General features: G+C 53.5%; 3 protein-coding genes across 10 annotated transcripts; all 3 read left to right on the top strand.

Moving 5' to 3' along the window:
* The first annotated feature begins 16,966 nt into the window (after positions 1-16,966).
* ITGA5 (integrin subunit alpha 5) lies at positions 16,967-37,987 on the top strand. Of its 2 annotated transcripts, XM_036124235.2 has the most exons (30): positions 16,971-17,270; positions 23,403-23,533; positions 24,924-25,036; positions 25,182-25,302; positions 25,507-25,568; positions 25,658-25,703; positions 25,966-26,091; positions 26,314-26,358; positions 26,502-26,545; positions 28,214-28,270; positions 28,460-28,512; positions 28,818-29,026; positions 29,310-29,501; positions 29,729-29,774; positions 29,956-30,057; positions 30,251-30,306; positions 30,441-30,595; positions 30,875-31,012; positions 31,145-31,212; positions 32,224-32,374; positions 32,460-32,552; positions 32,699-32,778; positions 32,888-32,968; positions 33,074-33,179; positions 33,386-33,538; positions 34,527-34,613; positions 34,693-34,806; positions 35,409-35,510; positions 36,101-36,223; positions 36,887-37,987. In XM_036124235.2, the coding sequence occupies exons 1-30, from the start codon at positions 17,044-17,046 to the stop codon at positions 36,968-36,970; spliced, it is 3,165 nt and encodes a 1,054-aa protein (XP_035980128.1). In that variant the 5' UTR covers positions 16,971-17,043; the 3' UTR covers positions 36,971-37,987. The 2 variants fall into 2 exon arrangements, with proteins under 2 accessions (XP_077932221.1, XP_035980128.1); XM_078076095.1 differs by lacking the exons at positions 35,409-35,510; positions 36,101-36,223; positions 36,887-37,987 and adding an exon at positions 35,280-35,408 and having other exon boundaries at positions 16,967-17,270.
* Positions 37,988-41,630: 3,643 nt separating this feature from the next.
* Positions 41,631-61,225, top strand: ZNF385A (zinc finger protein 385A). Of its 6 annotated transcripts, none has more exons than XM_036124241.2 (8): positions 41,632-41,725; positions 48,134-48,270; positions 54,934-55,044; positions 56,651-56,813; positions 58,668-58,910; positions 59,262-59,431; positions 59,639-59,734; positions 59,876-61,225. In XM_036124241.2, the coding sequence occupies exons 1-8, from the start codon at positions 41,716-41,718 to the stop codon at positions 60,104-60,106; spliced, it is 1,161 nt and encodes a 386-aa protein (XP_035980134.1). In that variant the 5' UTR covers positions 41,632-41,715; the 3' UTR covers positions 60,107-61,225. The 6 variants fall into 6 exon arrangements, with proteins under 6 accessions (XP_035980136.1, XP_035980134.1, XP_035980141.1 ...); XM_036124248.2 differs by lacking the exon at positions 41,632-41,725 and adding an exon at positions 46,905-47,032; XM_036124242.2 differs by lacking the exon at positions 41,632-41,725 and adding an exon at positions 47,454-47,840.
* Positions 61,226-61,294: 69 nt separating this feature from the next.
* Positions 61,295-67,155, top strand: GPR84 (G protein-coupled receptor 84). 2 transcript variants are annotated; one of them, XM_036124238.2, is made up of 4 exons: positions 61,295-62,647; positions 63,866-63,979; positions 65,163-65,235; positions 65,758-67,155. In XM_036124238.2, exon 4 carries the CDS (start codon positions 65,763-65,765, stop codon positions 66,945-66,947), a length of 1,185 nt encoding a protein of 394 aa, XP_035980131.1. In that variant the 5' UTR covers positions 61,295-62,647; positions 63,866-63,979; positions 65,163-65,235; positions 65,758-65,762; the 3' UTR covers positions 66,948-67,155. The 2 variants fall into 2 exon arrangements, with proteins under 2 accessions (XP_035980131.1, XP_035980129.1); XM_036124236.2 differs by having other exon boundaries at positions 65,122-65,235.
* Positions 67,156-68,695: the final 1,540 nt, after the last annotated feature.

Below are 68,695 nucleotides of genomic sequence, written 5' to 3'. Positions count from 1 at the left end.
TTATAACAAATTATATCTAACAAATTATATCTATTATAACAAATTGTCCCCAAAATGTAGTGACTTAAATAAACGTTTATTGTCTCACACAGTTTCTGTAGGTCAGGAACTCAAGAGCAGCTCAGCTAGATGGCTCTGGCTTGATGTCTCTCTTGAAGTTGCAGTCAAGATGTCAACTGGGACTGCAGTTTTCTAAAAGCTTGGCTCGGGTTGGCCACCTTGTACTGGAGGTGACTTACGTGAATGAACTCAAAGTCTGGCAAGTCAATGCTGGCTTTTGGGGAGGGCCCAAGTTCCTCTCCACAGAGCTGCTTGGAGTATCCCCATGACCTGCAATTGGCTTCCCTCGGAGCAAGTGATCCAAGAGATAGACCAAGTTGGAAACTGCAACGTCTTTTTATGACTTAGCCTCGGAGGTTACACACATCACTTCTACAGTACTGTGTTGCTTACACAGGCCAGCCATGATTCATGTAGGAAGGAGACACAGCAAGGGCCTGAACACCGTGAGATGAAGATCACTACACCATCTCGGAGACTGACTACCCCATAATCCGTCTAGGACTTCAAAGTTATCATAAATAATATATTATGCTAAATAGAAGAGGTAGGATGTTTATACACCTGCAAGAAATTTGAATATGCTCATGATAGAGCAAATTCCATAGTTTTTCACAAAATGCCATTAAATAAACGACGTCAGCAGATTCTATTTTCTTTGAAATTGGTTCAATTTTATTTTGGAACTTCTTGAAAACATTCTTCAAAGTAGGCTGAGATTTCATGATTTCATGGTGATCTTAATCTTTTTTCTTTAAAGATTTAATTCATTTATTTGAGAGACAATGTACGAGCAGGGGTGGGGGCAGAAGGAGAGGGAAAAGCAGACTCCCCACTGAGCAGGGAGCCCAACGTGGGGCTTGATCCCAGGACCCTGAGATCATGACCTGAGCTGAAGGCAACCCCTTAACCGACTGAGCCACCCAGACACCCTTAATCTTTTTTCAAAGAATGTAGGCCATGCTGCTATAACAAAGAGACCCACAAACAGAATAGTTCAAATAAAGGAACAGACCAGAAGGACATGTATAGACAGTCCTTGACTGGTGGAGAAGGCTTGTATGGCTTGGTCAAAGGTAGCTGCTTAGTTTGTCACCATGTCTCAGCAAGCAAAAGGAAGAAGGAGGAGGTAGAGGGCAATCAGCCTTCCTTTTTAAGAACATGACCCAGAAGTTACACACATTGCTTCATTCACATTCCATTAACCAGAACTCAGTTATGTGGCCACCCCTACTATAAGAGAGGCTGGTCAGAGTAGTATCTAGCTGGCAGCACGTACTGTGCTAAAATTCAGTGTGTGTGTGGCAGGGGGGAGAGGTCAATTACTAAAAGAAAGAAGAGGAAAGTGGATGCTGAGCAACAGTGGTCTCTGCCACACCTACAAAATATGGTTCTGTCAGGTGAACAAAGTTAACCAGCAGTAGGACCATGTCTTCAGATACATTTCAAGATTTACATGTACATCCGGGCACCTGGGTGGCTCAGTCGTTAAGCGTCAGCCTTCGGCTCCAGTCATGATCCCAGGGTCCTGGGATCGAGCCCCACATCGGGCTCCCTGCTCAGCGGGAAGCCTGCTTCTCCCTCTCCCACTCCCCCTGCTTGTGTTCCCTCTCTAGCTGTGTTTCTCTCTGTCAAATAAATAAATAAAACCTTTAAAAAAAAAAAAAGAATTGCATGTACATCAAAAGCACGATAGCAAGAAGTGTTATCTTGCTATAAGATTATCTTATTTAAAAAATTGTCAGAGTTCAGAAATTAATTTTGTAATATCACTGTTATGTTTACTATTGCTTTTTTTTTTTTTAAGTAAATTCTACCCCCAATGTGGGGCTCAAACTCACACCACTGAGCTCAAGAGTCATATGCTCTATCTACTGAGCCAGCCAGGTGCCCCTACCATTGATTTTTTTAAAAGGCTTAATTTATTCAAATAATACTTACTGATCTGAGCAATGTGCTAGGCGATGGAAAAACTGACATTAACGAGACCTTATCTCACAGAGCTGTGCCTAGTGGGGGAGACAATTAAACAAGAAGATATAGTGCAGTGACTAGACCTGAGAAACTGGGTGGGGGATTAAGAAAAGCTTCTTGGAAATAGAGCTACCGTACGACCCAGCAATTGCACTACTGGGTATTTACCCCAAAGATAGAAATGTAGTGATCCGAAGGGGCACATGCACCCCAATATTTATAACAGCAATGTCCACAATAGCCAAACTATGGAAAGAGCCTGGATGTCCATCAACAGATGAATGGAGAAAGAAGATGTGGTATATATTTATACACACACACACACACACACACACACACACACACACACAATGGAATATTATGCAGCCATCAAAAAATGAAATCTTGCCATTTGCAACGACGTGGATGGAACTAGAGGGTATTATGCTGAGCGAAATAAGTCAATCAGAGAAAGACAAGTATCATATGATCTCACTGATCTGAGGAATTTGAGGAAAAAGACAGAGGATCATAGGGGAAGAGAGGGAAAAATGAAACAAGATGAAACCAAAGGGAGACGAACCATAAGAGACTCTTTTTTTTTTTTTTTTTAGATTTTATTTATTTGACAGAGAGAGACACAGCGAGAGAGGGAACACAAGCAAGGGGAGTGGGTGGGAGAGGGAGAAGCAGGCTTCCCGCTGAGCAGGCAGCCTGACGCGGGGCTCATCTCATCTCAGACGCTCAACGACTGAGCCACCCAGGCACCCCACCATAAGAGACTCTTAATCTCAGGAAACAAATTGAGGGTTGCTGGAGGGGAGGGGAGTGGGGGGGATGGGGCGGCTGGGTGATGACATTGGGGAGGGTATGTGCTATGGTGAGCACTGTGAATTGTGTAAGACTGATGAATCACAGACCTGTACCCCTGAAATAAAAAATACATTATATCTGGAGGGGCGCCTGGGTGGCTCAGTCGTTAAAAAATACATTATATGTGAATAAAAAATAAATAAATACAATTACAAAAAAAAGGAAAGTTCCTTGGAGGAAGTAACGTCTGTGCTGAGAACTGACCAATAAAATACATTCTATTTCATTCAAAGAGCTTATCAGACTTTGAATAGATTTCAGATTCATCAGCTGGACTGAATGAGCACTGTGGCAGGTAATTGTACAAACACTGTATTCATTTCATTCTCCCAACAAATCAAGGAAGGTATGAGCTCTGCTTAACGGATGAAGGTACTAGCACTCAGGGATGTTAAGGAACTTGCCAAGGTCACATAACTGTTAAGTGAGAGAGGCAGCATTCAAACCCAGGTCATCTTTCCAGTATAACATATACCTTTCCTGTGCAGATTACAAGCACATTAACAAAAAGCAAACATTAGCATTAAAAATTCTATGGAATATGCTTTTGTAAGATATTTACAATTGCTTCTATCATATATACATCCAAATGTATTCACTTTCTAAACTGCACAAGGGCTTTATAAATACTCTGCATAATTAAGTGCTAGACTGTGTAAGTTCATACTGTGAGTGCAAGAATTCAGAAGAGTGGGGCATTACTGAGAGTTAGAATAGCTGGGGAAGTGTATGCAGGCCTTGATGAATGATACAGAGGACAGTGCATCCCAAACCCTAAAATCACAGGAGAAAACTAAAGATAAATTGGGCACATAGTGAAACAACACTGAATCATTGAGCCTCAAGTGACTGACAGAGGTTGTATTGGGAAGAGGCTTTTTCTGCTCCTGACAGGTAACGGAGGAAGGAAGCTTCAATGTCAATTTATCCCTCATTTAAGTGGCCCTGGTAGCTGTGGCCTCACCCCCTCCCCTTTTCTAGGAAAAAATATATTCCAGGGGCACCTGGGTGGCTCAGTCTGTTGAGCGTCTGCAGTTGGCTCAGGTCATGATCCCAGGGTCCTGGGATCAAGCCCCATGTCTGCTCTCTGCTCAGCAGGGAATCTGCTTCTCCCTCTCCCTCTGCCTGCCGCTCCCCCTGCTTGTGCTCTCTCTCTCTCTCTGACAAATAAATAAATAAATAAATAAATAAATAATCTTTAAAAAGAAAGAAAAAGTTGCATGGTCTACTGACTGAGCCAGCTAGGCACCTCATAATAGTTTCCCTTAGATGTATGCTATACCATAGAAGGGTCATGGCAAACTCCTTTACACGGAAGAGAACACCAGGCATGGATGGGACGGTCCCAGGCTGGACAAGGTTACTTATACCCCCAAATCCCTCATCAATCCAGTACAGTCACCTGGAAAAGGGCTGACAGAAGGGAAAAGGCCCTTCCTCCCATGGAACTCTGCCTCTCCTATCTCCCCCCACAAATGAGCACTGTGTGGAAAGCTGACCAAAGGAAGAGGTAGGAGGTGCTCTTAGGGTCAGACAGAACCCAGCAACCTGGCCCCCATCCAGTGGAAAACACCATTGTCTCAGTTGCTTTCTCAACTTCCTGCCCTCAAACATCTACCTCACCCAAGAGGCCTACTCAGGGTCAGGCCTCGTGCTCTACCTCCTGGTTTGGAGGCACTGCGCCCCAAGAGGACAGGGGACCCGAAGGTTCTCCTAAAGTGAGAGGGAAGATCAGCCAGACCTGTCCCCTGTGGGGAAGGGCCAAAGAGATGAGAAACGCAGGCCTTTGAATCACTAGAGGAGGATGCTTCCAGATCTTAATGAAGATCCAGGATACTCTTCTCTCTCTCACCCCCTACTTCTTTCTCCTAGTGCAGTTCACCGGAAGATCTGGGGTTTTCTGACAAAAGTGAGAAACAGCTGGATGGGAAAAGAGTGGGGGTGGGTCTACGTAGGTGTCTGGGCCTTGAGGCCCGTCACAATTGTTTGGTTTGTGGGAGAGGAGAATTCGGAAGACTGGGTGTGGCTGTGGGTGTGTCCGAAGTAGAATGAGGGATCTACAACCCAGCTCTGTTAAAGTCTCCAGGCTCCCTGCCCTACCAGCCCTCACGATGAGACCAGATGCTCATTCCCAGCTGATTCCCATTCCCAGCCACTGACTCCCAGCTCCTTGGTCCCTCCCCCATCCCCACACTCCGTCTCCTCTGGCAGGATAGCTGGGCTTTTGGCTGGGAACCGAGCTCAAAGCGGAAATGGGCAGTTGGGAGGTGTGATTTATGTCTCTGAGTTCACCCCAGGCTGGAGCCCAACACATGGACCCTCCCCTCAAAGTGCCCTTTTGGCAAATTTCCTCCTCTTCCTCAGAAATCTCAGGCTCTTCTAACTGGTCAGGGGTCATCTAGGGGAACCACTCCATCTCCACTACCATCCCCCCTCTCCACCACCACTACCACTCATACCCCCACCTCCTGCTGACTGGTGATGGAAGAATCTATTAACTTTACAATCACCCACAGGAGGCAAGATTCCCCTATCAACCCAAACAATAGGGAAGTCCCTCTGGATATCTAATTTCCTTCTATCCTGCTGTTGAGCCAGTAGCTGGTGAAACAAAGGGCAGCTACTTCACTCAGAATTCAGCCTCTGGCCTCTCGAGCTCCTTTGGCAGATTTAAAGTAATTCCCCAACCCTGTGATTGTTTCTATCTCTAAAGACTTCTTAGGAACAAATCTAAGGTATCAGGGTGCAATTTTCTCATTCCTAACCAGTAACATATCAGGTGACATTGGTGCATAACCCCATCTCCTGCCTGTCAAGGACTGGAAAGTGCACCCCGCCTTCCTTCAGCTAAGCCAATCCTGAAACCCAGAGTAGAAAAGATCTTCACAGGAAGTGAGAATCCCCATAACTCCTTCCAGGGTGTCCCACCTTTACCAGTTAGAAAAGTCCTATTAGAAATCTCATTTCGCCTTTTCCTGCTTTTTCAGATTCCTCATCAGTCAAATGGCTTTGTAAACTTTAGAGGGTTATTAGGAAGATGAAATAGGGAAAGGGATTTGAAAGATATAAAGTGCTGCCTCTTCAGATTATTTTGAGGTTAAATGAGGTAATATATACATAATGCTTAGATCTGTACCTGGTACTTGGTAACTTAGCTAATTTTTCCCACAATACCTCAAAAATTGGGGAGGGACCTGAAAGTTTGCCCTTCCTAGACATTTAGAGCTCCTAGTCTCATTATAGCCTCCTTGGATGGGAAGCTCAGATTCCTAGCTTTTAATTTCTGAAGGTACACGGTTGAATGAATGAGTGAGTCCATTTTCCATTCACTTTTCTGGGGTCTGGCCTCGCCTGGCCTGGCTTTCTTCCCATCACCCCCTGCAGAGCCTTTCCCTGAGAGCCCTGAGCTCATCCTAGTTACCAAGTGTTTGTTTAGTCCTGCCCACCCCCCCACCCACCCACACACACAGAAGGACTCCAGCCCCCACGCTGGTTTTCCCCAGTGAGTTCTTTTTTTTCCCCCCCGCACTGAGTTCTTACATAGGAATCTGAATGTGTTGGAGATGGAAACTCAGGGACCATCTCATTCAATTCCTTTGGTTTGGGAAAGAAAAAACTGAGAGCCAGAGAAGGGCAGAGTCGGACTCAAGCTGGAACTTACAAGTCAAATACCTGGATCCATCCCAGGGTGTCCCCTGTCTGCTGTCAGGGCTAGAAGAATTCTCAGCCTCCTCTTCTTTTCTCCACCTCAGTAGGTAGAATAAATCACTATTTTTAAATGCCTGGAATATAAACAAGGGCTGGAAAAGGGCTCAAGAAGGTCCCTCCACACACACCCTGTGGTTTCTTCTTCATTACTCCATCTTATCCCTAGCTCTTATTTCCGGCCCCTTTTTGCATCCCCACCACCACCACCCCCCAACCCTTCAGTCACACTTATTTGGCTTCTGTGCTAACCCGCATATCATTTGTGTGTCACTCAACAAATATATTTTTTGCTTTTTGCTTTTTGGTTTTTTTAAATGGACCAGTGGCTCTCTGGGAGTGTTTAGTCTGAATCCATGCAAATACCCAAGGGTCCATAACGGGTCACATTTGACTGGCAGCTTCTGTGAGCATCACCACCCAAAGCCACTTGGGCATTCCTTATGCCCCTGCCAGTGAGGCTCAAGTATTCCACGGACAAAGCCAGTGGATTGGTTTCTCCTAAAGTGAAGCCAGATTGCTTGGGTTTGAATCCCAGCTCTTCCAGGGACACTGGAACTAGTGACTTAAACTCTCTGTGCCTCAGTTCCCTCACCTTAACAGATAGATCTACAGCAGCTCCCTCACATGGCGCAGTACCAAGTAAATGAGTTCATACATGTAAAGCTCTCAGAATACATAATGTGTATTATGATATGTATAATCGTATATACTATATAGTATATATAATAATACCATAGGCTGTTATTATAGGAAAAGACAACTCCAGGAAGCTGTGTGTCTACCCCCACCCTCTGTATCTACCTGGGTCATGTGGCCTGATTCCCCTCTTTTCCTGCAATCCCATCACCCTTCTCCAAACCTGTTCGCCTGGCCCCTAGGCAGTCCTTACCCTTCCCTAGCCCCCTCCTCTCCCCTGGGGCCCAAACCTGGATACGGGGGAGGGAAGGAGGAAAGGAGGGAAAAACGTGGCCATTTTAGGGCAGAGGAGCTGTTAGAGGGGAGAGGGAGTGGGGGCAGCAAGGGAGTAGACCCAGAGTTGGGAGGCTCCTTATTGGGAAAGGCCCCTGTCTGATTCTGGGTGACAGAGGCCAGGCCTGGGCACTCGGCCAAGTCCAAAGAGTGGGCCCCAGGCCCTGTCCTGGCCCGGAAGCCAGCACCGGTGAAGAGACTAGATGCTCAGTTGCTTTGGGCCCTTCTCCACAGAGTCACAGCACACAGGCCCCTACCCCCGTCCTACCCCTTCTGCCTAAACCCCTGTGGCCATTAAAGTGACCAGAGCCAGGAGGATGACCTCCCTGCACGCGTGTGTTGGGAAGAGGGAGGGGCTCCTGCTTTGGCCGTCTCTAGGACACTGCACTGCCCACCACCCACCACCCCCACCACCTCCGTTCCATGTCCAACACTGTGAGCTCCTCCTACAGGAACTCAGCCAGTTCTGGGGAGACCACTGCCAGTGAGGGGGGGCCCAAGGGTGAGTAACGGTTCCCGCGGGGATCGGGGTGCCCATGACTAATCAATGAGAGAGTGAGAGAGGAAACTTACATTCCTTGACTTGTAGGGCAGTGGATGGAGGTGGGAGGTGGGGCAGGGCAGACTGAGGCAAGGACAGCCAAGTAGGGACACAGAGAAGGAAGCTAGGCTGCAGTGGGGGTGGGGTGTCTCTTCATCCCTGCTCTCTCCACATCCCAGGTTACAGGAGGGGCAGGCCCCAGGTAATCAAATACCTGCGTCCCTGCTCTGTTCAGAGGCTCCCCATCTTCTGGCCAATGAGCCCCTCCCACCGTTCATTCACGTGGGGCTACTGACCTTGAACGTGTTGAGAGAGGGACAGACTGGCATCCCATTTGCATTCCTTAGCCTCTATTCCACTTATCTAGGGGTCCCCATTCCCAGAAGGCTCCGCTTGGAAAAACTCCACTGGGCCAGGGTGAGAGCTAAGGCATAAGAGAGGAAATGAGCTGGGAGCCAAGGTGCCCCGGTGAGGAAGGAAGCCAGTCTGCCGCCACAAAGGAGTCCGGAAAGAGAGGGAACAAACAGCCAAGTGCTTCCTGCCCACTCTCTTTCCCACCTCCCCACCAGCCTCCTCCAGACGGTCCCAACATCCCAGGGCCTGGGGGAGAGGGAAGAAAGGGGTCCGGAGACCCACGCTGGATGCCACCTACTGCTTCCAGCTCAGCAGCCTTCATGGCAGGGGCGCCAGGGGCTACTCTCACGGCAACCCCCGCATCCGCTGCTGAGCGATCACCCCCACCTCAGCCAGTCCCTGAAGCTCCTCGCCCCAATTTCTTCCACTGGGGAAGAAAGTGACCCGTTCCTCTTTCTGTTTTATGGCTTGCTTTCTCTGGCCCTCCAGTTATCTGTGATTGAAAGAGAAGGCCGTTGGCTAGAGAAGGGATGGGATGGTGGGGAAAGCAGGCAGCCCTCATTCCTCAGGCCCCTGGCTCACCCCCTCAACCCCGCACTGGCAAGAGATCATGCCCCAACTGCCTGTTGACCACTCAGGACCCAGATGCGCACCCGCCCCTTGCATCTGTGCACACCGACACAAGCACGTTCAGGTGCTCAGACCACACACACACACACACATACACACACACAGAGGTTTTCACCTCCCATAAACATTCACAGCACACAGGACCTTTTCCCAGCCCAACCAGCACAAATGGTGAACATTCATGCAGGGATACAAAAACCTGGGCCAACTTGGGCCCAAAATCTATCCCAGCTTTGACTCTTCTCCAGGCCTATTTCTCCTCTGGTCTTGGTTCTCCCCCAGGCTTTCCCTACAGAGCACAGCAGAAGTGGGGTGGAGGCACCTGAGGGTGCTCCATCCCCAAGCCTGCCGGTTATGAAACTCAGTCAGCTCTGTCTGGGTTTCTGGAACCCAGCCCCCATCCCTGAGGTGATCGCATGGAAAATGTCCAGCTGTGGTTGCTTGGAGAGATGAGCTCAGCCCGTCTGAGTGGGGCTGGGGGCCTGGACTCAGCGTCAGACTTTCCATCTAGGACCTTACGCCTCCTCCTACCCCCAAATACCACTCCAGGGATTCAGGAGCAGGAAAGGGGCCAAAGGGACTTCTGACACAAATGTCTCAGGCCAGAACGGGTTTGGCAGAGGAGGCGAGACACTGAGTGGAGAGCAGACCAGAGCTGGAAGCACCTCTGGGTCTGCTTCACCCCTGCCCACCCACCTCAGGGAAAGAAACGCAGAGAAGAGGGACACAGGAGACTGGCCTGCAGTGTGATGAGTGCAGAGGAAGTTGACTTCAGAAATCGGTACCCAAGAGGTGGGGGTGAGGAGGACAGGGAGCCAGTGAAAGAATAGTCAATTCAAGGACCCCAAAATGGCGAGGGACAGAGAAAGCTCGGTCCTAAATGGGAAGCAGGTGAGGAGCAGACCAGGCAGCCTGCAGGCTTCCTGCCCACTCCAAAGTGCCTCTTGGGGGCCAGCAGAGTTCCCGACTCAGCAGGAGGAAAGGATGGCCCCCCAGTTCTATCATCTCCTACTTAACCATGCCTCCATATGCCTCCCTCCGCATCCTCCCTCTTCCCCCTACTTCTTTCCTTCCTGGTCCTTTCCCCTTCCCTCCTCTCACCCATCTTTCCAGGACCCTCCCTCCTGCTGCCTCCACCCCTTCCCTTTCATCCTCCTGGCTCTGCCTCCTGAATCACTCTGCCTTTTCTGTCTTTATGTGGCCTCTCTGTCCACCCCTTTGCTCCTTTCTATCCCAATCATAGCCCGATGCCCCCTCCTCCTTCTTCTCCCTTCTTATTCCCCCCAGCATGGCCCACTGAACTTTGTACATAGTTAGCACTCAAAATGTACACTGATGTGGGTCAACCATACTTCTATGTGTCTTGCATGGTTCTCAGCACTTTTCGAGTAGATAGATCTCTACTGGTTAAAAGGCTGGAGCCATGGAAGGTTTTGAGGGAGGGGCAAAGTAGCATCATCAGAGCTTTGGTTTAAGATTAATTTGCCTGCAGTGAGTAGGGCAAATTGCAGGGGGAATGAGACCCGCTTTTCTCCTTTCCCCTCTCCCTCTCCAACTGTTTCCTTCTGACTCTTCCTCATCTTCACAGGCTTCCTCATGTGTCCACAATGTCTCCCTCTCTCGCTTCCATGAATCTCCCCTCCTTTCTTCAGTTTTCCTTCCCTGCACCCCCATCCACCCAAGCTCCTTCCAACCCCCCCCCCCTTTCGTGGCACATCTGTAAGCAATCGGCTTGTGGAGGGGGGGTAGGGTTGTGATCTCTTCCCCACCAGCTGTGGGGGTGTGGCCAGCTGTGCCCTGGCAGGCTGGCTGTGAGGGTGTGGTCTGAAGAAAGGGTTGATCTCCCTGAGGTGAAAGCTTAGAGCTCCGTCCCACCTTTCCCTCCCCCAGCCACTCAGCCACCTACCAAACCCCATTTCCCTTCTTCCCAGGTCAATCTCCATCACATATCCCTCTATCTTAGAGACCTGAGGGCCTTAGCCCTACCCCCCACCCCACAGTTCTGTCTGCTGGGACCCCCTAGCCAAGCCTAGATCAGAGATGGGGACAGGGAGGTCTCTGGTGCCCAGGCTCTGAGCTGCTGGATAGCTATTGAAAGGGATCTGAGCCAATAGGTCGGGGAACTCCTCCTCTTGGCTTCTCCCCTGGGGCTTTGAAGTCCAGTCAAGGGTTGAGGCCAGAGGTGAGAAGGGATGGAGGCTCAAAGGGCAAAGCCCATTCAGTCTTTGCTGCAGGTAAGGCAGGAAGACCCCCATATATTTTTGCACTCATAAATTGTATACAACACTACCTTCTATTATATTATTATCTCAACTCAGTAAGCCACAACCTTAGAGTCCACAGGCTGTTTAAGAATCTTTCCAGGTTTGGTTCCCCATCAAGCTGTAGGAGAAAGGGAGAGGGCTCTACTCCCCAGGAGTGCTCCGTATCACTGAACTCCTGAGTCTTGGCCCCAGAGACTTTCCATTTGACCCTGAGGGGCTGGCTGCTGGCAACACCGGGACCCCTTGCAGAGGTCACTGTACACCCCTTTTACCCCCAAATTCAACCCCAACAGGTTAGCTCTCCCCGAGGGGAAGGGCAAGGGGATAGACCTATTCTTAGCCCTGTACGTGATCCCTGGAAAACAAATGTGCTCATTACAAGGTGACGATGGACAGGGAGGAATTTGCAGCCAAGGAAGGAGTGTGTGTGTTTGTTTGAGGGTGGAGAGGTGAGGAGTGCAAAAGGTCCAGAGACTCATGGGCAGGACTTCTGTCCTTTCATGAAAAGCAAGCAGGGGGGACATGCTGGCCCCCATCCCCAACCTCATGCCAGGGCAAATTTATTCTTTTGTTAAGAACAAATGGCATACCTATGCTATACACACAGACACACACACAAACCCTGATTCCTTCCTGATCAGAGATGTCATTTCTATACAGCCAGAAGGAGCTGAAGCTAATGAAACAGTCTGTCTGGCTTTGGGTGCAATCCCTGCGATCTCTTGCCCTGCTCCCAGCCCCTTCCAATGCCCTAACTTCCTGTCTGGGATTGGTAATCCTTCCCAGGAGAGGGCTAGAAATGGCAGGCAAACTTATGGGGGTGGGAGGGAATGCCTGGCTCATCTTCAGCCCCTCACAGCCCCAGTCGGATGTGTATTGGGAATCCTGGTGTTCCAGGTCCCTCCCTGATGGGCTCCAGATGTGCTTACATCTGGGAAGGCCATCCCAGGAAACCGATGCTCCCGCCCACAGCTCCCACCCCGGATGGATCTCTCCTCCAGCCCCCAGGTTTTTGAGCACAGAAGCTTCAGGCACTCCTTTGCTCTCCAGAGGTAGTTCCAAGGCAGCAAGGGGGAGAAAAAGGATGGAAAGTAATGGGGGTGGGGTGGGTGAGCAAATAAAATGAGGTCAACGTTTAGAACACCCCAGAGAATCATATTTCCCTTTTAACTTCCTATCTGGGGTTGTTACATTTTGCTGTAGAATTCTGTTCCAGAAAAAAAGAACAGAAAAACTGAAGAGGTTTTGGAAGCAAAGACTCTAGCTGGGATGGAGGAAATTCCTTCCCATTGATCTGCTTGTTTTGCACCCCTGGGTCTTATATTTTTTTCACCCCAGTGTCTCCTTAGCCCTGCCCCTCTCCCATCAGTGTCCTTCCCCTAATTCTTGTCCCAGCTTGGGAAATCTCCCAGTTTGGTTCCTTCCAGAGCTATCTGGTCACAGTCTCAACCCCTAGGTTCAGAGCCCTGGAGCACCAAGAGAACTCAAGCATCCTATCCCCCAGGACTGGTCTTGTCACCCTAGCAAACATCATCCACCCCTTCGGTGCTCTGAGCAAAGTGGGTGTGGAAAGGGGAGGGTAGTCTGGATTTACTTTAGGTCTAGGGCATGGGGGAGGGGGTTCTTCCCACCAGACAGGGAGTGGGGGTGGTGGGTGGTGACTCACAGATGATGGAGCCATCAGTTCCTCTAGGCTGAGACCTGAGTCAGGGCAGTGACAGAGCCCAAGGGTTCAGATGGCTTGCTCCTGTACTTTCCAATTCCTCTCTCTTAGATACACACACTCAGAGCAATGTCTCAGTGTTAGCAGACTCTGGACCCAGACTCCTGGGATAACTGGGCTCCTACTCTATTTCCAGAGATCCGCCCCCCACCCCGCCGCAGCTCCCCTTCTTTCCCTCTCTGAGAAGGACTCCCACTCATCACCCCACCACAGGGCAGAGGGATTGGGACCCCCAGGCCAAAGCCAGGAGCCACAGACCACCTAACCCCTCTGGCCCCTTTGTCCAGCAAGCTCTTCCCAGTCTTGTTTGTATCAAGTGACATTAAGAACATGGTATTTGCACAGTCCCCCACAGTAAGCGAGAGCCACCAGCCTGGGGTTTCTGGCAGTTCCAGGTCTCTCTAGACTACAAGGGTTGAGGGGATCGGTATCTGTCTCAGCACACCTACAACCACCAGTGAGGAAGTTTTATTTCATGAAGACCTCACTCAGCCCAAACCACCCAACCAGGCTTCCTACAGACCTGACAAGGCTTGAGTCTATTCCTTGAAATCAGGACATCCAGCCTCAGTGTTCGTAGAATTTCCAGGCATTTGAGACTCTAAGAGAAACAACCGGGTCTCACCCCAGAGAAATCACATGCATACACACAAGAACTTCCATCCAGTTTCAGAGGACTAATGGATTGTGCACCCAGTGTTCCCACCACCCCACCCTGCGGACAGTGGACCTAGGTTAAGGATCCCTGCTCCAGAATCTTCCCCCTATAGAAACCCAGCCCAGTTTAGAGGGCCAAACTGACAGTACGGTGGGAAAAGCAATGACTTTGTTATCAGCTGGGATTGAATTTGGATTCTACCTTGGCCCCTTTCTTTCTTTCTTTTTTTTTTTTTTTTTAAGATTTTACTTATTTATTTGAAAGAGACACAGCGAGAGAGGGAACACAGGCAGGGAGAGTGGGGGAGGGAGAAGCAGTCTTCCCGCTGAGCAGGGAGCCCCACGCGGGGCTCGATCCTGAAATCATGACCTGAGCCGAAGGCAGATGCTTACCGGCTGAGCCACCCAGGCGCCCCTCAGCCCCTTTCTTTCTGTTGATCTTGGCTCAGTCGCTTCACTCGTTGGGCCTCAGTTTCTTCACAGTAAAATGAGGAATATGGTACATTCAAATGCTGGATAGTTGGGAAGATTAAATGGGATAAAGGCAGGTTAAAGGTCAAGTGCAGGACCAGACACATAGCACATGGGAAATAAACCAGTAATACTCCTCATCCCTCTCCCACCCTATTGAAACTGAGCATGGTCCCTGGCTTTAGAACTTGCACCTCTACCCTGACCAGCTCTGAGAATTTCCTCCTCTTGTTTTAAGGCTTCAGCCTTCAGGGCGGGCAGGCTGGTGACAGCAGGAGCCTGGTGAGTGTCCTGCCCTTGCCCTTCACTCCTTCTGCCCCACCGTCAAGCAGACTGTGATTAATAATAGTCAGTCATCACAGCAAATCATTCCTACTGAGCGTTGAAGGGACAGAGGGTACCAGAGAGGTCAGATCTGAGAGACAAAACAGAGACACTTGGAGACATACAGGCTGGGCCAGAGACAAGCTGAGAGATACACAGAAGAGAGAAAGCTGAGAGGAGACAGAGCATTTAGAGGTCAGCTGGCTGAGAAGAAAGGGCATTGGGTTTAGAGTCAAAACACTTAAGTTCTAGACTCACCACTGACTGCCTAGCCCTGTGACCTTGGATAAGTCACTTCATCTGTCTACACCCATTTCCTCTTCTGAAAGAGAGGGTTGGGCTGATAACCTCTAGATTAACCCCCTCCTGGCTGACCTTCCAGACCTGGAGGGTTACACAGAAGCAGCTCCAACTAGGAGGGAACCCTAAGCCAGGCCTGACCCGGAAGCAGAGGAAAGCAGAGCCAGGCAAAGGCAGACATGGTGAGAGGAAAGGCAGGAGGTGTTGGGGCCACTGGGAGAGGACTTATAAGGGCAGAGAGAGCCAAGAGAGGAGGGATATTGGGGAGAGTAGAAAAGCCAGCCAGAGAATGACTAAGGGGCTCCCGGTATAAACAGGAGCGGGGAATGGACAGGGAGGGGGCCTGTTTGAGTTGGCCAAGGCTGGGGGTGTGGAGTGAGGAGGAGGACTGGGGCAGGACACTCTGTCCCCTGTCCCCCACCAAGGCTCCTGGGAGGAGCTGAGTCACACACCCCTATGCCCCTCCCCACCCCCCACCCCAAGCTCCCAAATCCTGGGAAAATCTGAGTTTATGCCTGGGCTGAAAAAAAACGAGAGAGCTGGGTCCATACACTTGTGCTTTGCTGGGCTTACAGCAGTCAGGCCACAGCCCCTCTCCTGCCAAAAGGGGTTCTCAGCCCTTGGCTCGAGCAGCTTTCACCTAGAGGTTCCCTTGGAGGCGGTGGCATGCTTAGATTCTGACCCAGAGGTGCCTTGGGTTCCTCGCCTAAGAAAGGCTCAGGACCTACGGATGTGAGAGTGGGATGGGGGCCAGCATCACCCCACAGTCTGACCAGCTGGCCTCTCCCCTGGGCTGCAGCTGGCTCTGGAGAGGGGCTTTTAAAAAAAAAACAGCTGGGTGATCTGGGACAGGAAGGAGAGTAGCAGAATGAGGAGGAAGACTCCGTGTGGAAGGAAAAAGCATTGATTCTGGGCACTTCCATTCTGAGTCCCCCAGGCCAGAGTGGGGCAGGGGCCTGGGGAAGAGAGGGGGCAGGGTTTGATTTGGGGGATTATTATTTTGGAAGGGGAGAAGTCCTGGGGGAAAAAAGGCAGGAAGGGGGCTGGGAAGGAAAGGTTAGGAGAGAATCTAGGCCCCTTGGTCCCCCTCCCCCAGACTAAGATAAAGACTAGAATCCTGAAAGGTGATCTCATCACACAGAGCCAGGGCTGGGGGAAGGGGTGGGCAGGGGGTCACTGCCTTCCCTTGCTAAAGAGTCCTTTCCTCTACATCCACAGGAGATCAGGGGATAACGGGGTCCTGGGTTCCAGCTCCCAGAACTTAAAGGTTGGGTCCCTTTGCAAGACACCACCACCACCCTACCCCACTCTACAAATCTTCAGGTTTGTAGGAATCTGGCCAGTTTGATCAAGAAGACACTGAGGGGCCAAAGCACCCCCCTCCCAACCACTCCCAGGCTCTTGGTCAAATGCCAGATTCTAGGGAGGGTCTCAACAGAGGTTTCCATACCCTACAACCAAGAAGGGGGTGACCTGGAGCAGAATCACCTGGTGAGTGATCCCAAACTCCTGGGTTTTCAATTCCAGCAGCTTGGAGGGAGGGGGTGAGGGGGCAGGAGAACTCGAGGAGCCCCAGGCAGGTCCTCCATCAGATCAGGCTGCCTGGGAGCGCTCTGTACCTCAACTCCTGAATCCCAAATCCAGCTGGCCGGAACCCAGGCACCCAGTGGCCCCGGAAGGCAAGGGGGAATCCCAGTTGGCTAGATGCCAGAGGTGTCTCCTATCTCTTTAGAGCCCAAAATCTCCTTCCCGAAGGAATGAGGGAGACCCCCACACACATATACAGGCTCCCTTCTCCCTCCAGAGGTGATTCCTTTCCTCATTAGGAAATTCTCCGCTCCCTTTTTCCGACTCCTTTTCCGAGCGTTTACGTTGTACATCTGGAAAGGAGGGGGAGGAAGGAGGGGAAAGCAGAGAGGAGGGGGAAGAGCCCAAACCCGCTCCGTCTGACCCAGTCCAGACAACCGGCCTCCAGCTGGGGCTAGGGAGAAGGGAGTGGAGAGGTGCCGGGGCCCCCCCACGCCCCTTCGGGGTGGGGGGCGCGGGCTCAGCGTTCCAAGGACCCAGGAATGCCCCCCCGCCCGCCCCCCCGGCAGGCGGGGCGAGGGCTCAGCCGGGAGTTTGGCAAACTCCTCCCCGCGTTGAGTCATTCGCCTCTGGGAGGTTTAGGAAGCGGCTCCGGGTCGGTGGCCCCAGGACAGGGAAGAGCGGGCGCTATGGGGAGCCGGGCACCAGGGTTCCCTCTCCACGCCGTGCAGCTGCGCTGGGGCCCCCGGCGCCGACCCCCGCTGCTGCTGCTGCTGCTGCCGCCGCTGCTGCTGCTGCCGCCGCCACCCAGGGTCGGGGGCTTCAACTTAGACGCCGAGGCCCCAGCTGTGCTCTCTGGGCCCCCGGGCTCCTTCTTCGGCTTCTCGGTGGAGTTTTACCGGCCGGGATCGGACGGGTGAGTGAGGAGAGTTGGCGGCGGGATGGGGGGTGGGGGGCTGGAGACTGGGGGCGCGGCTGGAGTATGGAGGGGACCAAGGCTTGAGTTTGGGAGGCGGAGTTTGGAAGGACTAGGGCTGGAGTTGGGGGCCCACGCTAGAGTTGGGGGCCCGCGCGGGAGTAGGGAGGGGACAGTGGCCGGCGCGGAGTGGGCGCCTGGAGTTTGAGATCAGTGGGGAGACATGTGTGGGGTGGGGAGAGGACACGAAGCTGGAAGCTGCAGAGGTCTGGGCAAGGGTCTCGGGGCCAAGGGAAAGGAGGACGCGCGAACCGAGAGCAGCGGGTCTCTGGCTGAGATCTGTGAGCTGCGGGGACCCGAGGCGGATGCTGGCGAGAGGGGGCGCGGAGGCCGGGAAGGGCTTTTTGGAGCCCTGGGGGACCTCGGGACCCCGGAGGGCCATTGTGCGGAGGGAAGACGGGTCGAAGCAGAATGAGCTGTGTGTAGCAAGAGGGAAGTCGGACTCTGAGGGGGTCCGGAGGTTAAATGGGGACCAGCTTCATCCTCCCCTCCCCCGCCTCCGCTCAGACTGGGAAAGACCCGGGAGGGGGATGGCGGCTCCCTCCCCTTTCTCCTCCGGCTCCTACTCCGCCCTCCACCCCCAATCTCCGTTCGGACGAGGGGACCCGAGAAGTTGGGGAGAGCCCCGGGACACGGGCCCTGGGGGCGCCGGCGCTGGGGCGGGCTTGGCCAAGGGCGGGTGCTCGGATGTGTCGGGAGGGGTGTGTGTGTGCGCGCGTGAAGGGGGGTGGGCGGTTTCCCTCTTCCTCTAGCTCTTGGGAGGAAGAGAAATGCCGATTTCCTGTAGCTTGTAGGCTGGAGCTGAACTGAGACCGGACTCCAGGGCTGGGGTCGGAAGCTGGGGAGACGCGGGCTCGCTGGGCCCAAGAGCGTCATAACATAGGACATCAAGGACTGGGGAAGTCTCAAAGGAGGGTCCTTATTCCCAGCTCAGCAGGGTGACAAGCAGACCAGACCCTGAGTGCCTGGATAGGGGGGGAGCCCACAGACTTGGGGAAACCGGAGTTAGAGCTGAGGCAACATTGGAACAAGGGTATTTGTTTAAATGTGGGGGGTTGGGAAGCAAGAGAAGAAGGTAGCTGCTCCTGGGCCAAGCCAGGGACTCCCAGCTGCCAGATTCCTGATCCTCCACAATAACTGGGAAATCCTCCTTCTCCTTGTCTCTGGGCTCTGAGCTTCCCACTGGTGCCGACCACCACCACCCCAACCCCTAGTGTCTCGGGGTTTGATGGGACCTCTGTCAGAGGTGAGCTGTTTTTATACATGATACAGTTAACTTAGCTCTACTCATTTTCTTTAGTTTTTGGAGAAAAGGGGTTAATCTAGCTAATTCAATGGGGGGGGGCAGCAAATTTCTCCTTTGTCTGAAATGGGAAAAAAGAACGATGGTTAGGCCCCAGCTGTTGGTTCTGCGCTATTCAAGGTCCCCACCCAACCCCCACCCCACCCCCCTGGCCTCCTGCCCAAACCCCATTGCATCACCCTGGCCTGGAGCCTCTGCCAGGCCTGGCCTCCCCCAGGCCCCCTCAAACTGCTTACCACAACCCTAATGGAGTAGAGAAGAGGGAGGCAGGGAGGGGATGGGATCTTGCCCCATATCAGGGTAAATCCAGTGGTCTGGCTCTTAACCTTCCTCACAGCCCACCCCCACCCCCACCTAGCCAAAGTGTCATCTCCCTTTTAAAAGACTCCTTTAAAACATCTGGATTTTCACACACTCCCATTCCCTAGGTGTCTGGCCCCTGGGCTGATCCTATAGTCCCTAAAGCAGTCTTCTCAACCAGGACCCAGCCTTCTCATCCCTCCTCCTCCCCCTCTGCTCATCTCTCCTCCCAAGAGAACCCAGGTGTCCAGCTTGCACTCCTCCCCTCTCATTTTCTCTTACAATACACCCTTAGAGTAGGACTCTGAACAATCCACCTCCCCAGTGACCTCCCTCCCACCACAGCTGGGCCTTCAACCCCCTCCTGCCCACAGGGGACAAAAGTAGCTCCCAACCTGGGGCCATCTCTGGAGAGGGCAGGCCTCAGTGTTCTTGTTGTCCCCGAAACATCTCTCACAGGGGCACTGAGACAGCATCAAAGGGCAGGGTGAGGCCGAGAGGGGTTACGTGGTAAGAAAGGCCGCGCTTTGAGTCAGACAGCGCTGGGGGTGCATCCTGGCCCCACCACTTTGTTCTTTGTGTGACCTGGGGCGAGTTACTTTTGCTCCGTGTTTCATGGTGTTTCATGAAAATCAGACACCTAATGGATGAGGCTGTTCTGAGGACTGAGTGAGACAACAGATACAAAAAGCACCTGGTCCATAGAGGGTGATCAGTACATGGGAGGCATGATTTTTCCAGGGTAGCTGTTTTCTATTTCTGGTTTTCTCCTCCCTGGATATCACCTGGTTCTTTGTCTAACTTATTCCCCATTTCTTACTTGCTTTTAGGATTTGTTTAGAGTAGTGATAGTAATAATGGTCCTTCACATTCCTTAGCACTGTCCTATCAATTTTTCCATTGGATTGTTAACAAAAACCCTTGCATTGAGTATATAGGAAACACTATCGTGTCGTTTTATATATACATATAAACGGAAACTTCAGGAATCATAGAAATTGGCTTAGGGACCATTCAAGGGCAACCCGTCATTTTATGGGGAGAGAATCCAGAGCTTGGAGAGAAGTGACTTGGCCCAGGTCACAAGCTGGAAAGGCATCCAGACTTAGCCCGGCTCCTCCTTCCCTTCTGGTACCGGCGCTGCCACAAGTGGAGCCCACTCTTCCCCACCAGCCAGCCGGGCATTTCTCTTGGGAATACACTGGGGGATCTAGAATGTCCTCTTCTGACCTGGCCAGGGCAGCTGTAGGACCTGCAGGAGGTGGGCCCTGGTCCACTTGCTACTCCCCACCCCCGACCTTGCCAGGCCAACAGAGTCAAACAGTAACCATGTATTGAACAGGAACTTGGTTAATCAGAAGCCTGGCTGGGGAGATAGTAGAGGGGAGAGAAGGGGATATGTTGGCAGCAGGGTAGACCAGAACGCTGGCCTAGGAAAGAGGGTTCTTAGCTTCTGGTCCTTATGTCGGGAAGGATTCTGAGTGACCTTGGACATGTTACTTAACCTCTCTGGGACTTAGTTTTCCCATCTGTGAAATGAGAACATGGAACTAGGTCAGCAATTTTTTAAGTAAAGCTTTTTCTTTATTTCCTTTATTTTTGTTTAAATTCAAACGATGGCTTACCAGGGCATTCTATATAAAACCGGGAAAAGAAGTTGCTCTAAAAGAAGATGGGGAGGACTGTCAGGACCAAACGGGCCTCCCCAAACGTCCATGTGGCTGGCCTGAGGCATCTACGGGACAGTCGTCCTCGAAGCTGTGGTAGCCTGTGTCTCCACGAGCCAACTCTAGAATTTCGGGGAGCTGAGGCTTCAAAAGTAATTATGGCAATTATTTCTTCCCGTGAACTCCACATTTTAGAAGAGTTTATCTGCCAAACTGCATTTAGTAAGGCATAATTAATTCCTTTTTCCTGTTTTTTATCAACTAGAAGTTAGAACAAGAAGACAGCTAGAGCTGCCAATCAGAGCTTCTGACCAATACGTGATAACCAGCTTCCCCAAATGTTGATATCATTTTAGCCAAAAGCAAATACACTTGAGGTTTTAATTAGCCCAGCCACCTTATCAGGTGAAGGCATGATTCCCATTAGGCTTTCTGAAATACTGAAAATAGCCCAAGGTCCCTCCATTGTTACCTTCGTGGACCCCTAAGAGGGCCCAACTGCTGCAGGATTTAGGAAGCAAGAACTAGGAGTGGGGGAACAAGGATAAACTATGTGATGGGGCTACCCTGACACCAGGCACTTTGCTTGGCACATGGGGGAGGGCGCTATTTATTGGGATGCAAGGGCCACTGCAACCGCACGTATCAGTCACGGGGTGGGGGTCTGGGTCTGGGTTCCTTGCCTGCTTGCCAGATCTCCTGATCTCTCGCACAGCCACAACGTATATGCCCCCCAGGCCATGAGCCTGTGCGCTTCACAGGCTTTGTAAGGCCTCACTCACCTTCCAACCCTGCCAAACTCCAAGCTTCTTCTCCAAGCCATCCTAAGAGCCCTCGGGCTCAGTTCGTCATCAAGAGCAGGGGGTGTTGGAAAACTGGGAGTGGGAGCAGGGTCTCTTGGCTGCCGCCTTGTGCTCTCCTGGAAATGGAATATCAGAGCTCCAGGAGACTTTCAGGTAAACTGTTCAACCTCTTCACCTAGAGAGAGAGGGAAAGGGTATCGCCCAAGTCCACACTGAGCTAGAGCCTGACCCGGAGCTCCTGACTCCTAGTCCAGTGCTCTTTTCACTGCCTCCTGTTCCACAGCTATTGTCTGGAGCTGCGCCTGCTAAGGGACGCTTGCACCCCTCTCTCCTCACCTAGTCCTGGGACAGTGCAACCTCTGCCCCCCACCAGCCTCCCCTACTGGGCCTGGCAACTGACTGGATCCCTGTGCCTTCCAAGTAGCCAGCTCCCACCCCCCAACTGGATGTAATGCCTGAGTGAGAGGGGTGGGGCCCGGCCAGCGGGTGGGAGACAAACGGAGAAGTGAGAGGTTGGAAACAGACAGGAAGCCACAGGCAGTAAACATTTCCTGTCCCCAGGGTAACCAGGGCTCACACCCCACCCCCCTTCACTCCAGGAACTCTCCCTCCCTGGCCCCCTCCTATTCCTCTGGACCCTGCCTTCTCCCTCCTCTGTTCTCATCCTCCGGCCCTCCTTGCCCACTCCACACTCCCCACTTCAGTCCCGTGACCCTGCCACCTTATTCTCCCCATCTCCTGTTCCTCTTGAACCCCACCCCTCTCACCCCTGCCCCACCTGGTCCTCTTGGAAGACACCCCTAGCTTTTGGGACCTCTACCATACTTACCCACTTGGGCTCTTTCCTGGTAAGGAAGGCTAGGGAACATACCCAAATCAGGGAAGAGATGGTACAGGGAATGTTGAAAGCTAAAAGAGGCCAGAAACCAGTAGAGATGGAAGAGCCCAAGATCTGAGATGGAGAGAGAGACAGAGGACTCAAAAAACCGAAACGAAGAAGGCAAGTAGTCACAGGGGCAAAGAGACAGAGAGATTGAGAAGCAGTGCCAGAGCAGATATGGGAGGAGAATAGAGGCCAGGCTGGCAGGGACACTGGCCCAGGGGCTGGGTCCAGTTGCCCCAGGCTGCCAGATGCAGTCCTTGTGGGAGACCCTGGAGGAGAAAACCAACAGGGCTGATGGCTACACAGAGGCCTTGGAGCCAAGGGACCTCAAAGACTGTGGTAGAGGCAGAGCCAAAGGCAGGAAAGATTGCCCGGGACCTTAATCATGACCACCCCGTTACATAGGACCCCCCAGCAAAGGCAACTTTCTCCTCATTGTCTCAAAGCACCATGTTTAGAATCAAGACCCAGTAGAGCAAGATCTGAATTCAGACTCCTAGGGATGGTGTGTGGGGAAGGGGTTGGGGGCTGAGCAGAAACCTAGCCAAGACGGGGAGGTCTACCCCAGAGCCCGGGGGGGGGCAGGCCCAGGCCCAGGGGAATCTGTCTTCACCATCCTCCAAGCTCCTCTCTCCACTTCTACTGACTGATTTCCAAGACTCACATTTTCCTCCTACACGCCCCAAGGCTGGGCAGCCGGGTGCCTGGGTCTTGGCCCAGAGAAGGGCTTTGGCTTGGGACAAGAGGGTAGAGGCTAGGTGAGAGGACCCTGGAGCTCCAGGGGCTGCGTGTCCAATCCTGGCAATCCACAGGGGAGACGGAGAAGCTGGGGTCCAGGCCTTCTGGCTCCTGTTCCCTTCCCAGAACTGACTCTGGTTCCTCCTCTCTAGTAACAGGGGAAGGTGGTGGAGGGGGGTGGTTGTGTTAGTGACAGCGGCACATGGGGACCACCTGACTCCAGCCTGTGCCTCTGGCATCTGTGGCATCTTCTGGGATCTAAATACAACCCAGGGGGGCATCTACCCCACCCCCCGCCAGCCCCTGGCCCAGAAGCCTGGGGGAGACTGGAGGAGAGCTAGCAGTCATTCTGAACCACCTCTCCTTTCCCCTCCACAGGGTCAGCGTGCTGGTGGGAGCGCCCAAGGCTAACACCAGCCAGCCGGGAGTGCTGCAGGGTGGTGCTGTCTACCTCTGTCCCTGGGGCGCCAGCCCGGTACACTGCACACCCATTGAATTTGACAGTAAAGGTAACCCCCTCCGGTAGGCGGGGAAGCTCGGAAAGGGACTGGGGGTGGTGCGGCAGCGTGGGGGCGGGCCGAGCGGCGCCCGGAGCGAGGGGTGGAGCCGGCCGGGGTTCCGTGGCCACGTGCCGTCCCGGCGCTCCGGGCTCCGGCGCTCTGGGCTCCAGCGCCGTGCGGTAGCGGCGCAGCGGCTTCCCGTGGCACTCCTACCACGTTCCCAGTCCAGCCCAGCCCAAGGAGGGCGGGCGTGATTCAGAAACATGTGGCTCTCATTTCCCCTGAATCACCCACAACTCTGGGAGGCCGGGGCAGTAACGCAGACAAAGACAGGGAGAGTCACACAGACTTTTCAGTGCATCCAGCTAAGCACTAAGTGACAGACAGTGCATGGCAGGCACTGTGCTGGTGCTGCGGGGACCGGGGCGCGATGAAAGCACTGCCCGCAAGGAGCTCCGGGTCTGGAGTAGATGCAGAGGTGGATGGCAGCGAGGCACGGGGAGACGGACGGACAGATAGACAGAAGTAACGGCTGACGCATTCAGAGCACTTGCTCACTGTTGTGAGCACTTTGCATACTTTAACTTGCTTAATCTTTTCAACCCCAGGGTGAAGTATTATCCCCATTTCATAGATGAGGAAACGGAGGTCAAGTAACTTGTCCGAGGTCATGCAGCTAGTAGTATATGGTGGATAAGGGACATGAACCTGAACAGTCTGGCTCCAGAGATAAAGACTGGGGTGAGGGGACAAAAAGAGGAGGGAGAAAAAGATGGAGACAATGGCAAGGGCAGGGAGAAGATCATGAAACAGACTGCCTTTTTTTTTTTTTAACCTGAAAGATGAGAATCAAAGGAAAGAAAAAAACCGTCCTATAGAGGGCAGAGATAAGATTTGGAGAGACAGACAAATGAAGGGAGAGAGAGAGAGAGAAAGAGAGACATAAGGGGACAGAAACCCAGATAAGAAAGGGGATGGAACAAGGTGCTGTTAAAGACACAGACCCAGGTACAGAGAAGTGGAGCCAGAGGACTACCCTCGAGGGAAATAGCCTTTCTTCCCCACCACCCTCCTGCCTCCCCCTTACCGCAGGCATCCCTGTCCCAGCTGGGTGAGGAGGCACGGGGATGAGGGGAAGGCAGCTCTAGAAAGCCTAGGTTCTGTGCGTGTGTGTGTGTGTGTGTGTGTGCGCATACATGTGTCTGGGGAAGGGGTGAGTCAGGCTGCACAAAGTAGACTCTAAAGACCCTTCCCCACTCCTCTCAGTGAGTCATGGGGCTCGAGGTTTGCAAGTGCCTGGGAGCTCCCAGGCCGAGGGTGAGGGCTGCTCGAGGGCGAGGGCTGCTCGAGGGCTCAGCCGTCCACAGCCCAGCATGACTGCCTCTCTCACTTCTCCAAGGCTCTCGGATCCTGGAGTCCTTAGTGTCCAGCCCAGAGGGACAGGAGCCTGTGGAGTACAAGTCCTTGCAATGGTTCGGAGCAACAGTTCGAGCCCACGGCTCCTCCATCTTGGTGAGGGCCCGGCAGGCTCAGTGGTGTGGCGACTAGGGGATGGGCAGTGGTTGAATATAGTGCAGCACAGGCCCTCTCCCACAGAGGGAGAGAGGAGAGGCCCCGTCGGACTGACCTGAAGCCCCCTCCTCCCGGGCCCTGCCAGGCCTGTGCTCCTCTATACAGCTGGCGCACAGAGAAGGAGCCGCTGAGCGACCCCGTGGGCACCTGCTACCTCTCCACAGGCAATTTCACCCGAGTTCTGGAGTATGCACCTTGCCGCTCAGGTAGGGCAAGAGGGGGCATGCGCCCCACGTCTGCCTTCGCTCTGTGAGTCCCCACCCCACCCCAGTTAGCCTTTCTGATCACTGTCAGGTCCAGGGAGGTCCTTTCTCTGATGCCCCCTCCCCCCTCCCTCCCCAAGCTCGCTCTCCTTTCCTGCGAGACCCATCTGTGCTGGGCTCCTTCCCACCACCTTCTCCCCCTCACAGATTTCAGCTGGGCAGCAGGACAGGGTTACTGCCAAGGGGGCTTCAGTGCTGAGTTCACCAAGGTGAGAGGGTGGTCTGGGAGGGAAGTGGCTGTGGGTGGCATCACACGGGAGTCAGGACCAGATGTGGACTCCTCTCCTTCCCCCTATAGACTGGGCGTGTGGTCCTGGGTGGACCAGGGAGCTATTTCTGGCAAGGTAAGTCCTTCCTCTGCTGTCTCTTTGTCCCCTGGCACACAGCCTCTCGTCCCTCTTCCCGCCTGAGATCACCATCCTTCCCTCTTCTGCCCCCATCCCGATTCTCCTCTCCCTTCCTTAGATGTATATATCCTTTTCCTCCACCCTCCACAAGCTTCTCTTCCCTGAACCAGACTTCTGCAATGCCACCCCGTCGGCTCCCAGTGCCCCCCTCCCTGCCACCTCCTCCTCCGTCCATCCAACTCCTCGTCCCCTTCCCCAGGCCAGATCCTGTCTGCCACCCAGGAACAGATTGCAGAATCCTATTACCCTGAGTACCTGATCAACCTGGTGCAGGGGCAGCTGCAGACCCGCCAGGCCAGTTCCATTTACGATGACAGCTACCTGGGTGAGTGAGCGATGGGGAGGGGTCTACAGGGAGAGAACCTCAGGTACTCTTGCCCCAACTCCCCCCACTTCTCTTCTCCCACTCAGGCATCCCCAGTCCCTCTGCCATACTTGTGTGCAGGCTGCATATGAAGGCCCAGTAGGGGTGGGGAAGAAACTGGAGGATGGGCCACAGCAGAGGGGTCCCCACAGGAATACTAATATCCACTCACCCTGTCCCCAGGATACTCTGTGGCTGTGGGTGAATTCAGTGGTGACGACACAGAAGGTGAGTGTGTCCCCCAGGCTGGGGCCACGGGAGAGGGATGGATGGAGGACACCCAGGACCTGGGGTCACAGGAACCGAGACCCCATTCTGGTCTGATGCCCCTTTCCCCACACTTAACCCACAACTTTCTCTTCTCTTTGCAGACTTTATTGCTGGCGTGCCCAAAGGGAACCTCACCTATGGTTATGTAAGACGAAGCTTGACCCTCCCTCCCTCCCTTCCCTTCCCTTCCCCCGGCTAATCACAAAGAACCACGCACGGCAGTTTGTGAGGGTTCAAAAAGTGGATCAGAACACAGGCTTGGGAGGCAGACCTGGGTTCAAGTACTGGCGCTTACTCTGGATGAATCATTCTGTTATTTATTCATACCCCATTTCATTCCATAAAATCCTTAAACCTACTTAGCCTCTCTGAGCCTCATTCTTCTCTGTATAATGGGATAATAATAGTTCTGACCTCACAAGGCTCTTGTAAGGATGAAATGAAATAATGCCAGTGAAAGTACTTAGTGAACTCTTAGGCAGTGTACAACTGGTAGCTGTTATTATTAGACCTTGACAAGTGCTTTAAAAAGGACATAGATAAGAATGCCACAAGAGTTCGTTCAATTGACAGCGTTTATTAAGGCAAGGTAAGAGATGAGAAGATGAATAAGACACTGTACCCCATCTCATAAGGTGCTTCTAATCGAAGATGTAAGATAAGACACAGGCACAGTTATAATCTCAGGTGCGGCAACTTCCTGTACCCCTCGGTGCAGCAGGCTCTGCCCATTCATGATCCCACGGTCTTGGGATCGAGCCCCGCATCGGGTTCCCTGCTCGGCAGGGAGCCTGCTTCTCCCTCTCCCTCTGCTGCTCCCCCAGCTTGTGCTCTCTCTCTCTCAAATAAATACATAAAATCTTAAAAAAAAAAAAGGATATAGCAGATTAGTGGAGGAACGAACGGATCAGAGAAGGTTCTATGAAGGATCCTTGGAGATGAGGCAAGAGGGCATCTGGGACAGGAGCATGAAAAGCATAGAAGAAGAGGAAAGTCAGGCCATTGTAGCAGACTCGTGGGCTGATTGAGGATGAGGAGAATCAGGAAAGGTTGAAGAAGAACAGATAGGTTGGGGCCAGATTCTCCAGGGCCTCAGAAGAGGCCAAGAAGTTGAGAATTTGGGCAATGGCTCCAGGGAATCCCTGTGGATTTCCAAGCCAGAAGTGTCCCTCCTGGATCCGCTCTGGGACCATCAGTCCATCTGCTGCAGTAGAGGCAGGGTGCCGAGAGGCGGGGGGGGGGGGGGGGGGGGGGGCGGGCAGCCAGGGGGCCGTCCCGCAGTCCTGGGAGAGGACTCACACCAGAGTAATAGCGAGAGTGAGGAAGAGGGCAAGGAGTCAAGGGCCAGTGGCTAAGGGCGGACAGAGGGGAGCCAGGAGTGTTGGTGGTTTGGGAGGGCTGGGGGATGAGGAATGACTGAGGTCTCAGCGTGCATTCATCATTCAACTAATGATTATGGTCTGCTGCACTACGGAAGCATTGCTTCAGGCTCTGGGGCGAGAGCAAAGAAAACCCAAACTCCTGCCCGCACTGCTCTTACATTCTAGTGGGTAGAGATGAACAATGGACAGATAAATATAAAATCCGTCAGTAGTTGATCAGTGATACGGAGAAAACTAGTGACGTTGCCATGTAATGGAGCCACCTGGCATAGAGATGGGAACACGAAAGCAAAGTCTGGAGGGAATTAGGAGACAAATGGTCTGCGTCTCTAACAAATGCCTCCCCCCGGGGAATCCCATACCCATTTGTCCTCCACCCATGGGATGGTCTGGGAGTCCACGACCAATGGGTGTTATCTCGTCATCCCCAGGTCACCATCCTTAATGGCTCAGACATCCGATCCCTCTACAACTTCTCAGGGGAACAGGTGAGGACACCCCCCACACACGACCCAGCTTGGCCCTCTGCCAACCAAGTCCCAGCCCTAACCCAGTAAGCTCAGCCCAACTTCTCAGGCTCCCTGGAGTCTCTGACCTCCCCCGACAGTCCCTGTTGATCCCGTTGAGTGACCCCCTAGTTCTGACCCAATGCTGACTTTTGTCGACCCCCACCTCAGATGGCCTCCTACTTTGGCTATGCGGTGGCTGCCGCAGACATCAACGGGGACGGGTGAGTAGTGGGAAAGGGGCACAACGCGATGCCCTTCCCAGATACAGGACTGAAGAGTGGGAGTGGGACAGATAAATACAAGGAAGGTTTTTCTCCAGGCTTTTTCTCTGGATTCTCCCCCAGTGCCTGCCTTCCCCTTGCTCAGAAGCAAGGAGAGAGCTGAGAGCTAAAGACCTCGAGTCTTCTCGGTTGGGTGGGAGGGAGCCTGGGATCCAGGATGCCTGGGATTTCCTGGCAGTGGGACTGGGGAGGGGAGGTGGCAAGGCAGGGTATCAGGACACCGAGGTTTTCCCCCCTCCCCTCAGGCTGGATGACTTGCTGGTGGGGGCACCTCTGCTCATGGAGCGGACCGCTGATGGGCGGCCTCAGGAGGTGGGCAGGGTCTATGTCTACCTGCAGCACCCAACTGGCATGGAGCCCACACCGGCCCTGACTCTCACCGGCCATGATGAGTTTGGCCGATTTGGCAGCTCCTTGACCCCCCTGGGGGACTTGGACCAGGATGGCTACAATGGTAAGTGCCATGGGCCCCAGGAGCTGAGGAGGACTCTGGGGCCTGACTCAGAAGGAATTTGGGGAGATGGTGGCTGTCAGCGAAGATACCCAGACCCCCAGTGACTCCCCAAGGAGGTTGTGTAAACTTTAATCCTGATGTTTAGGTCTTGGGACTTGAAGAGATTAGAAAACTGGGAATGACAGATGGGAAAGAGAGGATCCTGGGTTCTGGGATCTGGTGGTAGAGATTCAGACTCCCGCATTCCCGGCCCTCTGACTGGTGTGGGTTGTGTGTCTTGCAGATGTAGCCATTGGAGCTCCCTTTGGTGGAGAGACCCAGCAGGGAGTAGTGTTTATATTCCCTGGGGGTCCAGGGGGGCTGGGCTCTAAGCCGTCCCAGGTTCTGCTGCCCCTGTGGGCAGCTGGCCACACGCCGGACTTCTTTGGCTCTGCGCTTCGAGGAGGCCGAGACCTGGATGGCAACGGATACCCTGGTGAGTAGTGGCTGAGGCCCCTTTCACCTTAGAATTCTCCAGGTCACAGACCCCTCCCCCCTCCTCTGCACTTTCCGGAGCTCCTGGGTACAGTTCTAGAATAATGCCACCAGATGGCGCTGTTCCCTCACTTTTGCCTCCTTTGCGCAATGACCTAGAAGAGGTTCAGGAAGGAATGATCTTGATTTGGGGCTTGCTGTAAGGGGTAGTTTCTTGACTTCTTGCAGATCTGATTGTGGGGTCCTTCGGTGTGGACAAGGCTGTGGTGTACAGGTATGAATTCGAGGGGGGGCAGCCTGGGAAAAGAAAAGTAGGAACTGGGGAATTTCTCAATAGGGCTGAGGTTGGGAAAGTGTGCAAAGGACACTGGCTTCCTGGGGCTTGCACATCAGCTTCCTGTGCCCGGATTCCAGCAAAGTCTTAGTTCTGTTGACCCCATATCCACTCTTGGCAGGGGCCGCCCCATTGTCTCTACCAGTGCCTCCCTCACCATCTTCCCTGCCATGTTCAACCCAGAGGAGCGCAGCTGCAGCTTGGAGGGGAACCCTGTGGCTTGGTGAGCTGGGGCCCAGGAGATGACAGGGAAGGAGTCTGAAATACCTCAGTCTGTGCCTGGGAGTGGGCAGAGAAACCAGGTCTGTGGTAGGGGACAAATGCGGGTGTCCCAGTCCGGGTCTGTCTGGGAGGTAGGTGGAGGATAGGATGCCTGTTCATTGGATACACCAGCTTTCCTCTTGGTCTTCCTCCAGCATCAACCTCAGCTTCTGCCTCAATGCTTCTGGAAAACACGTTCCTGACTCCATTGGTGAGGGAGACTGCCTGAATCTCGTAGGCCTTGGGATAGGGGATGGAGGGCCCGGGGACTTGGGCACCTCCCTTCTCTCTGAATAGGTTAGGAGGGAGAGACAGACTCTCCTGAACATATGTTCCTGGCTGTAGGCTTCACAGTGGAGCTCCAGTTGGACTGGCAGAAGCAGAAGGGGGGCGTACGGCGGGCACTGTTCCTGGCCTCCAGACAGGCGACCCTCACCCAGACCCTGCTCATCCAGAACGGGGCTCGGGAGGACTGCAGAGAGATGAAGATCTACCTCAGGGTACGGCCCCAAGGGCGGAGAACAGACTGGCCTAGGGAGGGTGTCACATAGAACTGGGGCCCGTCTTGAAAGAAAAGAGATTGGGGATCCCAGAGAGAGGCTTGGGACTTTGTGGGCTGAGGAAAGGGGCCCTTCTGTCTGAGGAACTGGGAACCAGGCTGTTGGGGCCTCGGAAGTAAAGAGAATGGTCAGATTTGGGCACCTGGATTCTTGAGGGCCCTGAGTGGACAAAGAGAGATGTGTCCCCTGACACAGAGAACTCTCTCCCCCACCCCCCAGAATGAGTCAGAGTTCCGAGACAAGCTCTCCCCGATTCATATCGCCCTCAACTTCTCCCTGGACCCTCAATCCCCTGTGGACAGCCATGGCCTCCGGCCAGTCTTACATTACCAGAGCAAGAGCCGCATAGAGGACAAGGTGAGGAGAGGGGTGGGAGATGAGACCCGAGAGAAGAGAACCCTGGGCACCCAGGGCAGGGCCCTGGAGGGGGGAGCCTTCAGCCCAGGAGGAGGTCTAAACTTCCCCTCTCAAAGCTATCTTGCTCCCCAGGCTCAGATTTTGCTGGACTGTGGAGAAGACAACATCTGTGTGCCGGATCTACAGCTGGAAGTGTTTGGGTAAGTGAAGGCCAACGTCCAGCTGGGGGATTCCAGATGCTAAGATCTCATAGCAGGACATGTGGAGTTTGGAAGCACCTGGCACCTGAAAAGATAGACTAGGGACATACTAGCAAGCTGTGTGACCTTAGGAAGTTATTCAGCTTCTCTGAGCTTCAGCTTCATCTGTAGAGTAGGAATGATAGCATCAATTTCTCAGCCTTTTTGGAAGGACTAAGTGAAATAATCTACATAAAGCATCTGGCTAGGGGGGCGCCTGGGTGGCTCAGTTGGTTAAGCATCTGCCTTCGGCTCAGTTCATGATCCTAGGGTCCTAGAATCAAGTCCCACCTCGGGCTCCTTGCTCAGCAGGGAGCCTGCTTCTCCCTCTGCCTGCTGCACCCTCTGCTTGTGCTCTTTCTCTCTCTCTCTCTAACAAATAAATTAAAATCTTAAAAAAATAAAAATAAAAAATAAAATAAAAATTTGGGGCGCCTGGATGGCTCAGGTTGGTTAAGCATCTGCCTTTGGCTCAGGTCATGATCCCAGGGTCCTAGAATCAAGTCCCACATCGGGCTCCTTCCTCAGCAGGGAGTCTGCTTCTCCCGCTGCCTGCCACTCCCCCTGGTTGTGCTCTCTCTCTCTCTCTGACAAATAAACAAATAAAATATTTAAAAAAATAAATCGGGGCGCCTGGGTGGCTCAGCCATTAAGCGTCTGCCTTTGGCTCAGGTCATGATCCCAGAGTCCTGGGATCGAGCCCCGCATCAGGCTCCCCGCTCCCACGCTCCGCCAGAAGCCTGCTTTTCCCTCTCCTACTCCCCCTGCTGTCTTCCCTCTCTCGCTGTCTCTCTGTCAAATAAATGAAATCTTTAAAAAATAAAATAAAATAAAATAAATCATCTGGCCTAGTTATCCATAGAGTTGGAACTCAGTAAATGGTACCTATTATTATTGTATTATTATTATGGCTCATTGTCCTGGTTTGGGGATTAATTTCCCAGTGTCCCTTACCCTGTGTTTCCCCTCCAGGGAGCAGAGCCACGTGTACCTGGGCGACAAGAACTCCCTGAACCTAACTTTCCACGCCCAGAATGTGGGTGAGGGCGGTGCCTATGAGGCCGAGCTTCGGGTCACAGCCCCTGCAGAGGCTGAGTACTCTGGACTCGTCAGAAACCCAGGGGTGAGAGGGGACTCTCGGGCCTGGCTTGGGAGGGGACCCCCCCAGAGGGGCACCAAAACCTTACCCATACCCACCCCACCTCCAGAACTTCTCCAGCCTGAGTTGTGACTACTCTGCTGTGAACCAGAGCCGCCTGCTGGTGTGTGACCTGGGCAACCCCATGAAGGCAGGAGCGAGTGTAAGTCTGGCACAGGAGAGAGGAGCCGAGAGGGCAGTGACTAGCCTGTCCAGAGCACAGCTGTGGAATAGGGAAGGGGGCTGGAATTGGGGTGAGGCAAATGCCCAGTCTAACAGGCTCCTTTGTTCTCCCTCCTTGCCCCACAGATCTGGGGTGGACTTCGGTTCACAGTCCCTCACCTCCGGGACACAAAGAAAACCATCCAGTTTGACTTCCAGATTCTCAGGTAGGGAGTTGGGGGCGGGGGGGAGGCTGGGTGGGGTGGAGCCTGGTGCAGGGGGGCATTCTCCCTGCCTGGGCTCCAGCACTGCCTCAGTCTCTCCTCCATCCTTCAGCAAGAATCTCAACAACTCACAAAGCGAAGTGGTTTCCTTCCGGCTCTCAGTGGAGGCTCATGCCCAGGTCTCCCTTAATGGGTAAGTGCCCAGGCAAACTGGGGCCTTTCTGGGAGGGGAGACACTTCTAGGAAAGGATGCATAGAGGATCCCTTCCACTGTCCTCTAAACCACCCTCCTCCTTAGTGTCTCCAAACCTGAGGCAGTGCTATTCCCAGTGAGCGACTGGCGTCCCCGAGACCAACCTCAGGAGGAGGGAGACGTGGGCCCTGCTGTCCACCATGTCTATGAGGTGAGGAATGGTAGACGGGCTAGGTTCAGGGCAGGCTGCTGGGAGTGGAGGGGCTAGAGAGGATTTCATCTTCGCCTATTGATTTCCTCCTTCACCTCTGAGATAGGAGACATGCAGCAGGGGATATTAGGCCGTGGTGACCCATGGTCTCAGGAGGGCAGAAGCCCTCCCTCCTTCTCAGGATGGTTGTGTTCCCCTCTCCTCAGCTCATCAACCAGGGCCCCAGCTCCATTAGCCAGGGCATGCTGGAGCTCAGCTGTCCCCGGACTCTGGAAGGTCAGCAGCTTTTCTACATGACCAGGGTGACAGGACTTGGCAACTGCACCACCAGTCACCCCCCCAACCCACAGAACCTGGAGGTGAGAGGCCTGGAGACTGATATGGGAGGAGGGCCCACAGCTGGGGAGGTTAGGGAAGGTCACTGGAGGCCTGGAAGAGCCCGAAGGATGTGCCTGAAGCTAAGACTGGAAGAGGGGCAGAAGAATCACAGACACCTCTAGGCCGTGGAGGGAAAAAGACTCTTTTATACACTGCCTGAAATATCCTTCCCTTACTTCTTGCCCTGGCATACTTCTAGGGCCCATCTCTGTCCCACCTTCCCTGGGAAGCCATCTTCAGACCTGTTTCTCTGGGCCCTAATGCCTGGTTTAAAGTTTGTTTACTCACTGGCAACATTTAAGCAAATGAGTGTCCTACGCTGAACACTGTTAGAGGCTCAGGAAATATCTCACTGAACCAAACTAACAAGGTCCCCACTCTCATGGAGCTTACGTTTTAGTAGAGAATAATAGACAATTAAAATTGAAAGAGGAGGGGCGCCTGGGTAGCTCAAGTCAGTTAAGCGTCTGCCTTCAGTTTAGGTCATGATCCCGGGTCCTGGGATCTAGCCCCAGAGCCCCACATCTGGCTCCCTGCTCAGCGGGGACCCTGCTTCTCCCTCTCCCTCTGTGCCGCTCCCCCTGCTTGTGCTTTCTCTCTCTCTGTCAAATAAATAAATAAAATCTTTAGAAAAAAGAAAAAGAGAGGGGCGCCTGGGTGGCTCAGTTGGTTAAGCAACTGCCTTCGGCTCAGGTCATGATCCTGGAGTCCCGGGATCGAGTCCCGCATCGGGCTTCCTGCTCAGCAGGGAGTCTGCTTCTCCCTCTGACCCTCCTCCCTCTCATATGCTCTCTCTCTCTCTCTCATCCTCGCTCTCTCAAATAAATAAATAAAATCTTTAAAAAAAAAAAAAAAGAAAAGAAAAAGAGAGAGGGAACAGGTTGGAGCTGCTCTGGAACCCAGTTGCTGGCTGACTTGGATGCTGTGATGAGGTGGGAGAGGCAGCTAACGGTCTCTTCCTTCTTCCAGTTGGATCCAGAGGGTTCCCAGCATCACCGGCTACAAAGACGGGAAGCTTCAGGCCGGAGTCCGGCCTCCTCAGGACCTCAGATCCTGGTAAGTCATACTGGGACTTGGGTTCTTAGAGCCTCCAGAAGGGCAGAACTCCGGGTTCAAGCCTCTTCTTTCTTCCCAGAAATGCCCCGAGGTGGAGTGTTTCAGGCTGCGTTGTGAGCTCGGGCCACTGCACCGGCAAGAAAGCCGAAGTCTGCAACTGCATTTCCGAGTCTGGGCCAAGACCTTCCTGCAAGTGAGGGAGCCTTACCTCCACCCTGACCCTTGACTTTCAGTCCGGCCTGATCATACCCTCCCTTTCCCTACTGCCCCAGCCACCTTCTTTGGTGAATGGGACCCAGACACTCCAGCTCCCCTCCCTCACCCTTGTTTAGACCAGGCTGTGTGTCCTTTATGCCACCTAGTGGCCACTCTGGGAGTGACAGCTTCCCTCTCCAGGCCCATGCAGAAGAGGGAGAACTGGAGGGAGACCAGCATGCAGAGAATGATAAAAAAACAGATGGAAGATGAATCCATAGTGGAGAGGCAAGCAGATGTAGGAATAGTAAAGAGCAGTCATTTATTGAGCAAACCCTGTGGGCCAGGCAGTGTCCTGGGTGCTTGACCCACATTAATGACTCAAAAAAAATTTTTTACTGAACATGTAGCCATCTAATTATACATTATTTAGTTATAAGTATTAATTGCACATTTGTTATCTCATATAAGGAATACAGATATTCAGGAGAGAATGAGTCCAGAATAGGGAAAGATCACAACCTGAGCCAGATCGCGGGAAGCCCTCTGTCCTCTAGATCCCAAGAGGGGCTGCCCTGAGCACCTCTTCCCCACCCACAGCGGGAACACCAGCCATTTAGCCTGCAGTGTGACGCTGTATATGAAGCCTTGAAGATGCCCTACCGAATCCTGCCCCAGCAGCTTCCCCGAAAGGAACTTCAGGTGAACCTGGGCCAGAGGTCTGGGCCGAGGAAGCTAAGGCTCAGAGTACTGGGCCTGGCACTAGGACTGGGACTTGGGTGGGGGCTGGACTTGTTATTGTAAAAAATATGTATTGAGCATTCCTGTGCGCCAGGGCCTGTGCTGGGTCCTGGGGATATAACAATAAGCAAGATGAACAGTCTCTTCACTTTTGGAGTTCACAGGCTAGCGGGCAATGAGAACACAGTGTGACAAGTGCCAGGATATTTATGGGAACACATCAGAGGGACACTTAAACTCAGTCTTGCAGTGTCAGGAAAGGCTGCCTGGAAGAAGTGACGTTTCAGCCGAGACCTGAAGAATAAATAGGAACTACGGGGCTAATCAGTCAGGAAAGGTATATTCTCTGGGGAGAGGAAATTAGCAGGTGTAAAGACTCAAAAGTACAAGATAATAATGCACATCTTGGGAATTTAAATTTTGAAGTTCAGAATTCTGTTAGCCCAACCTGGGAGGTGAGAGGTGGTCTAGGTCCGATAGCAAGTGGGAGCCAAGTGGTGGGTGGGGAGAACTAATGGCTTTTCAGTGACCTCTCCTGACTTGCTCCCTAGGTGGCCACGGCTGTGCAGTGGACCAAGGCAGAAGGCAGCCACGGCGTCCCACTGTGGATCATTATCCTAGCCATCCTCATTGGCCTCCTGCTCCTAGGGCTGCTCATCTATATCCTCTACAAGGTCAGCCACGTCCTACCTGTGACTTGGCCACTCCCTCATCAGGTTCTGCCCTTAACCCAACATAGTCCCAAGCATCTATCTCCAGACCAGGTCTCCAGCCACAGGCCCCCTCCTCTGCCCTGGCCACGTGCATGCCATCCTGACCCTGCCTGTAGGATCCTTCCCTTCATTCCACAGCCCGTAGCTTAGAAAGAGTCTCTTGACTCAAGCTGAGAAGTTTGCCTAGACTTGCAAAATCAATGACACTCACAAGTGGCAAATATGTGGCATTTGTGCCATTATCACTTCCCCCCAAAACTAATGGCAGCCATCACTAATTGGCCGTATCCTGGAAGTGGCCTCAGAATCCTTCTCAAGAGGCAGCCACTACTAAGCATTCAGACGTAGAACTTGAATTCAAACCTGTTTGCCATCCCTGGCCTAACTGGGGGCAATTTACAGCACTGATGAAAGAACCCCTTATACCAAAAGCACTCCCAGCTTTAGCCCTCCTGGCCCATTGGACCTATTGGAGAGGTAGTCTTAACAGCCAGGATTTAGGCCACTTTTGCAAAATGGGGAGATTGGAAGCACTAGAATCCTCTTCATTTCCTCTTGGGATAAGATATGGGGAGAAATGGAAGCCAGAATATCTAAACTCTCCCTCCTTACCCCCTCAATTAGCTCGGATTCTTCAAACGCTCCCTCCCATACGGCACCGCCATGGAAAAAGCTCAACTTAAGCCACCAGCCACCTCTGATGCCTGACTCCTCCCGATTCCAGACTCCCAATCCTCAAGGCCCAGTAACCCCACCCTCAGTCTACTGACAGGGAGGGGGCTGGGCACTTCCTGAAGGTGCTGAGGGCCAGGGAGAAGCTCCTCTCCCCAGCCTAGAGACATACTTGAAGGGCCAGAGCCGGGAGGTGAGGAGCTGGGGATCCCCTCCCCCCATGCACTGTGAAGGACCCTCGTTTACACATGCCCTCCTCATGGATAGGGGAACTCATATCCAGGGATAGAGGCCCCAGCCTCCCTGTAGCCTTTGCATTTTGGAGAAAGTTTCCTGAAAACAACTTGGAACCAGCCCTGGGAAATCCGATCCCAGTTCTCTGGGCCAGATGTGCCACCAGGACTTCCTGTCCAGCTCCAGCCTGCAAAGATCTATCCTCAGTCTTGCCAGAGATCCACAGGAAGCCCCCAGCTAAGAACCTGGAACCCGGGGAGTGAGACCTGGAAGCTCTGGACAGCCCCCACCCTGGTGGGCCAACAAGGAACACTAACTGTGGATGGTGCCCCAGGCCCAGCTCAGGACAGATCCCAAACAAGGATCATGCTGGCTCAGAACCAGCTCCAAGGGGATTCAGAACTCTAATGGGGCCAGATCGAACCTGGGGCCTGGGGTTGATCTGGGACCCAGACTCAGACGTTGGTAACCTAACCAGGCAGATCCAGGACTACATTTGAGCCTGTTCCAGACCTGGGCCTGGAGGCCCAATCCACCTCTGACTCGGGAGAAGTCAGGAATTGCCCAGGACCCTGAAGGGGCCATGATGGTAACAGATCTGGAACCTCAGCCTGGCCAGGAGCAGGCCCTCCCAGTCCCCAAGAAAAAGGTGAGCCCACTGTCCTGGGCCTGCAGGATTTAGGTTCTGCCCACTAGCTGCACTGACGCTGCCCCTTTCTCCCTGCCCAACCTCCCCTCACCTCAGCTCCGGACATCCGGGACTTATTTAAACTCTGTTGCAAGTGCAATAAACCCGGCCCGGTGCCCCCACTGACCAGAGCTGGAATTTGTGTCCTAACCTACTCTTTCCAAACCCATCCTGGAACCAGATGGCTTGATGCGTAGGAAATGTCTGTTTTTCACAGCTTCTTTCTTTGGGAGTCAAGAGTATGACCCCCAGGAACTATGGAACTACTTTTTGGGTTTTAGATGAAAGAGATGATGGAAGGGGTGAAAGGAGGACTTGACTCCTTCCCATCACCCAGCCCCACCCGATCTGGTTCCCAGCACCTCCCAGAGAGAAGAAAAAGAATCCCTTCTCCTTGGGTTTAAGCATTAAGGGAAGAATGAAAAGCAGGAGGTCCAAGTTGAAGGTGGGGGAAGATGGTCCAGAAGACTCACCTGGCCTTCTCTAAATCAGAATAATGAAATGGCTTGAGAGAAAAAGCCACAAAATGAAATCAGAAGAAAGCCAGTTAGGTTTTTGTTTTGTTTTTATTGCTCATTATACACTGGTAGATAGAGAGGGTGTTAAATAGTTCACATACATTATCTCATTTAATTTCTCTATCAATAATCCTGTGAAGTAGGTACAATTAACCCCATTGACACAAGGGAAGATTGAGGTCCAGAAAGGTTATATAACTTGCCCAAGGTCACCCAGTGAGTGCCAGAGCAGAGTCGAATCCAGCCTTGTCTGACCGTGAAAGCCCTCATTCTTAACCAACATGCCCCTAGGGTTTAGGTCTTTGAAGAGAAATCGAAGTGAGGGAGCCCCTCGGGGTCCTCTTGTCTTTTCAAGGCCAGTCCTAATGCGCCACAAGAGGAAGGAGAGGGTGCTGAAATTCTAATGGATTGTTGGAGGCAAAGATGGCCATGTCATGCTAGACCAGAATTCAGCCACCAGAGGGCAGCATAGCCACAAATTTATGGGAATTTTGGGCGGGGGAGTGCTTGAAGTCCATCTCCTCTTTCCCCCACCACCCAGGCTATTCTTATTAACTTAGGCTTCTGCCTAGCAGTGCCTGCATCACCTTAAACATATCTCTTTCCTGGGAGATCAAGGCTGCTGCACACTCCCATCTGTGACTTCTTGATAATTGTACCTCAGACCTTCTTTCCAGAACCTATGAATGAAGAGGGACTGATAAGGAGGAAGAGACCTAGTAAGGCCAAGAGCCACCCAGTATTTCCAAGGATGGCAGCTGATGCATAACAAGGCACTGGGAATTCTCAAGGAAGGAAATCTCATATTCCCCTGCTTGGGGGAGGGGTGGGATTGGCCTCAGCCAAACTCCAGGGGCCAGATCTGAGATTTCTTACAGGGGCAGGAGGAAATGAGGAAGGGAAGTGAGCTGTGTGGGGTATTGGGCTGGTGTCATGGGTGTGTCTGTATAGTGCCTGTAACTGATTCTCAGAGAGTGACAAGGTCTCTCCTGAGGGTACACAATATGAGAAAGGACTTCCTTGGGCTCAGAAAGGCCACAGTTGCATCTAGCACCTGCCTTCCTGCCCCTGAACTGTACTCAGGCTCTGGTCTGTTTCCCCTTCCAAATCTCCCAGCCCCTCCAGAGGATGTCTGCCTCTCATCCTGAGACTTGAGCCATCCAGAGGGACAGGAGGGTAGGGGGCTAGGAGGCCTGAGCCCTTTCCTCATCTGTTTGTACAGAGATGGGAAGGAGGCCCAGGGAAGGGAACAGAGCAGCTGGGGGTGCAGGGAGGGGGAGGGGGCTCAGGAGAGGCAGCTGGCAGGCGGGAAGCTGATCTGGGGGTCTCAAGTTTCTTGACATCAATTAGAGCAACCGGCCCGGGCTCATTAGTAGCCCGGGGTGCAGGGCTCATCAATAATGAATTCACCCCGCACACTGCCCCCCCACCCCCTGCCCCTGGCTGCCTGCAAGGTCACCCCGCCCTCCAGCCAGCTGCCTCACCTTGGTAAGTTACGCAACCCCTCTTCTGAGACCTCCCTAACTCAGAGTCCCCGGGGGCAGTGTGGGAGGGTTGACAAGGCGGAGGGCAAAGGGGTCTCTATCACCAATCAACCACACCTACTGTTGATTCTTGTTTGTTCTGAGTCCACCAAGGAGGGGAAAAAAATGGGAAGAGGCAAAAAAGTTGGGGGGGGTGGGGCAGTGCAGGAGGTAGGATGGATAACAGGGCCTGGGGAGAAGCAGGCTCTGGGATACTAGGGTTGAACAACATGGTAGCAGTGTGGAGCTGGAGTAAGAGGACCTCCTCTGACTGGCTAGGAGGACCCCCTACATTCTCTCCCAAGGCCAGATTTGGGCAGCAAGGTCACAGTCCCCTGAGATCTCTGGGCCTCTGTATCAGAACAAGACCAAGGCATTGAAACCCCCAGCATTCTCTTGCCATTGAGCTGGGACATCTTTTCTTCAAACCAGATCAGTGGGGTAAAGGCAAGAGACTGCTGAAGTCCAGAATCAGGAACTTGAACTTCTGGTACCTTAATTAGCCATCTAGTCCCACTTCCCTGCTGAACCCAGGAATGCCAGTCCTCAATCCCCCTTCCCCAACTGTTCCAAGACTCCAGTCCTGCCACCCTTCCACCAACCTCTTCCTCCCTGCCTCCACCCTCCTTAAATCCCAAGCGTTCTAGTTCCCAGTCACACCTCCTTTCCCTCTGGCTGGGACTGGCCTGAAGCTGGCTGCATGGCATTCTGGGAAGTCCTCCTGCCGCCCTCCCTCTTGGGGCAGGTATAGACAGGTCCAGGCTGTAGCAGCTGCATCTTCCCCAGACACTTCACAGACTCCCAGACTCGAGCCTCATGCTGGGGTCCCAGTTGCTCATCTCTAATCAAGTCCCCCTGTTAGTCCTTAAAATACATCCAATGTCCTGCACAGCCCCCTGACACTCTCTGCAGCCCATACATTCTGTCGTATTCCCCATCTTCCCCTCCACCTCACCAAACACCCCCACTAGTCCTCTTCAATCCAAGGTCACCTTAATGGGGAAGGCCCCGGGTTTGGGCCCTGATGCCTGATGGATGCTCCTATCTCCACCCCAATTCAGGTCATTTGTATAGAATTGAGCCTCAGTTCTGGATTTTGTATCATCTTCTGGTTGCCCTAATGATCACAGTTGCAAGCTTCTTTTTCCACCTCATTGATTGCAATCTCTTCACTCAGACCTTCCCTAAGGACCTAGGCATTTGAACCCCAGCCAGAGATCAACCTGGGATCCATCTTCAGCCCCACATTTCACCTCTGAAACCCAGCCCCCAAACATCTTGCTCCAAAGTCGGAGAAACAAAGGACCTTAACATTCTCTGCACTCCTCCACACGGACCCTGCCCAGCCTATCACTCTGAAGAGGACCCAGGTGTCCCACCCAACCCAGGCCCCATCCCTCCCCAGAGTACTTAGGCATCCCTCACCCCGTATCAGCTCATGACCAGACTTCCTGCCCTCAGACTCAGCCCTTCCCGGGAACCCAGGCATCTTAGTTCCCAGCTTCCTCCATCACTTCACACCGCCTTGTAGATGTGTTCCGCCAGCCCTGGCTGCAGTGACACCGTAAATCCAGGAGACCCGGGGCAGCAAGTGGGAGAGAAAGCGGGAGGGGCAAGGAGCCGCCAAGACGTCCCCTCATTGAGCCCAGGGTGCCCGGGTTCCCCCCTCCTCCCGTCTTCACCTGCTGCGGGCTCCGCCCCCGCTCCGCCTGGGCCGGCCTCTGCTCCTCCCCCGACTCCTCCCCCCGTACCCCCAGCCCGGCCAGAACGGCCCCCGGGACAGAGCGACGCGGAACCCCGGGCGCCTGGGTCCCCAGCATGATCCTCGGTGAGTGGGCTCTGCGGCTCGGGGCTCCGGGGCTCCTGGGTCCCTCTCAGTAGGTCACCCCCCCAACCTCCCGGCACCGCGGTGACTGCGGCCGCCCGTCAGCAACCGGTTCCCCCTCCCCCTTCATCTGGCTTCACATCTGGGGGTCCCCTCTTCCCCTTTTCCCCAAGCTGCCGCTTCTCTGGGTAATTTAGGGATCGGTGAATGGGAAAGCAGAGCCGAGTGAGACCCCCGCCCCATAATGAGGACATTGCGTATTCATGAGGCTCATGAATATTATATGACGGTCTACGAGAGGCTGGGGGAGAGGGCTGATCTTGGCCTGGTGGAGTTGAGGGAAAGGTTCTGACCCGTCCCCCCCCACACACACCCGCCCTCCCCCACCCTTAGCTCAGACACTCCGACATCCTTCTGGGCCCAGGATAAGGGAAAGGAGGAAGTGGGGGGCGGGCGGGGAAAAGATGGTGGGTGTAGCTTCGAGGTGTGTGTGGTGGGAGGTGGGAACCTGAGGGCCGGAGATAAGGGGGCTGGGGAGAAGCAGGGGTGGGAAGCTGTCCATCCCAGGGCCCCTGCGGCTCCGATCCTGCCTCCGCAGCCATCCTGCCCCAACACGCCGGGACCTGCCCCGCTCTCTCCTTGCTCTGGCTGCCTGGGCCCTTCCTTCCCGGCTTCCTTCTTCTTTCTTCTCCCACCCCCACCCCTGCCTTGGGCCGGGGGCACCAGGGGACAAGGGGCAATGGAGAGAGTAAGGAGGGGGAGGGGAGCCCCCGCGGGGCTCTGACAACCCTTCAGCCACAGCCACCCCATCCTCATGACCTACATCGGAAGGGAGCCCCGGGGTGGGGGAGGAGAGGGACTAGCTGTGCGCCTGGACTCCTCCTCAGCTCCAGGGGCTCCAGGCCCCTGCCTCCACAATAGTCTCAGGCCTGCTCTGTCCTCTGACCTCTGACCTCTGCCCTGGTTAGGCCGGTTCGTGGGCCCTGCTTATGGTGGGAGACCCCCCCACCACCACCCACACCAGGCCCTCACACTCCTTACCTCCCACTGGGGACACCTGGCTCCATGCTGGTGCCGCAGGGCTTGCCTGGCTCCTGCCTCAGCCCTCTGCTGGGTCCCTCTGCTGTTTGCCTCCTTGGCTCTTTTCCTTCCCTTCTTTCCTTTGACCCCTGTTGACTTCCCACTAGTGGTCTTTCTCCCCTTCTGCCCTCCTTTCTCCATCTCTTTCTCTCCCCTTCCTGTATCTCATCCCTCTCTTATCATGTTACACACTCCATCATAGTTATTCAATGAACGAGGGAACAGAGGATGAATGACTGGTTGCCTGCCTCCCTCCCACGAGTATCTCCAGCAAAGAAAAGACTCCTCACCCAAGCCTGAAGACTATCCCCACCCTAAAGTGATCCTCACCAACACATCTTGGACTCAGGCCCCCAGAGCATGGGCTCCACATTCCTCCAACCTGTGCAATCCCTGCATGTGGGCTCCCCCCTGGGCTCCGGCCCCACCCTGGGCCTGGGCCCCAGGGGCAGCATCATGCTTATCCAGAATAGGCCAGTGTGAGCAGCACTTCCCTTGGTCTGTAGGCTCGAAAGACCACCTCAGGGACCTGCTCAAACCTGACCAAGACCCCACCACAGGAAAAATGCCTGGGTCCACCAATTTCACCCCCACCGTATCTCCTGGAGGACCCTGTAGTTAACTCCCTCCTTGTGCCCACCTACAGAGGGGCGGGAAGGGAAGCCTGCCAGCCAGGGCTCAGGCCCCACCCCCAGGGCCCATAGTAAGGTTTTCTGTTCCAAATGCTGAGGTCTACTGAGTCCATGTGCATGGTGGCCCTGACCAGCAGGTGGGGCCCCGCCTACCTGCTCAAGATCTAGACCATGGGCCTAGGTTTAAGCAGATGGTGGTTCTGGGCTCAATTCCCTGTTCCGGGCCTTTCTTACTGTCCTCTCCAACTAGGCCCTTGCGGGGAGGGGGCATTGAAGGAGGCCCTTTCCTGTCAGATAGGGAAGATTTCCCAAGGATCTTCTCTCTCTTCCCTTTCTGGCCACCTCCTCCCTTTAGCCCTGCCCCGCCTACATCCACCCTAGGGTTATTAAGGATGATGTTTTAAGTAGTTGTTCATAATCATCCCCTGTTGCTTTCATCTTTGACTTCAAAGCTTTTCCAGCCCTCAGCCTGCCTCCTGTCCAGATGGGAGAAGTTGAGGCAGAAGGGAACAGATACATGGAATTTGGTCAAGAAGTCAAGATGCAGGGGGGGGTTCAAGGTCTCCCCTCAATCCCCAATTTTAGGCATTGCTGGGGCTGGGGAGGGAGAAGAGGCCCAAAGTCCTGAAGAGAAAGTTGTATTAGAGATGATAACCCAGTCCAGACCCCAATCTAGCTCCTCCCTTGGCCCCAGAGTTTAATTCCCATCTTAACCCAGTGCTGACCCCAAGCTTTTCACCACCTTAGGTTAGGGCCCTAATACTACTTGCAACCCTAATCCCAATACTTCTCTCTCATCTCATGCTCATCCTGGCACAACCTTCAGAACCAACACTAACGCACAGCCCTACCCTAACACCTTTCCTGACTCCTGTTCCTACCAGACATGACCACTCCCTGAGCCAGCTCATGGCAGACACTCCCATTCTTTACCACAAGGGCTTGAGGCCCCAGGCCTGACCTAAGACAGCCAAGGGGCTGGGACTCTAACCTGGCCAGAATTTCTGGGGCAGGGAGGAAGGAAAAGACCAGACCTCAGTGGGATGGAAGGAGTTAGATGTGGCTTGGTTGTGGCTCAGTGCTAGAGAGGAAACCTGAGCAGGATCAAAGTGCCTAGGGCTAGGTAGGACATAGAAAAGGACAGATGGACATCCATCCAAGGGTCTGAGAGTTCACCCCCTCTAAAGTGCATTGGCAACTGTCTTTAATAAAGCATTTGGCAATTCCCACAGAGCTGGGTGGGGCTCTATCTGTTGGAGGTAATTACTCTAATGAGCTTCCCTCTGGAGTGGCCTGCCCCAGCCAGACCCCAGCTCCTCCCTGCCCTGCCTGACTCTTGTGCCATGCATGCACACACTCCAGTTTGCTCTCCTCCCCCCTCCAAACCTGCCTGAAGCCCTCACCTAGCCAGATGTCAGAAGCCCTGGATTTCCTACCTCATTTCCTGCTTCCCCAGCCCTATGTTCCTGCCCTTCCCCACCCCCATACCCCATCCCTAGTCTACCCACAAAAGTGTGGTGCTTGAAAGCTCTGTCTCTGGAGACAGACAGACAGGTTCAAGTCCCTCACTAGCTGTGTGACCTTGGTCAAGTAACTCCCCTTCTCAGAGCTGATTGTCATCATCGATAAGATAAGGACTCATTTATTTAGCAAACATTTATTGAGCTCCCTTTGTAGCATGCCAACAATTTCCATGGATTCGTTCAATCCTCTCAACAACTCCTTGAGGCAGTACTGTTGTTCTCTTTTGCCAAATGAGCTAGTCACCCAGCCCCTGAGCATTGGAGCCATCCTCAGGGAGATCATGTATGTCCAGTGCCTGGCATATAGTAAGCCCTCAAAAAGTGGCCACTATTATTATTCCCAGAGAAGGGAAGAGGGGACTGAGGCTTGGGCCACCTGAAACGCGAGCCCTGCTTCTGCCCACTCTGCCCATGAGCTGCCATCAGTCCCTCTCCCCATCTCATAGCGCAGTAGACCCAAAAATCGGGAAGGAGATAGATGAATCTCTAGTTGCCCACTCTGCTTCCTTGCCTCACTCCATCCTCATTTCAGCCCTTGCTCCCACTTCCCTCTCCTCCCTCCTTCCCTCCAGGGCTCCTGTCAGTGGAAAAGATGAGTTGCTGGCCATAGGGAACTGAATCACTGCTGTTTGTTTTCCTCCAACCCCAGGAAGTGCAGGGATCTTGCTCTCCCCTTCCTCTCCTTGAACAAGATGGAAGCCTGTGCTTGGATCTCCATGCCTTCCAAGTGAGACTAGAGTCCTCTGGGGGTTATGTAGCTGCAAAAGAATTTGCTACAGAGTGCGACAGATCTTGGTTTAAATCCCAGCCCTGATACTTGCAGGCTATGTAACATCAGCCAAGGTTTTTAAGTTCTCTCAGCCTCAGTTTCCTCATATGTCAAATGGGGAAAATAGTATCAGCTACCTCCATAGAATCATAGCTGCCCCAGAGATTAAAGTGATAATACTCAGAACTCATTGCCTGGCACAAAGTGGCTCCACATTACATTTTTTTTTCTATTGCCTTTTCCAGAACCCATCTCTGTCTTCTGAGATGGGTGTTTGAGTGGTGGGGGCTTCAGAGAGTCTAGAGTTGGGGAAAGGGTCAAGGAGCTGAGCTGCTCTGGGGCAGGGCAAGTGCCAGCCCCAAACCAGCTGCTAGGGGTGGGTGCTGGGTGCCTGGGTCTCTGGGAGCGCTCAGGTTTCTCTCACCATTCCTGATGCTGCCTGGGGCTCGTTAAGGCTGCCCTGGTCTGGTGTGCCAGGCTTGTGTGGGGGGGGGGGTGCACACAGAGGGGAACAGCCCTGAGGGGACAGACCAGGAAGGGGAGGTAGTCAGACTGCCCCTCAGATGTCTGTCTGTCACTTCTCTCTCCCATTCTTGCTCTCCCTGCTCTCTTTCAGTCTTTCTACCCTGGTCTCTAGCTCTGTGTCCAGTTTTTCAGCAGAGTCTCTTTTTTTCTCTCTCATTTCACTCTCTTCTCTCTGTTGTTCACTATCCTTTTCTCTCTCAGTATCTATGTCTTTTTTCTCAATCACTTACTCCTGCTTCTGTCATTCTTTCCCATTCTCTCTCATTTGCTTTTGTCTGTCTATCTGTCTGTCTCTCTCTCCTCTCCCCTTGTCCCATCCCAACTCTGAGGTGGCAGAGGAGGGAATACACACAGGGTTTACAGACCCCCAGCTGCCCAAGGGCCAAAGCCAAGCATCCTGCCATTTCCTTCAACCCTTAGCCATCTAGAGCCCAAGCTCCCAGCAGCCTTGACCTCAGGTACCCTGGCCACCCACCCTGGCAGAAGAGACAGACCCCTCCAGACCTTTCTGGACCAGCTCCCTGCCCCCAGCTGTGCCTGAGCCCTCCCCACCCCCTCCCTCTCGCCTCTGATTCCCTAATCCCTGCTCCCCCGCCCTCCCCTCTGCCCCACTTTTCCAGGACTCTGATTGGCTGATTCTACTGACTGGACTGGGGGGGAGGGGGCTGGCAAGGGAGGGGGCAGGGGGCAGAACCAAGGGAAGGGGACGCTGTCAGGCCCAGGCCCCTGGGGGGCCAGGGCCAGGCCACTGCCTGGGGGCAGCAGGCACCAGAAACTGAAGGTATGCAAAGGGGCAAGTCTCTATGGAGGGAGCAGGAAAGGATCCCGGGGTACCCTCTGCCCCAGTAAGGTCAAGGGAGGACGGGGCCAAGCTTGCAGGCTCCTAGCTTTGCCTTTGTTCCTGGGAACCCCTGTTGTTGGCAGGGGGTTGCTAGAGCAGTGAAGGGCAGACAGAATTCCCTGACTGGTGGACAGCTAGGTTGCAGAAGGGAGCTGGGCTAGCGGAAGCCCAGAGGGGTCCTGAGGGCCTTTGGCCCACCCCCTTTGGAGACTGGCAAGGTTCCTCCCATGGCTCTGGAGGGAGGAGAAAAAGGTTTCAGGGGTGGGTGGGTAGTGGAGTGGCTAGCCTGGACTTTCATTTCCCCCTTGGGGTCAGACCCAGGCATTCCCCTCCCAGAGGCCAGGGTGGCTGTTCCTCCTGCCGAGCTGGAGCTGAACACTCCCAGTGAGACAAAGGGGCACGGGGGAAGACAGGAAGGTTGGGGAAAAAGGGCTCTGAGAATAGACCCAGGCAGTCCACCTCCCAGAGCAAATGCCACTCACCTATTACCTACCCCCAGAGATGTCAACAGTTAACTAGGATTTATGACTGGGACAAATCATAGCTCTTCAGGCAGCCTGACTCAGTAGCCCTCCTCCAAATCTAGGCCTCAATATTCCCCTCTGGGCAGTGGGATGAATCACCCACCTGACTCTGTTCTCCCTGGGGTGAGACCTAGCCTTTGGGATTCCTTGGGGGAAAACAAAACCAGAAGAAGGGAGTGACCAGAGCCATGGGGCTCTCGAGTCCTGCTGATCCAGCAGAGAAGGTCTGTGCTCTTCCTGGGTCTGTAAAATGCCTAAAGGTCTTGGGGGAGGGAGGCTGGAGAAGGGGGAAGTGAAAAACACCCAGAAGGGAAGGACTGGTCTGCACCCTCCCCTGGGCCCACAGGGCACTGTGCTCCATTGCTCCGGAGACAGCAAGCAGGGGAAGTGTGTGTGTACCACGGGGGTCACACTTCTGAGTGTGGGGGCCCCAGCTGGGGAGTGGGACTGACAGGTTTGGGTGGGGCTCCCAAGCTTCAATCTTCCTGCCCCACGTAATGTTTTCTCTGCCCTTCAGGCAGCCTGAGCCGGGCAGGGCCCCTCCCTCTGCTTCGGCAGCCCCCCATCATGCAGCCCCCACTGGACCTCAAGCAGATCCTGCCCTTCCCACTGGAGCCGGCCCCCACCCTGGGCCTCTTCAGCAACTACAACACTGTGAGTAGCAGCCGGCCTGCCTGCCCTACCCTCCTGAGACCCTGGCTCCTTCTTTCCCTCCGACTCACCCTTGCCCTCTTCTCTTGTATCTAATTCCTTATCTCCTCTTAGGACCCCATCTCCCTGACTTCTAGCTGGTTACGAGCATTGTTGGCTATCTGGTAAACTATTAACAACAATAACAACAATAACTAATATCTGCTGAGGTCTCACTATCTATGAGCCAGACCCTGTGCTACATGTTTTATATGAATCCTCTCATTGAGCCCACCATCTAGAGAAGAAATGAGACCTAGAGTGGTGACTGTGACTACAGGGAGGTGGGAGGGGGGACAGGTGCTGAATCCAGAAGGAGGGAATAAGCAGGGCCACAAGCCTGCCTGTTTGTAAATTCTAGCTCTCTGGAACCCACACCTGGGTGGGTAAGGTCAATGGGGTAGGGCTTAGAGGGCTAGCAAATTTGACTAAATTTAATACAGTATGAAATAGGGAGCCATTATGCATTCCTGAGCAGGAAAGTGACTTGGTAAGAGCAGTGTTTGAGGAAGGTGGGTGGGACAGCTGGATGAAAGGGAGCAGAGCCTAGAGGAGGCTATCCCACCAAGGCGGGCCTGCAGGGAAGCCTGGAAGTCCAGACTGGGCCAGTGGTAGGGGCAGTGTGAGTGTATAGGAAGGGGGAGAGGCAAGGTGTTTCCAAGGAAGTATTCATAGGCCATGGTGACCAACTGGTATTTGGGGGTGGGGGAGAAGAGAGAGGATGAATAAAGGCTAACTCCAGGATTCAAACCTCTGTGACTGGAAGAAGTCACCTTGACGGGGGCAGGGGTTTGGAGGAGGAAGCTGGTCTGGGGTGAGGCTACTGAGCTCACTTTAGGACATGGTGAGTTGGTATACGAGTGGGACATTGAGCCAGAAATGTCCAGCAGACAGTTGGAATTTGGGTCCTGGAGAGTGGGCTCGAGCTAAAGGTTTGGGGGAAGTCAGCTTTATTCAGCTCCAATAACCCACCATCAAATCATATTCAGCTACAAACATGGACTGCGCATCAACTACGCGCCGGGCGCTGCACTAGGTGTTTCTATACCTGATCTCACTGCATCTTCACCACAACCCAACAAAGAGGACAGTATTATTCCTGTTTCACATATGGCAAGGCAGAAACTAAAGCTCAGAAGGGTTTAGTAATTTACCTCAGCTGACACAGTATGTGCTGAAGGTATGATTCAACCCTATAGGGAAGCTGTTGTTTTATCCCTGTTTTACAGATGAGAAAACTGAGTACTGGCTATAAGCAAGGCACTGTTCTAGATACAATGGAGATGTGAGGGTAAACATGATAAGGCCCAATCTTGGAAGACCTTATATACAGGGGGGAAATAGCAACATCTATGCAGCAATCTATAACACAAAACAGAGCAAGAGTTATAAATATTGTGACAGAGACACTGACAATGGTTCAAGTGAACAAAAAAAATTTTTTGAGCAGCTACCATGTGCTGGGCACTGTACCAGGCGTCAGGGATACGGGACTCAGTCTGTGCCCTTGGGGAGCCCACGCTTAGTAGGAAAGATAACAAGTTAGAGAGGTTAAGTGACTTGCCCAAGGTCACAAAGCTAGTCAATTCACATGGATAGTTCAGGCTTTCTGACTCCCACAGGGTTCATGGCTCCACTGCCTCTAGCAGGGACTAGCTATTTAAAGCCATGAGCGCTGATAAGCTTGGAGAGTGCAGCAGTGTTGAGCAGCACCAACTTTGACTGGCAGGATTTGAACTGACATTCCAAAAGTACTGGCTGTGTGACCTCAGGCAAATTGCTTCACTTCTCTGAACCTGAATTTTACCAGCTGTAAAACAAGATAGTAATAGTACCAACACACAAGGCTGTTGTGAGAATTGTATTGCATAATCATAATGCCTAGCCAAAGTAAGTGTTCAGTGTTAGCGGCTATGATTATTATGTTATTGCTATTATTTTTATTTAAGAGAGGATCAGAGAGAGAAGGGTAGTATGGCCAAGGCCTCAGCCTTTTGGAATAAGCAGAATTAGGCAGCAGGAACAGGAGGAGGCACCAGCAAAGGAAATGGAGGAGCCACTGGAGGGGGTGGGGATGCAACCTGGTTCCTGTAGAGTTAGAGAAGCCAAGGGAGAGAGTGTCGCGGGCTGCATCAATAGTGTCAAATTCTGCAGGGGAATGAGGACTGCAGAAAAGCTGCAGACAGGCCTTTGGCAGTACTGTGCAGCAGTTAAGTACATGGCTTTAGAGTCAGGCTGCCCAGGTTTAAAATTCAAATCCCAGTTCAGCCACTTACTAGCTTATGACCTTGGGCAAATTATTTAACCTCTCTAAACCTCAGTTCCCTCATCTATAAAATGAAGATAATAATAGTACTTATTTTGAATAGTGGTTGTGAAGATTAAATTAGATAATCCATGCAAAGAGCTCAGTACCGAGGGTGGCACATTCCAAGGGCTCAGTCAACATTAGGTGGTGGTGGTGGTGGTTTTATTATTCATCGCAGAGTCTCGCCTTCCCTGGACTAAGACCTCCAGATCTCTTTCCTACTGGGGCAGTTCCTACCTCTTAGACCCCTTGCCACATTATGCTTTCCTCTGCCCTTGGACATCCCTCATTGTCTCCCAAAGGCAACCTCTACCTCCAGCCCCTGCTTCACTCATCTCTCTGTCCTAGGTGGAATGAGAGAGGGTGAGATCCAGAGATGAGAGAGCGGGAAACCTAAGACCTGTCCAGAGAGGATGAGGAGGTGTCTGGGGCAGTGGGTTGCTCTGCCCTCCTGCCCCTCAGCCCCAGTGCTGCCCCTACTTGACCGCCAGAGGGCAGCAAGTGCACGAAACATAAGCTCTTTGGGAACCTGGTTGTCCAGCAGGTGGCGGGCGAGGGGAGGAGGTGGGAAGAGGTTAGGGACGATGTCCCCAATCTGAGGTCGCTTCTGCTCTGGGCGCCCCCGAGCTCCACCGTTCAGAGGAGTCGCTGAGAGAGCAGTGCCTGACACCTAGGTACTTGGGCTCGATTTCCCCTCCCTAGTAGGGGAAGTGACATGTAAAAAGGGCAAAGGGGTCGTGTGCAGAGGGAAGAGGAGAAGGGTCGTCTGGGGACCCGGAAGAGAGGCTGTGAGCAAAGGAGCGAGGGCCAGGGCGGAGGGGATGGAAGAAAGGAGAAACGTCCGAGCTAGAGAAACAGAGTCGTCCATAGGATTGATGGGGACACTGGACCCAGCAAGGGTCCTCAGTGGAGGAAGCCGAGGTCACTTGGTCAATACCCGGTCGCCGGGCCGAGCGACCCCTCGCCAGGACAAGGTATACCCTGGAACGAGTATCTGGATACGGACTCCCCTCCTCTTTTCACCCTAGCCCCCCTTCATCTCTCGCTGGCTCCCTAGCCCCGCCCCGGTCCGCGGCCCGCCCTCGGCCCCGCCTCCGGGGCGGGCTCCAGTCCCGGCCGGCACCGCCTCCCCTTCTCGGGCCGGCCCGGCCGCACAGCCCGAGCCACCCGGGCAACGAGCGCCGCGTCCCCGGCCTGCCCGGCCCGGCCAGGCTCGGGTGCCCCGCCCGGGTCCGCCGCCCCGGGCCATGGAGTCGCGGCCCCCGGGGTCCCGCAGGGTAAGCCACCCGGCCCCTCCTCTCTCCCTGGCTCCCGCCGCTGCCGCAGCGCCCCCCCACCCCATCCCCGCCCGCCCCTGGCGGGCGGGCTACCTCTCCTTTCGCTTGGTCCTCGGGTTATCTGGCCCATCCCCCATAACAGGCGCGGTCCCAAACAATCTCTGGATCCCAGCTGGCACCCCCAGACTACTGCCACCACACTGGATACCCCCACCTCTGCTTCTCAGATCCTTGGAGTCCCCCAGATCTTCATACTTCCCATCAGGACTTACATGTACCCTCAGATTACCACCCCGCTTAGATCCCTCATCCCATCCCGGCATCTCTCCCCTTCCCAGCATCCCTCCCCCACCAGCTTCCACCTGCTCTTTAGACACCCCCTAGCTCGCTCTCTTTCCTATTTCAGTTCTTCCTGTCCCTCAGGTCTTCCCATCCCTGAGATTCCACCCTCCTTCCCTTTTCACCTTTATGGGGGGGGATGGGGAGGAGGGGGAAGTGGGGTGGCCAAACAAGGGGCAGCGGTTTCCATCAGATAAAGGGCAATGGAAGGAAATATAATCATGCCCCCCCTCGTGTTCCTGATCTGGTTTCCTCCCTTCCCTCCCCCTTGCCCTTCCTGATTCATTTTGCCCCAGCTTCAGGGAGCGATTCCCCTTCATGTCTGCTGTTGGAGGGCAGGTGGGAGAGGAATGTTTTGTGGACCTTTCCAGGCAGTGTCTAGGCCAAAATCCCAGGGAAGGGGCTCTGGAGTGGAATGGGCTGTGGGAGATGTTGGCCTCCACCCCTCCCCAGAGAGCCCTCATCTAGGTCACTAGGGCCTCTTGACCTTGGCCTGGAGCGGCACTTCAGTGGCTCACATTCCACCTGCGCAGGGATTGGGCCCAGGAGCCTTCACCTTCAGCCTGGTGTCTCCTCAGTTCCTGGAGGAGAGGGTGGGAAGGACCCACCGCCCCAGGTTGGTGCCCTCTTCCCGGTGCCCCCCACCCCTAGTCGGTGTTTATGGACTTAAACCTGAGGAGGGGTGTGTACAAGAGAAAAGGTCTCACCCCGGAGGAGGGACACAAGTGGGGCAGGGACCATTCTCCTGGGATGGATGCTGGGATGGTCAGCCCACAGGTCGTCCTCAGGGCACTCTGGGGAGCAGGCTGGGGCAGAGACAGAACTGGGGCCTCTGCTGTCCCCTCTCCATCCCACTCCTCTCTCCCTACTGCTGTCATCAACTTAGGTTTCCTGGCCCAGATTGGGTTTCTGTTTGGGCTGAATTCCATTCCCCACCCAGCATGTGAGGAAGCCCAGGGGCTGAGGAGAACCCTGGGGCAGGGGGCGGCGGGTTGTCGCTGGATAGGGAGGACTGACGCCTAGAGACTGGGAGCTGAGAGCAGTCGTCTGTCTCCCCTTTCTGATTAAAGCCTGTCTCCAACTTGGTCTTTCTTTCTGCCAAACACATCATACATTCACACAGATAAACACACAGCTGAAGATTACACAACCTGACCATTCATGGCGTTGGCAAAGCCCCCGACACAGAAATGTTGATACATAAATGATGTACACACAGCACATGACACTCCTTCACACTCCACCCATGCACAGATTGATCACAGCCTGCCGAGACACACAGTCACACCCATTCTTCCCTTGTTTGGCTTTTCTTTGAATAGGACCTGGGTTTCCAGGAGGTGAAAAGTGAGCTACTGAAAGGGGCTGCTTCCAGCCAAGGACAGACCAAGTGATGGGACACTTGTCAGTCAGACCAGTCATCTGAACTTGGTCATGACTCCTGCCTCTACTACTACCAAATGAGGCAGCCCATTTCACAGGGATCTAAAGCCCCCCAGTGAGACTACTGGGGAGAGCGAGGATATGTGGACTTTGCAGATTCCAACCACCTTCTTCCCCTTGCTTCATGTTCCTGTCTCTCACCGGTGTCTTACTGGGAACCATGAAGACCTGGGCACAGGAAAGGGACTCAGCTAAGGAGCTAAGGAACCCCAAGTCCCAGCAACCATTTTTTACTTGATCCTTCCACCTAAAAGACAAAGCTTCAACTTGAATTTGGTTCCGTCCTTATGAGAGGTCCCAGCCATCACTCAGTCCCCCTCAGCCTCGGCTACATTCCAGTCTTGCCTCTCCCTGGCCGCCTAGGGGCCAGAAGAGACGAGGACTGTGCAGGGAGGCAGTTTTCATGCCTCTAGGCCCCTGACTTCATCCCCTGATAGCTAAAGGCCTCAGAGAGAAACTCCCATCCTCTCCCCTCCTCATGTGAACTCTTGGCAGGAGACTGCAAAGACATCTGCTGACCCAGGGTGGGGGCAGATACTGTTCCTAATCACGCCCAGCCCCACAGCCCTGCCCCAGAGAAAGAGTTCAGATCTCTCGGCTGCCTCAGGCCAACCCAGCTTCTTAGTTTCTCCCCACTGGTTCCCCTTGATTCACTACAGCCACATACTCTCTCCTGAGTTCTATTACTCCCTTTTAGACCTGCTGCCCTAAAGAGGTAGTCTAGGGAGTGTGTTAGGGCAACCCGGGGCCCAATGGGAAGCTGGGAATATCTGTCTCCTGGAACCAGAAGCTTGGCTTGGTAGACATCTTGCCCCAGAGTGGGGCCAAAAGAGTTCAAAGGCCTCAGCTGAAGGCCCTAGGATCTGGGGTGCTTTGGGACTTCCCATCAGTGGGCTTCTGGTGGACTGGCCTAACTGTAGGTCAAAAAGAGAGATGGATCATCATGGTGTGATGAACTGAGACAGCAGTTCACGTGCAAGTACCAGCTCTGCTATTAACTCATCGTGTGACCTTGGGCAAACCACTTCTACTTTCTGTCAGATGGGAGCATGGGGCCAGTTGATCCGTCAGGTCCCTTCAAGTGCTGTGAAGATTGGGCTGGGAGGGAATCAGGGGACTGAGGCTCAGAGCCCTCAAACAAACTGAGGGATAGAGAGGAGGTTCTGGGGATTTGGGTTCAACCCAGCTGCTACCAATGTGGGGGATGATGGACATGAGCTTGTGCTGGGGTTCCTGGCTCACCCCAGCCTGCCTCCATAGATGGACCCTGTGCAGAAGGCTGTACTCTCCCACACTTTCGGGGGACCCTTGCTCAAGACCAAGCGGCCCATCATTTCCTGTAATGTCTGTCAGATCCGCTTCAATTCTCAGGTAAGAAGCCTAACTGCTCAAGTGATTGGGGCAGCAATAGCCAGGGGATCTCAGGGGAGGGCAGAGGCTGGGAGCTCTGGTGGGGGGCAAAGATTAAGGGGATATCCGAAAGAGCAAAGCATGGGGATGCTGCAGGAGGGGCAGGGGCGGATGGAAGGCACTTGAGAGGGAGGAGTTGTATATTTCAACATGAAGTAGGCCAGTCCTCTATGGTTGACCCCTCCCTCCCTTGGCAACGGAGGCCTCCCTGGTTCAGAACTTCTTAGAACACAGGTAGCCATCATGTCTGGGTGGGAGAGTGGCCTCTGGCCCACTAGTCCTTGGGCACTGGGCTGAGTTAGGTCATTGACTCCCCTGCAGAGCCTGTGCCCTCCATGGCCTCTGCTAAACTCCTGCCCTGGCCCACCCCGTTCACTCTAACCTCCTGGCTTCCTCCTCTCTCTACCCTTTCCCATGGAGAGAAGCCACCCCAAACGCAGAACCTGGGTGTCAGGCCTCCCAGCTGTCCTCCCTCTGTAGCTCCCCTGGGACTTCTGTGTGGGTCTAGAGGGGACTTTGTGGGGTGCAAGTTCTGAGACTTTTGGAGAAAAACAGCATAGCCTTATTTTGCTGAGTAGGGGGAAATAAAGCATGTTCTGTTTCTCTACCCAGTCCACACACACACACACACACACACACACACACTATGATGCCAGGCTCCACACACCACTGCCCCACCCCTGGGCTGTCAATCTTCTTCTCCTGCCCATCCACACTTTTTATTTCTACTCTATCCCTGTCTGGGTGACCTTGTGGCTCCAGGATTGTATGTTCTTAGCAGGAGGTGCACATGGGAGTGGGGGTAGAGCCAGGACCAACCCCGCTTTAGGTCTTTCCTTTACCTTAATCCCAGGCATCCCCTCTCCCAACCCTGGCTCCACTCACTGGTGGAGGGTAGAGGACTAGAGGGGCAGGGGGCCAATAGTGGACAGCCCTCCCCTCTTTTGCCCTCCCCTTCCCTCCCCCACCAAGTGGCTCTGTTTTGACAGCTGTCTCTGCTGCTGTCTCTATCTCCAGAGCTGGGCTTGGGGCCAGGGTCCTCCAGGGTGTCCACAGAGGCTTCAGGAAAAATGAGAACCAGGGGTGAGTAGTCAGGATAGAGCCCAGACCTCAGAGCTCTTTGGGACTCCCAGCCTGAGTGTAGAAGGAGTGAAGGCTGGATCCCAGGGCCAGGAGACATAGGCAAAGAAGGCCAGGGGGCCAAGAGATTGCTGGCTGGATGAATTGCTAGGACCCTCCCATTTAGGATTCTATTATAGGTTGGGGTAACCCTCCCTCACCCAGAACTAGGTGAGAGGCCTGAGTCAGCAGCCAGGCCCTGCGTGTGGTGGTAGGGGGGCGCCTGGGCTAGGTGAGGATCTAGGTTTCCATCTACTCAAGCTTGAGAAGCTAGTCTGAACCCCAGGAATAACCAGCACTCCTTGGCATGGGGCTTTACATCTCACTGGTACAGTGAGAGATTCCCTGCAGCCTGCTGAGACCACCCCAGGACCTGAAGGAGCTCTGTGGGGAGAATGGTCAGATGAAAGGTGATCTCAGATTCCATTTTCTTCCTTCGTCCCTGAAGAGCCAGGCTGAGGCACACTACAAGGGTAATCGCCACGCCCGAAGAGTCAAAGGCATCGAGGCTGCCAAGACCCGAGGCAGGGAGCCTGGCGTCCGGGAACCTGGAGACCCAGCTCCCCCAGGCAGCACCCCACAAAACGGGGATGGTGTGGCCCCCCGTCCAGGTGTGTCTGAATCCCCCCACCACCACATTGTTCAACTGATCTTGTCTCCTCTGTTCTTTCCCCACTTCTTAGAATTCTCCTCTGCTTTCATCTCTCTCTTCCTCAGCCCCTACCCCACCCTGACCCAAGGTGAATCCTGGAGCCAAGCACAGTGATACAAAATTTCCATCCTGTCACCCCCACTCCCACCCCAGCTCCTCTTGACAGAGTACCCACTGTCTGTCCTCCCCACTGCCCGGTGACTCAGAGAGGGGCTAGGGTGAGGCCACCTGGCAAACTTCCTCAAGAAAAAAGGAACCATCAAATCCAGGGAGAGCCTCCTTCATCTTGGGGAGAGGGGTAGGGAGGGAATCAGGACACCTCAGGGCCTGCCCACTGGGGTTCCCCTTATGGAGGACTGAGAGCTCAAGCAACTCCCTGGGTGATCTTGGCTGATCTTTTGACCTCACTGGGCCAGAGTTTTCTTTCCTGGGAGTGAGACTTAAGATGTTTGAGGTCTTTTCCAGGTTCACAAAAAGCAGCTCTGAGATTCTTTCTCCCTCATGGCTGGTGGCCATCTTCAATCATACTCCCAAGAAATTGGAAGGAAGGAATATCAAGAAAGGAAGATATGAGCCACCCCCATCCTGGGATTACCACATCAGATAGCAGTCATGACCAACTCCAGAGAGACTGAATATCCCCATTTCCTCTTATCCTTGCCTGACCTTTCTGTTCCACCCCAAGTAGAATGAGAACCAGCTTGGGAACCAGGACCCCACTCTCAACACACACACACACCTCAGGGAGGCACAGATAGGGCGGGCAGGTGAGCTGAGTTATAATTATGCTCTGGCTGCTTCTTAGCCTGATACCGTTTTTTAACTTGGCAACATCTCTGTAAAATGGGGATGATGATGATCGTGGTGGTGGTAGCTAACATTTCTTGAATATCACTGTTCTAGGTGCTTTATGTATATCTCCTCATTTAATTAGTTCCAATGGTTTATCTCTAAGGAGATCATGATACCTGCCCTACTTTTATAAATCATGAAGCCCTGTCCAGATTGAGAGGTGAGTGTGCTATCTGGATTGAAATGGAGGTAATGGATGACAAAAATGAGCAAGAGAGATAAAGGGAAAGATCACAAAATGGACAAGCAGATGCACACCTGCAGGGGTCAGGAGGTCCCTTCTTACCAGTGCCCCACCCCCACTGCCAGCCTCCCCACGACCCGGAAACTGGATCGGCCGCTGGAGCAAGAATGGGAGTGCTAGAGTTTCCCCTGTACAGAGGCCAGAACCCAGCGCTGAGGGCTGGGGCCTGTGCATCTTTAATCAAGCCATGAATTATAGAGCAGCTTGCATCCCTGTTCCCTCTCCGGTTCTGCTGTTTCTGTTTCCCTTTTGCCATGTCTGTAACTGTTTCTCCCGACCTCTCCTTGTGCTGCCTCTTCCCCTTCCTAAAGCTCTTTGGCATGCCTCCCTGGAGACTGGGCAGGACTCTGGGAAGGGGCTGGCCAGGCAGGAAGCCCAGGCTGGCTGGTAGGCCATTGAGGGGTGAATCCTTGTTCCATGCCTCTCCCCATGGCTAGGCTGGGTGCCAGCTTCACCCTGAAGAGGAGGCTATTGGGGCTGGACCCCTCAACTAGTCCCAGCTTCTGGAGAATGAGCCAGGCATTTGAGCCTCACACCCAGACTACAGCAGCTAGACCACATCTGGCTCTGGCCCAGGGCATGAGAGCATGCATGTTGTCACAGGGTGGGGACTCCTGGGCCCTTGCCCTCCAGGAAATGGGGGTGGGTTTCCTCCACATAAAGAATCTTCTCCAAAAACCATGTGGGGTGACCCCTATGTTTCTCCCCTAACAACAGTTTCCATGGAGAATGGCCTGGGTCCAGCTCCAGGATCCCCAGAGAAACAGCCTGGCTCCCCATCCCCTCCCAGCATTCCGGAGACTGGTCAGGGTACAACCAAGGTTGAAGGGGGGACTCCAGCCCCAGCTTCCCTGCCTGGGGGCAGCAAGGAAGAGGAAGAAAAGGCCAAGCGGCTGCTCTACTGTGCTCTGTGCAAGGTGGCAGTGAACTCCCTGTCCCAGCTTGAGGCTCATAACAAAGGTATGGACTCTCCTACCCCCACCCCTACCCCTGTCCTCAGCCCACTCCTGCTCCCTACCTCCTAATTCCCCTGGTTTCCAACACGCTGGACGGTCCAGGACTTATCAGCCTATCTCCCTCCCAAATCATCTCCCCCCTTCCTTAGCCACTTACTTCCTCAGTTTCCCCTCCACCTAACTTCTTCACCTGTGACTCTCCCCCGACCCACCTTGTGTCTGGGGGCATCCCAAGGGGCTTGGAAAACCCCCACACTTGATGCTCCCCCATATTTTAATTGAGAGTGTATTTGTCACCTACTGGGCCTGGAAAATTTTTCCTCCACCCCTTACCTCTGCCCTCTCTGGGCTCCAGGTACTAAGCACAAGACAATTCTGGAGGCCCGAAGTGGGCTGGGCCCCATCAAAGCTTACCCTCGTCTGGGGCCTCCCACTCCTGGGGAACCAGAGGCCCCTGCCCAGGACCGAACCTTCCACTGTGAGATCTGCAATGTCAAGGTCAACTCGGAGGTCCAACTGAAACAGGTGGGTCCAAGGCCTTTCCCAGGAACTCTAGGGAGCTCTACTCACTAAGTGGGGAAGAGAACAGGGAGCTTGGGTGAGGGCGCTTCTTTCAGGGTCTGTCCTTGGTGCCACAGAAAGGGCGGAGCCAGGTGTTTGGGGTGTGCCTACCGGCTTGTCGGTTGCCCCGTTCCCCGTGGCTCACAGCCCCCTATCCACTCGCCCCCACAGCACATTTCCAGCCGGCGGCACCGAGACGGCGTGGCCGGGAAGCCCAACCCGCTACTGAGCCGTCACAAGAAGCCTAGGGGCTCCGGGGAGCTAGCGGTGAGGCCTGGGCGCTGGAGAATTCGGCCACGGGGAGACCGGAACTGGGAGGGGGAGGGGACGCGGGCTGGCCCGGGGAGAGGTGGGGTTTGTGGGCCGCAGAATGACTTCTCTCTTTCCCCGCCCCTCTCCCCCCTGCAGGGCACGCTGACTTTCTCCAAGGAGCTGCCCAAGTCCCTGGCCGGTGGCCTGCTCCCCAGCCCCCTGGCGGTGGCTGCGGTGATGGCAGCGGCAGCAGGCTCCCCGCTGTCCCTGCGCCCGGCCCCAGCCGCACCTCTTCTCCAGGGACCGCCCATCACCCACCCTTTGCTCCACCCGGCCCCCGGGCCCATCCGAACTGCGCACGGACCCATCCTTTTCTCCCCCTACTGACCTGAACCCCAAACCCCCTCCCATTCAAACCCCCCCCTCCACCTCCAGCCGGGACCCAGGCCTCCAGGCTCCAAGCCTGCCCCTACTCCCGGCACTCCCTGAATGATCTCTCTCCTTCCCCCCCACCCCGAGGTACGGGGTTCCAGGAAAGGGGAGGGGTAGCGGGGGAGGGGGGCTTCAGAAGGGGGGGAACACCCCAGATCTCAGGGAACCCCGCCCCCTGCCCTTCCCTCTCCCCTAGAAAAGGGGGGGCCGTCTCACCCCCGAGCCCCCTTGGAGACACCCCCCCTCCCAAAAGCCATGTCCATTCAGCCCTTCCCCCCCAAACCTAGCACAAAACGGGGTTCACAAGCCATGGTCGGAGTCCGGGGGGCAGAAATGGATTTTCTTGGCAATAAGCGGACTCTGGGACTCCGGCCCCCTGCCTCCAAACTGAAGCGCTTCCGTGAACACCCCCGTCCTCCGCAGGGGGAGGGGAGCAGGCGGGATCCTGGGTCCCTCAAAAGCACTTTGGTTTTACCGCCTGCAACCTCACTGTGCCCGCCCCGCACCATGCCCCAGCCCCAGGTCTAGCTGGGCCCATCGCAGGGGGCAGCACTTGGGGGCATCTCTGGCACTTGGGTGGGACCAAGTAGATGCCCCTACAGACCCTTCCCTCACTTTCTTCCTCCCCAGTCTGGATTCCATTCTTTTCACCAGCACCCATCGCCCAAGGGGTACCGAGGGGGGCAAGGGGTGTCCAGTTCAAGCCCACCCCCGCCTCGCCTTCCGCAAAACTGTGAGCAAAAAGCAATAGAAGCCTCGCCCCCGCCCCTCCCCTTTCCGCAGGATTCGCTGAGTCTGTAGCCTCCCCCGTCCCAGCTCCTAGACCTCATGGCTGTCCCTCCCACCAAACACCTCGACTGCACAACTCGGGCGGGGGCGTGACCTCCCTCCCTCCTCTGTGGTTTCCGTATCGTCAGCCCTTACAGCAGCCGACCGGGAGGGGGACGGGCCCCCACTGGCCTTCCCGTCCCCATCAACTCTCAATGCTTGACGATGTAGCAACCCCGGCCCCCCACCCACGTCTTCCCTTTTCCCTCTCCCTGACAATAAAGTCTGGATTCGTTGCCCTCTGTCCCCCAGACTCAGACTCTCAATCTTGGCCCCCTGATACGGGAGCTATTCCAACGCGAGATGGATCTGTATGGTGAGGGGGACCGGCACACGGGAAAGGGGGCCAGGAGGAGGGGGACGGAAAGATCTGAGGCTTGTAGAAAGCCAGCAGAGGCTCCCAATCCCACTCACCCCCACTCCCGCCCGCCCAAATGTAAACTTGGCCCTGGGGAACCATTTCTGAGTCCAGGTCTCGGATTGTAGACGCAGCTGTTGGCAATTCTCCACAACTCCACCAGGCGGCGCCAACGACATGGAAAAGGAGTCGCCCTAAGTGTGTCTCACGGTTCTGGGAAACAGGTCTAGATCCAGTCTCAGACAAAGGAAAGAATCCAGGCTTTTGTGCCTCTCTCTGGTGGGAAACCCACGCCAGCAACACGCAAGGAATGGAGAGAAGTCGGGTCAGGGACTAGGAATCTCAACTCCAGGCACTGCTGGGCCTCATATAAATAGTGACCTTGAGTTAGTCCTTCCCCTCTCTGGACCTCAGTTTCCCCATATGCAAAATGAGCAGATTTGGGTCTCTTAAAAGTTCACTGAGACTTAATGTTCCAAGACTAAAGAACTGGGACTGTGCCATTTACAGATATGCAGATACACTAGAATACCTTCTCTTCTGGTCCCCTAAATGGTCTGTGGGACAGAGAAGCACACTCTGTTCAGCTGCCTCCCACATGATGTGGGGGAAGGCACTCCTCATTATCTCCAGAATTCAGTTCAACCACACACTCCCAAGAGCAGTATTGACTGTGACCCCGTCCCTCTAGCCCTGCTGAGTGGCAAGAAAGTAAAACAAAAAAGGCCAGACCAGAACCCAGCATCTCCCCGTGTCCCCCTGAATTGTATCCACTTTGCTCACTTCCCCCCTCCACCCACTTCACAGTTTTTCAGAGGAAGGGGGGGAGGGAAGGTGAGATGATGATTGTTAAAGAGGAAGGAGAGGGAAATAGAGGCCTCCTGGGTTTGTCAATTATGAATTTGGGGGTAGGAGTTCACTGCGGGTTTAGAAATGGAACACAACAAGGAGTTTGGGAGTGGTTGGATTTTTGTTTTTTGTTTTTTCAGACCTAGGTCAAAAAAATGCAGAGACTGGAGATCCAGAATTCTGAGGAGCAAGAGTGGCCCTCTAGGAGAGAGGGTGGTGAAAAGCAGGGGCTGGGTCACATGTGGGGATAGAGATAGCAGCTAGAAGAAACTGGAGTGAGCGGGGCTGGGATACATACCTCCAACCTGGTTTAAAAAGGAATTCATGATATACCCCATTCCCTAAGCCTGCTGCTCTGACCATTCCCTATCTTACTGATGCAGAACACCACCATCCACTGGGAAAACTGGGAGTCATCCTAGTCGTCCCTCTTCCTAAAACTTCATCCAATGCATCATTAGGTAAATACTATTTCTTTTTTTTTTTTTTTTAAGATTTTATTTATTTATTTGACAGCGAGAGACACAGTGAGAGAGGAAACACAAGCAGGGGGAGTGGGAGAGGGAGAAGCAGGCTTCCCACGGAGTAGGGAGCCTGATGCGGGGCTCAATGTGGGGCTCAATGTGGGACTCAATGTGGGGCTAGATCCCAGGACTTTGGGATCATGACCTGAGCCGAAGGCAGACACTTAACGACTGAGCCACCCAGGCGCCCCTAGATAAATACTATTTCACTTCTTAATGACCCATGCATCCTGATTGTTGCTCTCTATTCCCACAACCATTGCCCTAACCAGGACTGGCTACATAGTTTGTGGGCCCAGTGCAAATGAAAAAGCAGGGCCACTTGTTCAAAATGGATCTTAAGACAGTGTGGAGTGTTAAACCAACCCCAGCCCCATGTAAGTGTAGGGCCCTGTGTGATTACACATATGGCACGAAGCTAGTCCTGGCCCCAGCTCAGGCCCTTCCTCACTCTTGTCTGAACGGGTACCTCTTTACTGGTCTCTCTCACTTTTTTTTTTTTTTTTTAAGATTTTATTTATTTGTCAGAGAGAGAGAACACAAGCAGGGGGAGCGGCAGGCAGAGGGAGAAGCAGGCTCCTCGATGAGCAGGGAACCCGATGCTGGGCCAACCTCAGGACCCTGGGATCATGACCTGAGCCCAAGACAGATGCTTAACCGACGGAGCCACCCGGGTGTCCCCAGTCTCTCTCACTTCTAGCCTGCATACTTTCACTCCTTACTCACAGCTACTAGAGTGCAAATCTTCCCATGGCCTTCAGGATAAAACCCCAGCTCCTTAGCATGATACACAAGGACTTCCTCAATTACTGCCCTGCTCACTGTTGCTTCCTACCTCCCAGTCTTTGTTCACCTCTACCTAAACCTCTGTGACACTATGCATCCTGTTCCCTTTGTCTAGAATGTCCTTCTTCTTATCTCCTCCCAAAAAACTGTTCATCACTCAAAACCCAGCTCAGATATCTCTCTGTGAACCCTTTCCTGACCTCTTCCTTAGCAATCTAGCTCCTTTTCTCTAAGCCCCTGATATGCTGTAGAGTAAGGGTCGGCAAATTTTTCTTGAACGGCAAGATGGTAACTATTTTAGGTTGTGTTGGCCAAGAGGCAAAACTGAGGGAGGGAGGAAGTTGGGTAACTGGGGGATTTCTTATTCAGTCTAGTATAAGACCATGTCTTGAAGCCTGACTGTCCACCAGAAAGAAAAGACTGCTCTTCAAGTGAATTGGACTTCGTTCCACTGGAGTGAGAATTGAAGACTGGGAGACCCAGGTAAGTACTTTTTGTGGTGGGTGTAGGTACTTATATAACCATTTTAAAATGGAAAAAAACCTTCTTGTCTCATGGCCCATACGAAAACAGATGGGCATGGGCAAGGGATGGGGGTGCCTGGCTGGCTCAGTTAGTAGAGCATGCAACTCTTAATCTCAGGGGTCATTGGCTGAAGCCCCATGCTGGGCGTAGAGCTTACTTTAAAAAACAAAACAAGGGCGCCTGGGTGGCTCAGTCGGTTGCTCCTTTGCCTTCGGCTCAGGTTGTTGTCCCAGAGTCCCAGGATCAAGTCCTGAGTCGGGCTCCCTGTTCAGCAGGGAGTCTGCTTCTCCCTCTGCCCTTCACCCCACTTGTGCTCTCTCTCTCTCTCAAATAAATAAATTATTTAAAAGTAAATTAATTAATAAAAATAAAAAATAAAAAACAAAACAAAACTGATGGCGGCCCCAGATTTGGTCCATAAGCCAAAGTTTGCTGACCCCTACTTTAGAGAATCAATTAAATATGTATATATTTACATATCTTATATTTACATATCTATGTCCCCTGCTAGACTATGTGCAAGCCCGTGTACATTACCTTCTTGTATCCCCAGTGTCTAGCTCAGAGTCCAGTGCATAGTAGGCACTCAACACGTGTTAGTTGAGTGAACAGATGAATGAATGTTTGAACAGTGGCCTGCGCCCCTGTGTGGAGTGAAGCCAGAATGCTGGATGCTTTTTTTCCCAGCTTTCTTCATCTGGCTCCTTTTATCAGATGTGTTAGGGTATCACATGCCCCCCACCCCCGATTTGAACCATCTGAGTCCCAGAGAGAAAAAAGGCAGTGCTCCCTCCTAACAAACTCAAGGCTTCTAGGGTGTCCACAGCTGCTCCTGAAACTTGGTTTTCTCTTTGGTCCCTAGAGAAGTGGCCCAGATATTCTGGTGGTCTGTCTCCATGTCTGGACAATTCTTGGCAATGAACTTATAAGTGTCCTGCTATGCAAAGAGGGGAAGGAAACAGAGCTTAGGTCTTTAGGAAGGAGTGAAACAGCCTTGGTGTTAGTAGCAAGGGATTTTCGACAGAGAGGCCCAGATTGCAGTAGCCAAAGCAAAGGGAGGTAAGGGAGGAAGTTGGGTAACTGGGGGATTTCTTATTCAGTCTAGTATAAGACCATGTCTTGAAGCCTGACTGTCCACCAGAAAGAAAAGACTGCTCTTCAAGTGAGTTGGACTTATTTCCACTGGAGTGAGAATTGAAGACTGGGAGACCCAGGTGAGTACTTTTTGTGGTGGGTGTACTTTTACTTTCTCTGTCTCCTCTTCTCCCAGGTGATAAAAATAGGAAAACAAAACAAAACACCTGAGGCCTGTGTGTGTGTAACAGACAAGGGCAGGGGGTCCTATAGTAGCATCCTGAATAGAGAGGGGGGACTCCTGGGTGGTCTTAGGGGAAAGGGAAAAGATTAGAAAGTCAGAGGGTGTTAGGGTTACTGAGAATATCTGGATGGATATTGAAGAGGCCTGGAGTGTGGAGTGGACAGACACTGAGAGATATTTAGATAAGAATTTGGGGAAATTAGAGAGAATCTTTGGGAATGGGAAAGGACTAAGAGAGCCTAAGGAGAGGGTTGGGAATCTCAGGAAGGGTTGAGGATGCAGAGGCCTGGCGACGGCTCAGGAGGCTGGTGAGCTTCTAAAACAGTTCAGGTGTCCGGGGGCCCAGAGCTGTTCAAGAGATCTAAGTCCAAGGCCAGGGTCTGACTCCTTCTTCCCCTTACTCCTTCCGCCTCTTTAGCCTCCATGATGCAGAACAACTCCGTCACCAACTTCTCCTGCTACCATGAGTCTGTACTGGGCTATCGTTATGTTGCAGTTAGCTGGGGGGTGGTGGTAGCTGTGACAGGCACCGTGGGCAACGGGCTCACCCTGCTGACCTTGGCCATCCAGCCCAAGCTCCGTACCCGCTTCAACCTGCTCATCGCCAACCTCACAGTGGCCGATCTGCTGTACTGCACCCTTCTCCAGCCCTTCTCTGTGGACACCTACCTCCACCTGCAGTGGCGCACTGGCGCCACCTTCTGCAGAGTCTTTGGGCTCCTCCTCTTTGCATCCAATGCTGTCTCCATCCTCACCCTCTGCCTTATTGCCCTGGCACGCTACCTCCTTATTGCCCACCCTATGCTCTTTCCCCAAGTTTTCAGTGCCAAGGGGATACTGCTGGCATTGGTGAGCACCTGGGTGGTGGGCGTGGCCAGCTTTGCCCCTCTCTGGCCTATCTATAACTTGGTGCCTGTAGTCTGCACCTGCAGTTTTGACCGCAGCCAAGGCCGGCCCTACACCACCATCCTCATGGGCATCTACTTTGTGCTGGGGCTCGGCAGTGTTGGCATCTTCTATTGCCTCATCCACCGCCAGGTGAAGCGAGCAGCACAGGCGCTGGATCGGTACAAGCAGTCAAGTGTCCAGTCCAACCACGTGGCTGGGACAGAGGCTATACCCGGTCATTTCCAGGAGCTGGACAACAAGCTGGCATCAGAAAGGCCCAGTGAGGGGATTTCATCAGAGCCAGTTAGTTCTGCCACCACCCAGACCATGGAGTGGGACTCATCAGAAGTGGGGAACCAGCGCAGCAGGGAGGTAGCTAAGCAGATGGCAGAGAAAAGCCATCCAGAAGCACCAGCCAAGACCAGGCCAACTAAAAGAGCCCAAAGAACTCAGGAACCCCCATCAGAGTTTGGGAAGGTGACTCGGATGTGTTTTGCTGTGTTCCTCTGTTTTTCCCTGAGCTACATCCCCTTCTTGCTGCTCAACATCCTGGACGCCAACGCCACTGCTCCTCGTGTTGTCCACATGCTCGCTGCCAATCTCACCTGGCTCAATGGTTGCATCAACCCCGTGCTCTATGCAGCCATGAACCGTCAGTTCCGCCAAGCCTATGGCTCCCTCCTAAAACGAAGGCCCCAGAGTTTCTGTAGGCTCCATTAGAACTGTGTCCCCAGTCATCAGAATCCAAGACTGACTCCTCCAGAACTAAAATGGCCAGCTGGTAGGGAGTAGCTGAAAGTAAGACCTGTGGGCATTTTCACAGACAACTTTCCCCCCACCCTCAAACCAGGCTTCTCCCTCCCTTGATCAGTGCTTCAGCTCTAGACTGCCCAAGGTGCATTATTATTAATAAATGAATTCTATCCTTTTAATGCTCAGGTGTGGTCTTTGGGGAATAATAGGTCAGGATTGGTTGCAGCTGGAACCTAACAGTTGAGAGTTTGGGGGGGACCTAGGTCATAGCAGGGTTAGGAAGCAGTAGGCCTAGGACACAGCCTTCAACGGAGGGGTTTTCAAGTATAAAACATGAGTTGGTTTAAGAGGATCCACCTGTCTTTTTGTTTAACTTCCCAGAAATGGCCCCTGCCCCTAACTACTGCTGCCAGGATCACCCCATCCACACAAACAGTTTTACTGAACTCAGAAAAGTTTTGTAATCCAGCTTTGATAGCCACTCCAATGAGTCCAGCCCCCCGGCCCTTGCCCTATCCAAAGAGAATGGTCTTGGAAGAGGACTCCTTGGTCTGTGGAAATGAACTGAGCTAAGCTGAAGCAATGGCAGACAGGGAGGGGTTCCAGCTACCCTAGCATTCACAATGGTCAGAGCTAAATCAGCTGAAGTCCTGGCCCTCACTTTCCCCAGACTTGCTCTTGTCATCCTGGGTTATGAGAGCAGAACAGAGACTCTAGTTAAGAGAGTTCAGGGGTCCAGCTGAGGGGAGACCATATCATTCCCTTCCTCTAGGATGACCAACATCCTGTCAGCCCAGCCACGCACGTGTGAACTTAAAGAAAGTACCTGTGGCCACCAGGTGACGCTGGTTCTCTGTGTTTCCTTTTTGGTGTCCCTGTTGAGTACAGAAGGTGTCAGAGGGACAGGGAGCCCACAGACCACCTCCCATCCAGCCAGCAACGGTGATGACCCAGAGATCCACACCTCTCTCTTTTCCCCAAAGCTTAGGGGAAAAAGTAATGAATTAGACATTTATTATTCATGAGATATTTATTGTCTATTTAGTTGGGGTTGGGGGAGCAGGGTGGGCACTGTGCAGGCACTGAAATGTGAGAGTCATCATGACAGTAATGCTGCTCTGGCCAAATGCTATCCCCTCCCTGCTCCCGAGTCCATGGTTTGAGGGAAACAAAGTGAAGACCAGAGAGATTCAGACAAGGACAGAAACAAGCAGAGTCGGGGTGGACAGATCAATGTCTTCACATTCAACACACTTCCAAGTCCCAGGAATCCTGTGTCCTAATCCAGAACATGTATTTCTGAGAGTTCTTCCACAAAAATCACAGCAGCCTAAACTAAGTCAAGCTCAGGCTGCTGAGGCAGGGGCCCAGACAGGTGGGGTGAACAGCAGAACCAATAAAGAACATTAGCCAGAGAGTGTAGAGACAAGGGTTCCAGTCAAGGCCTTCTGATAATTAGCTCTGTGAATCTGAGCAGGATCCTGGACCATCTGGGCCACAGGTTTTATCATATGTACAAAGTTCGGGGTGCGGTGCAGTCTTACCATGTGCCCAGTGCTGTCCTAAACCCTATAAATATATTATTTCATGTAATTTTTACAAAATTTACCATGAAGTATTTATTATAATCACATTTCTACAAGTGAAAAAATTGAAGCACAGAGAGGTCAAGTAGTTTGTCCAAAGTGGAAGAACTAATAAATGGTATGACCATG

The sequence above is a fragment of the Halichoerus grypus genome, chromosome 6 (genome assembly GCF_964656455.1).
Source record: "Halichoerus grypus chromosome 6, mHalGry1.hap1.1, whole genome shotgun sequence".
NCBI classification, from domain to species: Eukaryota; Metazoa; Chordata; class Mammalia; order Carnivora; family Phocidae; genus Halichoerus; species Halichoerus grypus.
The sequence above is the reverse complement of the archived record's forward strand: the minus strand, read 5'-3'. Positions and strand labels throughout refer to the sequence as shown.

Coding starts and splice junctions, on each gene's coding strand:
- ITGA5 (XM_036124235.2), top strand. CDS start 17,044: ATGGGGAGCCGGGCACCAGGGTTCCCTCTCCACGCCGTGCAGCTGCGC. Junction 25,303..25,506: donor GTATGCACCTTGCCGCTCAG/GTAGGGCAAGAG, acceptor TCCCCCTCACAG/ATTTCAGCTGGGCAGCAGGA. Junction 29,775..29,955: donor GACAAGGCTGTGGTGTACAG/GTATGAATTCGA, acceptor CACTCTTGGCAG/GGGCCGCCCCATTGTCTCTA.
- ZNF385A (XM_036124241.2), top strand. Junction 55,045..56,650: donor AGATCCGCTTCAATTCTCAG/GTAAGAAGCCTA, acceptor TCGTCCCTGAAG/AGCCAGGCTGAGGCACACTA. Junction 59,432..59,638: donor CGGAGGTCCAACTGAAACAG/GTGGGTCCAAGG, acceptor TCGCCCCCACAG/CACATTTCCAGCCGGCGGCA.
- GPR84 (XM_036124238.2), top strand. CDS start 65,763: ATGATGCAGAACAACTCCGTCACCAACTTCTCCTGCTACCATGAGTCT.